This window comes from Sapajus apella, unplaced genomic scaffold, assembly GCF_009761245.1.
Source record: "Sapajus apella isolate SASKATOON/1434 unplaced genomic scaffold, GSC_monkey_1.0 scaffold40, whole genome shotgun sequence".
Lineage (NCBI taxonomy): Eukaryota > Metazoa > Chordata > Mammalia > Primates > Cebidae > Sapajus > Sapajus apella.
Window position 1 is genome coordinate 13,824,376 of NW_022436980.1, and position 72,089 is coordinate 13,896,464.

The 72,089-nt window shown below is 37.2% G+C and overlaps 1 long non-coding RNA gene and 1 pseudogene across 1 annotated transcript; one reads left to right on the plus strand and one right to left on the minus strand.

Annotated features, from left to right (window-relative positions):
• Positions 1-25,440: 25,440 nt before the first annotated feature.
• LOC116565522 lies at positions 25,441-31,166 on the plus strand. Its single transcript, XR_004275481.1, has 3 exons — positions 25,441-25,562; positions 28,840-29,012; positions 31,133-31,166. It is a non-coding gene; the product is annotated as an uncharacterized LOC116565522 (long non-coding RNA).
• Positions 31,167-50,291: 19,125 nt separating this feature from the next.
• On the minus strand, positions 50,292-51,049 carry LOC116565347 (annotated as a pseudogene).
• Positions 51,050-72,089: the final 21,040 nt, after the last annotated feature.

Consider the following 72,089-nt stretch of genomic DNA (forward strand, 5'->3'; position numbering starts at 1 on the left):
ACCTTTTATGTTTCATTTAAATTCTGATTTAAAAAATGAAAGTATTTCCTCTTTATTTCATTTCTCTCTTCTTATATTTTATGGTAGGCAGCTAAAATCAACCAGATGAGGCTTGAAATTCTGCCTTCAAATCTTCCCTAGCCATCCCAATGTTACTGGGTACTCTTTCTATTTTTCTTATTGCCAAAGGTGACAGTGTTGCCAGATTTTCTGCCACTACATAAAAAGTGCCTCTTTTCTCTAGCTTCTGTTATGGACTGAATGTACGTATCCTCCACCAATTCATATAGTAAAGCCTTAATCTCCAATGTGACAATCTTTGGAGGTGGGGCCTTTGAGAAGTAATAATGTTTAGATGAGCTGATGTGGGTGGAGCCATTATGACGAGATTAGTTCCTTTATAAGAAGAGACAGAAAGATGGATTTCTCTCCATGTACATACATTGGGGAAAGGCCATGTGAGTGTTACCAACAGAGTTGGTCCCCCGTGAAATGGGGTCTTTCCCTGTCCAGTGCCACAAAGCCAATATGCAAACCAAAAATGAACATCAAGAAGTGCTGGACTTATTTCATGGCTATGGAATTGAGAAGTAGGCGCTTCGCTCACTAATCAACTTAGCCCTTCTTACCAGAAGAAAGTCACAGGGCATATTTATTGAAAGGGTTGGGCATTAAAAACAAGGAGAGGAATATTCATGTATTTTCTAGGAGTAGGCAGAGAACTTCTTGGAAATGGAGTTGCCACCTTCTTTTTTGTTATTTTATGGTTTATTCTGGTCGTTGTAGTAGTGATTATCAATGGTCAAGATACTTGTGGGAGCATCACTGAGCATGGAAGTTAGATTATAATGAAGTTAGAAGTTCTTCAGTGGTCAAGTGACCTCTGAAGTGATCTGCCATTTTCGAGCCCCCCGGTCTTAGCTGGTTTAGTTACAAGGGGAAACTTCTGACTTCAGTCCTTCTGTTTCCTAAAAATAAGCAGAGTTAAGGTGGGATAGAAATTCACTAGGTCTTAAAGGGATTACACTGGGTAACATGAGGACACAGGGAGAAGACGGTCATTTGTAAGCCAGAAAGAGGGCCCTCATCAGAAATCAAGTCTGCTGGCACCTTGATCTCGGATTTTCAACCTCCAGAACTGAGAAGTGTCTGTGGCTGAGTCACCTAGTCTCTGGCATTTTGCTATAACATCCTGGGCTGAGTAGGACAGCCTCTGATATCATTCTCACTGTCTTCAAGTCCTCCCCAACAGCTTCCTGGAGTTCTTCCACGTTTCACCATCAGTCTCCTGCAAACTCTTCCACCATCTGCCAATTGCTTAAACACAAAGCCGATTGTCATTAGTTTTTAGATTTTTGTTATTTTCTAGGACTAAAATTTACTTTGCTCTTGCTAGGCTGTCATAGCTGTAATTACTCATTCATCATTTTCGCCAGGCATGTGAGTACCGACATTTTAGTTTATGTTTCTCTAAACTAATGCCTGAGAAGAAGGCTTGAGTGAAGTTCATTTGATTGAAATAATATCCTAAGAAACAGGGTAAAAGGAAAGGAGTAGTTAGACAAGGAAGGAGGAAAAGATAATGAGGTCACTGCTGGGGTACACAGGTATTTGAGTCTGCTAGGATTTTGAAGCACATTTAAGGCACCTAGAATTATCCACTGGAAAGGCAGTATGCACGTGAATTGGCATGCTGTATCTGTGAGGTCTCCCTTCACTTGGGATGTGCTTTTCAAATGTTCTAAAATTAGATCTGGGGCAAGGGGCTGTGACACAGCACTGAAAACATCTTCTAGACTAAGACTCATTATTTATAGGATATTTTATGGTTTTTTCTGGAAGCTCTTAAGATTTTATCTTCATCCTAGTTATTTTAGATTTCATAATTACATGCCTAGGTGTAGGTCTTTTTAATTTCATTCTGCTTGGCACTTAGTGATTCTTTAAATATGAAGTCTCGCATCTGTTTTTAACTCTAGGAGTTTAGAATTCCTACATAATTTTTTACATTTTCTTCATTCTTTCATTGGAACCTCCTGTTTATTAGGAATCCAAATCTGCTAAATTCTAATTCTTTGTCTTCTAGCTATGTACTCTAGGAGTTTTCTTTATCAGGAAACCTTTCTGCTGAATTTTCAATTTCAGAAATCCTATTTTTTAATTTCAAAAACTCATTCTTATATATTATTTTTGTTTTTCATGGCATTCTATTATTGTTGCATGGATATATTATAATACCAAATGAAACAGAAGAGAACTAAAGATATACATCATTTATTTCTTTAAAATCTTCACACAAAGAAAAGGTTTAAGGGGAAAAAGCCAAATAATTGATATTGGAGAAAACAAAAAATAGCAAGGAAAGACCTTGTTATTTTTGAGTTTTTCCAGGGTTTCCTCTAGAATCGGTTATTTGTCTTATTCTTCTTGATACTTTTCATTATGCAATGATTTTCTGAAATGTCTCATGGTAATTGGATTTCCATTCATCTTTATACATAAAAAAGTGTTGATACACTTAAGTCACTGGGATAAGTTTCACTGCTGCTCTGCAGATCTGTTTGTATATCCAGCTAACAAGCATTTCTTTTTTATCTAAGAGGAAAGAGAGAGAGAGAGTGTGTGTGTGTGTGTGTGTGTGAGTGCGTGCGTACATGTGTGTGTTGTGTACTGTTTGTGTCTATGTGTGAAGTTATTGGTAATCAGCAGATTTCATTTGAATGTATATAGATGGTACATAGATGAGGAGCAGGCAGATAGTCTGCCCACGGGCTACCCTGGAGAAAATCAAGGGGACTTTAGACAGAAGGTCTCACACTTGGAACATCTGCTATTCCCAAGCAGTTCATTCAGTTTCTTTAGGAAATAGTTCTTTGGTTTATGCTCTGTGAATATGCAAGACCTGTTGTGCATCATTCACATGGCAAAAGGAGTCTATTGGGAGGAGCTAAGACACTATGATGTGGACAATTTTAAAATAATTTCCCTTGATTCCTTCTCTTTAGTTATTTCCTACTCTCTGGGCCTGCCAGTTCTTAGCATCGGCCTCGTCTAGATTCTAGATTCTCTAGATTCTCTAAAACAGCAGTTTCCACCAATGCTGACATCTGTTCTTATTCAGCTTCTGATGTATGTCTTCATCTGCCTGTAGAGTTTATCTGCCTTTATAACGTCTTTTACTCTTAACTGTTAGAGAGCCATCAGAATATTTGGTCCAGGGATGGCCCCTCCACTCCAAAACATACTTTGGTTATAAATTTACCTCATATTATATGTCTTTACCCTAAGTTAAATAAAACTGTGAGACATTGAAGAGGTAACTACATCTTTTCAGTCTGCCATTTTAAACCAGCCGCAATAAATATTTTCTTAATTTATTTAATAAAGTTTTATGTCTTCTAGTAACAATGTAAAAGTTAAGAAGAAAGTATTTTATATATTCTAAAAACAAAAAGATTTTCTTTTATATATAACTTTTAATAGACTTTTAAAAACTTTAATTTAGGCTCAGAGGTATGTGTGAAGGTTTGTTACATAAGCTATGAAAATGACTTAATATCCTGTAAACGTGATAGCTAAGATCCAAACTGGGATTAGATACCCCACTATGCTGAGCTCTAAACCTAAATAGTTAAATTAACAAAGCTATTCGCCAGAGTACTATAGGCAACAGCCTAAAACTCAAAGGACTTGGCGGTGCTTTATATCCCTTGCGGAGCCTGTTCTATAATTGATAAACCCCGATCACCTTGCCGTCTCTCGCCACTCAGCCTATGTACTGCCATCTTCAGCACACCCTAAAAACACCTTAGAGTAAGCACAAGTATGTACATAAAAACATTAGGTCAAGGTGTTGCCTATGAAATGGCAAGAAATGGGCTACATTTTCTATTTCCCAGAAAACTTTATGATAACCTTAATGAAACTTAAAGATTCAAGGAAGATTTAGCGGTAAATGAAGAACATAGTACTTGATTGAATGAGGGTATGAAGCACACACACACCACCCGTCAACCTCTCAAATACTATTCTAGAGACCACTATTACTAATAATTTTTCTACACATGTATAGAAGAGATAAATTGTAACACGGTAAGCGTACTGGAAGGTGCACTTGGACTAACCAAAGTGTAGCTTAACTTAAGGTACCCGGCTTGCCTCCATCTTACACCCAGAAAATTTCATATAACCTCACCATTTTGAGGCAACTCTAGCCCCAAATTTATCACACTGTATTATGAGATCTCTTTAAACCAAATCATTTAACCTGGACAAAAGTATAGGTGATAGAAGTTGCTTGTTCTGGTGCAATAGATAGAGTGCCACAAGGGAAAGATGAAATAATCACACCAAGCATCAAAACGCAAAGACAAACTCTTGTACTTCTGCATAATGAATTAACCAGAATAAATTTCACAGAGAGAACTCTAACCAAGAGCCCCAAAATACAATGAGCTACTCAAGAACCGCTAAAAGAGCACACTCATTTACATAGCAAAATAATGAGAGGACTCATGAGTAGTATTGATAAACCTATCGAGCCTAGTGATAGCTGGTTGTCCAAGACAGAATTTTAGTTCAACTTTCTACTGGGACTCAAAAGTCAAAAGGAGACATTGCTAATTTTATTGTTAAGACCATTATTATTTTCACGGATGATAGTTGATTGAGTTTATAATGGTTCATTGTCCAGAGAATAGTATATTGGAAATGATTCCTATTATGAGAATTATAGATGCAGTTGCTCATGTGAGGAAATATTTGGTCACTGCTTGTGTGGAGCGGGGATTTGCTTCCTTAATTAAAATTGGGATAATGGCTAGTATGTTTATTTCTAGGCCTGTTCAGATGAGAAGTCAGTGTGAGCCTAATACTGTAATGAGAGCTCCTGTAATGACAGTGAAAGAGGTAACAAGTGGGGTTAGAGGGTCAATTGGCACAGGAAGGATGTAAACCAACATTTTCACAGTATGGGCCCAATAGCTTATTTAGCTGACCTTACTATAGGATGTGGTATATTAGGTAGCATAGAGAATTTTGGATTATCAGGGGTAGGTTGAATTCCTATAATTCTACAAATAAGAGGATTAAAACTTATAATTTACTCTATCAAAGTAGCTCTTTTGTCAGACATATTTCTTATGTTTGAGTGGGATGCTAGATATTAGGACAGGCATAGAGATATGTCATGTGTAAATCTCTATGACTATCCTAGTGTGAATGGTAGGAAAATTTTGATAGAAAATGTATAAGTTGATTGTAATGGAATCGAGGATATGATGCTTGAAGTAATAAAAATAAGGTTGTTAAAAGAAGGGTTTCGGCGATGAACATTATGGTATAGAGCTCTGGTGTATGAATGTCATCTAATGCTCCTGGGAAGATAATAGTGGTTAAGGCATTTATTATAATAATAATTACATATTCTGCTCTAAAGAATAGGGCAAGTGGACCTGCAGCATATTCCACATTAAAGCCCAAAGCGAATTCTGATTCCCCTTCTATCAAGTCAAATGGGGCTCTCTGAGTTTCTGTTAGTGTGGAGATAAGCCATATTGCGATCAGTGGTCATGATGGTAGGAGCAGTCAGATAAACTCTTGTGCTGTGATGAGTATAGAAAGATTGAATGAACCCCTTATTAAGAGAACTGACAGGAGGATAATAGCTAGGATAACTTCATATGAAATTGTTCAGGCTGCTGCTCATAGTGCATCTATTGGTGCATGTTTTGAATTGGATGCTTATCTTGGTCATAAGATAGACAGCTAGGCTTGATGTAGCTAGTATAAATAAGAGACCCATGTTAAGATTAATGAGAGGATATGGTATGGGGAGAGGGATTCATATAAGGAGGGCAATAGATAAGGTTAGGGTTGGAAAAATAATGTATAAGGGAATAGCGATGCTAAAGGTTGCAGGGGTTCTTTAATAAAAAGTTTTATTGCAACTGCAAAGGGCTGAAATAGTCCATACAGACCTACCATGTCTTTTGCGTAGTTGTACGTAACCTAACATCTTTCATTCAGTGAGCATAAGGAATGCAATGGCCCTAATCTAATTTGAACGGAACTCGGTCAAACAGGAACTCTACTAGGAGATGATCAGATTTATAATGTTACTGTCACCACTCATGCATTTGTTATAATTTTCTTCATAGTAATACCAATCATATAATTGAAACTACTAGCCTATTCAACCAATAGCACTCGCTATACAATTACTCAGCATTACAGCCACTTACTGATGCATTTAATTGGAGGAGCGACACTAGTATTATCAACTATTAACCCACCCACAGCTTCAATTACATTTATTATTCTAGTTTTACTAACCATCCTCAAATTTGCCGTAACTCTCATTCAGGCCTGTGTCTTTACACTACTAGTAAGCCTCTAGTTACACGACAATACATAATGACCCTCCAAACTCAGGCTTACCACATAGTTAACCCTAACCCTGACCACCAACAGGGACCTTTTCAGCACAACTTATAACTTCCAACCTGGCCGTATGATTTCATTTTAACTCAACTACCTTCCTAACTTTAGGCCTACTAACCAATACATGGACAATATATCAATGACAATGCTGTATTATCCGAGAAAGCACATTCCAAGGCCATCATGCGTCAACTATTCAAAAAAGGCCTTTGTTACGGAAAAATCTTACTCCTTATTTCAGAGGTGTTCTTTCTCGGTGGCTTCTTCTGAGCATTCTACCACTCTAGCCTAGCTCGCATTCCAGAATTAGAAGGATAGCATTCTCCAACAGGCATCTATCCCCTTTGCCCCTTAGAAGACCCTCTCCTTAATACATCTGTTTTACTTGCATCTGGAGTTTCAATTACCCGGACTCACCACAGCTTAATGGAAGGTAACCGAAAATACATACTTCAGGCACTGTCTATCAGAATCGCCCTAGGCATTTGCTTTATACCTCTACAAGCCTCAGAATACGCTGAAGTCCCTTCCACTGTCTCCGATGGGGTTTACCGCTCAACGTTCTTCATAGCCACAGGTTTTCACAGGCTTCACGTTATTATTGGATCAACATTTCTTACTGTCTGCCTACTCTGCCAACTAAAATTTCACTTTCATCTAACTGCCATTTTGAATTTGAAGCCTCTGCCCAATACGGGCACTTTGTAGACATAGTATGACTATTTCTGTATGTTTCTATCTATGATGAGGCTTATGCTCTTCTGGTATAACATAGTACAATTGACTGCCAATCAATTAGCTTCAGCATTACCTGAAAAAGAGTAATTAATCTAACATTAGACTTAGCAACTGACACCTTACTAATGCTCTTACTAGTAACAATCACATTTTGACTCCCACAACTTAACATCAACACAGAAAAATCCTACCCCTATGAATGTGGCTTTGACCTGATAGGCTCTTCCCGCCTCCCCTCTTCTATAACGTTCTTCCTAGTACCCATCACATTTCTCCTCTTTGATTTAGAAATCGCCCTACTACTACCCCTACCATGAGCTTTTCAGACAACTGACCCAAAATTAATAATTAGTACAGCTCTCATATTAATTATCATTTTAATCTTAGGTGTAGCCTACGAATGAACCCGAAAAGGATTAGAATGAATTGAGTTGGTAATTAGTTTAAGTCAAAATAAATGATGTCAATTCTTTAGATTATGATAATCAGAATTACCAAATGCCTTCTATTTATATTAATATTACATTAGCTTTTATTATGTCTTTAATAGGGGTAATAATCTATTGATTCCACCTAATATTGTCCCCACTATGCCTAGAAGGCATAATACTATCTGTCTGTCTATCTATCTATCTATCTATCTATCTATCTATCTATCTATCTATCTTTTTTTGAGATGGAGTCTCGCTGTCACCCAGGCTGAGGAGCAGTGGCCCAGTCTCAGCTCACTGCAACCTCCACCTCCCATGTTCAAGTAGAGATGGGGTTTCACCATGTTGGCCGCAGGCTGGTCTCAAACTTCTGACCTCAGGTGATCCACCCCCCTTGGCCTCCCAAAGTGCTGGGATTACACGCATAAGCCACAGCGCCCTGCCAATACTATCAATATTTATTGTAAATACTCTTATGATTTTAAATATATATTTAATGCTGGTATCCATAATAGCTATTATCTTCTTAGTTTCTGCAGCCTGCAAAGCTGCTGTAGATTTAGCCTTAATAGTCATGGTTTCCAACACCTATGGCCTAGATTATGTACGAAAACTAAATTTACTCCAATGCTAAAATTATTATCCCAACAATTATATTAATCCCAATAATGTGGAGTATTATTATTAATAAACAGAATTCTTAATTCCCAATAAGAACTCTGTAATCTGAATTAATACAGCTTCCACAGTTTACTTATCAGTCTCATCAGCCTGCCATTCTTCAACCAATTTAATGATAGCTCTTCCAACTTCTCATCAACTTATGTTTTTCTGATCCACTGTCATCACCCCTTCTAATCCTAACAGCCAGGCTACTACCCTTTATAATTTTAGCAAGCTAATATCATCTGTCCAAAGAATTGCTCCCATGTAAAAAACTTTATATTTCAATAGTAGTAGGGATACAGATATTTTTAATTATAACATTCACAGCCACAGAACTAATCATATTTTATATTCTCTTTGAAGCCACACTAGTCTCCACCCTAATTATTATTACTGGTTGAGGTAATCAAGCAGAATGCCTGAACACAGGCTTATACTTCTCATTTTACATACTGGTAGGATTCTTACCTTTGCTGTAGCACTTATCTATACTCAGAATGCCTCAGTCTCAATAAATATGTTAATCACAACATACACTACTCAAGAAAGAGCAAATTCTTGATCTAACAACCCTCTATGACTAGCATGCATCATGGGATTTATGGTAAAAATGCCTCTCTACGGGCCCTACCTATGACTTCCTAAAGCCCGCATTGCTAGCTCAGTAATACTTGCAGCAGTACTCCTAAAATTAGGCGGCTACGGGATGACACAGGTAACTCTAATCCTCCCCCGACAGAATAATACATAGCCTACCCTTTCCTTATACTATCCCTATGAGAATACTTATAACAAGCTTCCTTTGTCTGCACCGAACTGATCTAAAGCCATTCAGTGCTTACTCCCCTGTAAGCCACATGGTACTTGTTATCATGGCTATTCTTACTCTAACCCCCTGAAGCTTTATAGGTGCAACCACCCTTATAATTGCCCACGGACTCACTTCACCCCTACTATTCTGCCTAGCAAACTCCAACTATGAATCAGTTCAGAACTGAACTATACTACTTATTCAAGGCCTTCAGACACTACTCCCACCATTGGCCATGTGATGACTTTTAGCTAGCCTCACCTACACACTACCATTAATTTAGTAGGAGAACTCTTCATAACCATAGCCTCATTCACTTGATCCAATCTCAACATCATTCTTATGGGACTTAACATGTTAATTACAGCCCTCTACTCTCTATATATACTAATCATCACACAGTGAGGGGTCTTAACATATCACATCAACAATATAAACTCTCTTTTATGTGAGAAAATACCCTAATATTAGTACACCTAACACTCCTATTATCCTTAAACCCCAATATCATTTTGGTACGTATATACTCTAGTTATAGCTTAATTAAAACATTAGATTGTGGATTTAATAATAGAAGTCTACAATTTCTTACCTACCAAGAAAGTATGCAAGAACTGTTATACTCCCATTTTTAACAATATGCCTTTCTCAACTTTTAAAGGGTAAGAGTTATCCATGATCTTAGGAACCAAAAACATTGGTTCAACTGCAAGTAAAAGTAAAAAAATATATTCTCCTCCCTTACTGTAACCTCCCTAGTACCACTCTTGTCATGGAGGTTTGTTGTACAAATTATTACATCACTCAGGTATTCAGCCCAGTTATCTTTTCTGCTCTTCTCTCTCATCCTACCCTTCTCTCTCAGGTAGACTCTAGTGTCTGTTGTTCATTTCTTTTTCTTCGTGAGTTCTCATCATTTAGCTCTCAGTTATAAGTGAGAACATGCAGTATTTGGTTTTCTGTTTCTGCATTAGTCTGCTAAGGTTAATAGCCTTCAGCTCCATCCATGTTCCTGCAAAAGACATGATCTCATTCTTTTTTATGGCTGCATAGTATTCTGTGGTATATATGTACCACATTTTTAAATCTGTCATTGATGGCCATTTGGGTATTTGGATATTATTGCTATTGTGAATAGTGCTGCAATGAACATTTGCATGCATGTGTCTTTATGGTAGAATGATTTATATTCCTTGTTATATACTTTGTAAAGGTATTGGTGAGCCAAATGGCAATTCTGCTTTTAGCTCTTTAAGTAATTGCCATATTAACTTCCACAATGGTTAAACTAATTTACATTCCCTCCAACAGTCTATTACAGCATCTGTTATTTTTTTTTTGACTTTTTAATAATAACTATCCTGACTAGAATGAGATGGTAGCTCATTGAGGTTTTAATTTGTATTTTTCTAATGATCAGCGATTGATATTAAGCTTTTCTTCATATGCTTTTTGTTTGCATGTATGTATTCTGAAATTTTTCTGTTCATGTCCTTTGCCCACCTTTCAATGGGGTTTTCTGTTTTTTGTTTGTAAACTCAAGTTTCTTATAGATGCCGGATATTAGAGTTTTGTCAGATGTATAGTTGAAAAAATTTTCTCCCATTCTGTAGGTTGTCCGTTTGCCCTGTTGTTAGTTTATTTTGCTGTGCAGAAGCTCTTAGGTTTAATTAGATCCCATTTGTCAATTTTTGCTTTTGTTATGTTTGCTTTTAGTGTCTTTGTTATGAAACCTTTGCTTGTTCATATGTCCAGGATGGGATTCTCTAGGTTGTCTTCCAGGGTTTTAATAGTTTTGGGTTTTACATTTAAGCATTTATTCTATCTGAAGTTGATTTTTGTATATGGTATAAGGAGGGAGTCCAGTTTCAGTCTTCTGCATATGGCTAGCCAGTTATCCAAGCACCATTTATTGAACAGAGAGTCTTTTTTTCCCGTTGCTTGTTTTTGTCAGCATTGTCGAAGATCAGATGGTCAAAGGTGTGTGGCATTATTTCCAGGCTGTCTTCTGTTCCATTGACCTACATACCTGTTTCTGTGCCAATACCATACTGTTTTGGTTATACCCTGTAGGATACTTTGAAGTTGAGCAATGTGGTATCTTCAGCTTTGTTCCATTTGCTTAGGTTTGCCTTGGCCATTTGCCTATGCTCCTTTTTGTTTCCATATAAATTATTTTTTTTTCTAGTTCTGTGAAGAATGTTGTTGGTAGTTTGGTAAAGATAGCATTAAATTTGTAAATTGCTTTGGGAAGTGTGGCTATTTTAACAACCTTGATTGTTCCTATCCATGAGCATGAAATGTTTTTTCTGTTTGTTTGTGTTATCCCTGATTTCTTTAAGCAGTGTTTTGTAATTCTTATTGTGGAGATATTTTACATCCCTTCTTTGCTGTATTCCTAGACATATTAGTCTATTCTCACACTGCTAATAAAGACACACCCAAGACGGGGTAATTTATAAAGAAAAAGAGGAATAATGGACTCACAATTCCATGTGGCTGGGAGGTCTCACAATCATGGTGAAGGCAAGGAGAAGCACGTTACATCTTACTCCTCTTTATAAACCTATCAGATCTTGTCAGACTTACACACTATCATGAGAACAGCATGGGAAAGACCCTCCCCCATGACTCAATAACCTCCCACTGGGCCCCTCCCTTGAAACATGAAAACTGTGGGAGCTACAATTCAAGATGAGATTTGGGTAGGGACACAGCCAAACCATATCACTAGGTATTTTATTCTGTTTGTGACTCTTGTGAATGGGATTACATTCTAAATTTGGCTGTCAGCTTGGACGCTATTGGGGTAGAGAAATGCTACCACTTTTTGCACATTGATTTTGTAACTTGAAACTTTGCTGAAGTTGTTTATCTGATCAAGGAGTCTTTGGAAAGAGACTGTGGGATTTTCTAGGTATAAAATTATTTCATCTGCAAACAAAGATAGTTTGACTTCCTTTCTTCCTATTAGGAGGCCTTTGATTTCCTTCTCTTGCCTGATTGCTCTGGTGAGGTTTTCCAGCACTAGGTTGACTAGGGGAAGTGACAATGGTTATCCTTGTATTGCTCCAGTTCTCAAGAGGAATGGTTTGAGCTTTTCCGATTTAGTATGATTTTGGCAATGGGTTTGTCATAGGTGGCTCTTATTATATTGAGGTGTGTTCCTTTGATGCCTAGTTTGTTGGGGGTTTTTAATACTAAGAAACGTTGAATTTTATCAAATGACTTTTCTGTGTCTATTGAGAGATCATGTGGTTTTTTTGTCCTGTTTATGTGATGAATAACATTATTAATTTGCATATGTTGAACCAATCTTGCATCCCAGAAATAAAACCTACTTGAATGTGGTGGATGAGCTTTTAGATGTGCTGATGAATTCACTTTGGTATTATTTGTTGAGAATTTTTGTATCTATGTTCATTGGGGATATTGGACTTAAGTTTTTGTTTTTGTGTGTGTCTCTGCCAGGGTTTGTATCAGAATGACATTGATCTCACAGAATGAGTTAGGGAAGAGTCCCTCCTTGATGTTTTGGAATAGTTTCAGTAGAATTGATACCAGCTCTATATGTAGGTAGAATTCACCTGTGCATCTGACAGGTCCAGGGCTTTTTCTGGCTAGTAAGTTTTTTTTTTTTTTTTTTTTTTTTTTTTTACTCACACAATCTCAGAACTTATTGGTATGTTCAGGGTTTCAATTTCTTTCTGGTTCAGTTGTGGGAGGTTGTATGTTTCTAGAAATTTACTCATTTCCTCCAGATTTTCTAGTTTGTGTGCATAGAAGTATTTAATGTTCTCTGACAGTTTTTTGTATTTCTGTGGTGTTGGTGGTAATGCCCACTTTGTCATTTCTGATTGTGTTTATTTGGATCTTCTATCTTTTTTGTTTACTAGCCTAGCTAGCAGCTGATCAATTTTATTTATTCTTTCAAGGATCCAAATTTTGGTGCTGTTGATCTTTTGTACGTTTTTTCTCATCTCCATTTTCTTCAGTTCAGCTCTGATTTTGATGACTTCTTTTCCTTGCTACCTTAGAAGTTGCTTCAGTCTTATTTTCTAGTTCTACTAGATGTGATGTTAGTTTGTTACATTTAGATCTTTCTAAGTTTTTGATATGAGTGTTTAGTAAAAATTTTTAGTATCAACTTTCCTCTTACTGCTTTAGTTGTATTTCTGAGATTCTGGCATGTTGTATCTTTGTTCTCATTAGTTTCAAATAATTTCTTGTTTTCTGCTTTAATTTTATTTTTTATCCCAAAGTCATTAAAGAACAGTTTGTTTAATTTCCAAACTGGAGGTCCCACCTGGTTGTTGAGGAATGCTGAGTGTATGATTGCTGAGAAATGCTGAGCGTATGATAAAACATATTGTGTTCTAGGAAGAATGATGGCAAGGAAAACTTAGCCACCCCGCTCCCCCATGCTGCCAGGTAGAAAACTACCTGGGGCATTCTAAAGTGGCAGGACCATATATAAATATCACACAATAGTTAAAACAATTCTTTAAGCCTGAGACTTCTGACCCTGCCCCTGTAGCTCCCTCATGGAGAATACGTTTTAGTTTGTCTGTGATCCATGGTAAGTGGGCACCAGCTGCCTACTTGGTATATTTTCGTTATGAGGAAATACTGAACATCTTTTTGTTAATAATCATCATCTGTTCAGAGAGAATAAGTGTTTGCATCAGAGTCTGCTTGAGGCCCTCAGCCCGGAATGCTGTCAGCTCCTGAAGCTCTCAGCTTGGAAGCCTGTTGGCCCCGCAGATAGAACCACTTTGCAGTTCTACCTGGGTGTCTGCTTCTCAATGCCTTCAGCACCGCCTGGGTTGGGGTTTCTATGGCTGAGCTGGTCTTAGTACTTGGTGAAGAGCAGGGACTCGGGGTCTCACAGGAAAAGAGAGACTGGGCTCTTCACTGTGTTGTGGGTGTGACATGCTGGAGGTGCCAGCAAAACAATCAGGTCCTTTAGATTTTTCCCCAGCCCAAGGGCAGTAAGGGTGGTACCACTGCAGCAGCAATGGCAGAAAGCCTGTGGGACTTCCTCCTGAGAGAAAGGGGGGACTTCCTCCTGAGAGAAAGGCAGAGCTACCACTGGCTGAAGTTATCAGGCTGAGCTGCACCATTTTACATTCCCGTCAGCAATGAATGAGAGTTCCTTTTGCTCTACATCCTTGTCAGCTTTTGGTGGTGTCAGTGTTTGAATTTTGGCCATTCTAATAGATGTGTAGTAGTATCTCACTGTTATTTTAATTTGCATCCCCTGATGACATATGATATAGAGCATATTTTCATTTACTTATTTTCCATCTTCTTTGGTGAGGCAAAATACTAAGTGTTTGGCTCATTTTAAAATTGAGTTATTTTCTTATTGTTGAATTTTAAGTGTTTTCGTATACTTTGAATAGCAGTCCTTTATAAGATACATCATTTGTAATTATTGTGTCCCAATCTGTGGCTTGACTTCTCATTCTTATGATATTATACTTTACACAGCAGAAACTTTTAATTTTAATGATGTCTAGCTTACCAATTATTTCTTTCACGGATTATATCTTTGGTGCTGTATCTAAAAAGCCTTTGCCATAACCAAGGTCATAGAGATTTTCTCCTATATTATCTTTTAGGAGCTTTATAGTTTTGCACTTGACATTTAGGTCTATAGTCCACTGAGTTAAATTTTGTTATGGGTGTAAGGCCTGTGTCTAGGCACTTTTTTTTTTCCAGTGTTTCTAACACCATTTGTTGAAAAGACTATCTTTCCTCCATTGCATTGCCTTGGGTTCTTTCAAAGATCAGTTGGTCATATTTATGTTATTCTATTTCTGGGATCTCTATTTTGTTCCATTAAGATCTTGATTTTTTCCCCTTTATTAATGAGTAGAGGATGGCAGCCAGCACAATAGCTGTGCGCTACACGAGGCGGCATCTTCTTCAACAGTTATCATTCCTTTAAAGGAAATAGTACGGCCTTCCCATTGGTTGCCTTCTCGGTTACACTTTCCTGAGTTCTGCCCTTTCTGCTTAATTAACAGAGGTCTCCTAGGCCACAATGCTTTTATCACATACAGCATTTCTTTGACGGTGGTTATGTGTTCAGAGGCTCTTATCTCTTTGACACAAGCTGGAAGGTGGGAAGCATTAGTGATCTTTCTTTGGGTATTTAGTATTATATCTTTCCTTGGTGGCCATATTTTCCACAGTGTTTACAAAGTAGACAAATCAGGGTGTCTGAGTGGCTAGGAAGATGAGAGTTGATGAACGTGAGAAAGAAATAAAACAAGCTGGCAGAAGGAAGGAAAGGGTAAAGAAATCTTCATTTCAAAGGCCTGTCTGATTCTCTGGCCTTTTATTGCTTGAAACGTCCTTGAATCCTGAGTTTCTTAAGGTAGCAGAGTGGGTTGCAGTAACTTGAGGTTTAAAAAAGTCCAGATTAATATATTATCCCTCCAGTGAGCTGCAAATATTATTTATATGCAATATAAATAAACTGGGTAATCAGTAGGTTTTAATTAATGATATTCCAAGTTTGTTCCAATGAGATTGGCATATCTAGTCATGAAGCCAAATCTTAAAAGGGTTCCACAATCTGTTAAAAATGATGGCTCTAAGATAAACATCATCTATGCTTTTCATCCCTTTAAAATTGGCATTCCACTAATGGAGAAACACCTGATGCCTGAGGCCTTGAGGCAGACACAGTAGAAAGGCTTTGGGGAACTAAACTTGGAGCACGGCTTGACAAAGTCTTATAGTTTTCACTGGGAAAGACAGAAAGTAGTGGAGTCAAAAGAAATCAGACAAGAGTTCCAGGAGCTGAAGGGGAACTGAAGACAGATCTAACTCTGACAATGAATGAAATTTTAGAAGGAAGCAAAAGTAGGAGAATCTACAGAGATGGAGTCCATAGTTTGTGTTTCATCTTATTCATTTATGATCAAACTGTACCCCCTCGTCCCTGAAATGGTGAAATGTGCTAAAAGTGTCATTTTCTGAATGCTGAGCAAGATTTATGGGCTTGTTATGAATTAAGTAACGACATTAACTCATAGTCTGAACATCACAAAAGCAACGTGATACAAGTTAGACTAAAGGTTTTGAAGACTGTAAAATATTACAAAAGAGATCACATTACGTTACTGAAAATATAGATTTGCTAAATCTCAATTCCTGAGGGAATTACCACATTTGAATTCTCAGAAAAGCATAGTCCTTTGAGAACTGTTATAAACAAACATGTAAATATTAGACGCCACACTAAATGGCTCTTGTTCTTGTCTGAGCACTTTCAGACTGTACTTAAAGAAAAACAAGGAGGCTCACGGTGCCATCTAAGCTTTCTTTTCTATAATCCCTAACTCCTCCATTTTCTATGCCATATTTTAGGCCAGTTTCATTTTAATTTTAGATTATTTACAGTAAAAATGACAGAAGACACCTACTGGGTGCCAGTAGTTCTTGCAACAACACGATCAGGTAGATGACTATCAGTATCCTCATTGTACAGTTGAGGAAACAAGCCAGAGAAGTCTTGGGCAAGGTCACACAGCCAGGTGGCAGAAATCTTTGGCCATGGTGTCTGTCCTCATAAGCCCTCCATATTGGTACCCCTCCAAGTGGTATTTCAGGCAACCTTTGTCCTTGGTGCCTGGAAAAAGGTTGGTTGGAAACTCTCCCAACCTACAAGGCAGTTTGAAGGAGGAGGTGGTGAGATTTGTATCAGATAATCCTCCTCTGCACACAAGGAGCTTGACCGAAAGGTCTACCTCTCAAACAACACTGATCAATTCATATGCAGAAAATGTGCGATTAGAACAGTAGGCCACTTAGCCAGAAGGAACCATCATAAACGATCCTAGGGAACTGGGGTAGGTTTGCAGCACTGCTGTGCCAAAGCCATGTGCAAAATGCAGCTAGGAAGGGGCAGAAACAAGGCAAAGAACTCTCTGAACCAAACTCTCTCTTGGCATCAAAATTTTTGCTTGACTTTCTGAAGAAGTTAGCAATTTACATATTCTGCAATTGTTTGAGAGTGCCTCCTTCCCCTGCCTTCATAAATGCTAGATTGCCCACTTTTGCTGTTTTGTGTATGTCAATTGTTTGGACAAAAATGGTATTTTGTAAATGTCCACATTGGAGATTAATGGTGGGTTGAGTATCTTTTCATATATCGTTGTATCTTCTTGACTCCTTATATCTCTTGTTTTGTTAAATATCTGTTTATATATTGTGTCCATGTTTCTATCGGTTTTCTCTGTCAGATCCCCTCCATTATATACAATAATTCCTGCTTTATTAACATTGCAACTCTTTTGTTTATACTGGATCCATAATTGATTTACTTGGCTCTTGTTTTGTGTCTTCTTATATCACTACCTGGATGCTCTTTCCAAAATTCAAATATAATCACGAGTCTCCTCTATTTTATAAATGTTCAATGACTCTATTACATCTACAGATTAAGTTGGAAATGCCATAGATTGGCATACCAACTTCTTTATTGCTTGATTGCCACCTCTCTTGACCACTTCATTTTTTGTGTAACTCTCTTAATAGGTATTTTAAATATGAAAATATTATTGACACATAAAAACCAGTACATATTTTATGTAGGAAACTTGGAGCTTAGAGATAAGTATATACCTGCAAAACCACCACCACAATCAATGCCACAAACCTGTCCATCACCTCCTAAAGTTTTCTCCTGCTCTCACTATTTATTACTATGATTAATTTTTTTGACAAGAAAATTTAACATAAGATCTATCCTTTTATCAAATTGGCAAGTACGTAATGCAGCATTGTCAATTATACGTACAATACTGTAATCTCTAGGACTTACAAATCTTGTATAACCAAAACTTTGTACACTTAATTAATACATTCCCATTCCTTTTTCCTCAGCCTCTAGTAGCCACCATTTCACTCTCTGCTTCTATGAATTTGACTATTTTAGATTTATTATGTAAGGGAGATACTGTAGTATTTGTCCTTGTGTCTAGCTTATTTCATCTAGCGTAATGTCCCTCAGGTTCATTCATGTTGTCGCAAATTGTCGGGTTCCCTTTATTTTTTTAGGCTGAATAATATTCCATTGCATGCATTTATCATGTTTTCTTTATTCAGCTGTCCATCAATATACATTTAGGTTGCTCCCATGTTTTGGGTATTTTGAATAATGCTGAATATGTAGACATCACTTTGAGATCCTCATTCCAATTCCTTTGGGTATATACTCAACAGTAGAATGACTGAATCATATGGTAGTTCTACTTTTCATTTTTTTAGGAATTGCCATACTATTTTTCATAGTAGCTACACCAATTTACATTCCCACCAACAGTGTACAAGGAATCCTTTTTCTCTTCATCCTCACCAATATGTATCTTTGTGTGTGTGCCTGTGTGACAATTTTTCTAACAGATGTGAGGTGATATCTTATGGTAGTTTTTATTTGCATTTCCCTTATGATTAGCGATGTTGAGCAACTTCTCATATACCACCTGTTGGCTATTTGTATGTCTTTGGAAAAATGCCTAGGCAGTGCTTTCACTAATTTTTTAATCAGGCCTTTTTTTTTTTTTTTTTTTTTGCTTCTAAGTTGCTTGGATATTAACTGGTCATTGGGTATACGGTTTGTAAATATTTTTCTTTCATTTTATAGCTTAACTTTCATTTAGTTTATTTTTTATTTTTGGCTGTCTAGAAGACTTCTAGTTCGGAGTAATTCTACTTGCATATCTTGTATTTATTGGTTGTGTTTTGTTGTCATATCCAAAAGTTCATTGCCAAGGTCAATACTGAAAAGTTTCCCTCTGTATTTTCTTTTACTAATTTCACAGTTTCAGGTCTTACATTTAAGTCTTTAATTCATTTTGAGTTAATTTTTGTATATAGGTTGAAGTAAGTGTCCAATTTTATTATTTTGGATGTGTATATCTAGTTTTTCCAACATCACTTACTGAAGAAAATGTTCTTTCCCCATTGTGTGTTCTTGGCATTTTGTTGAATATCAGTTAACTATAATTATATGGATTTATTTCTGAGCTCTCTCTATATTTTTTCCATTGGTCTATATATCTGTTTTCGTGCCAGTGCCATGCTGTTTTAATTAGTATTCCTTTGTAGTAGCTTTAAGGTTGCTTTGGCGTATATCGTGACTCATGCCTGTAATCTCAGCACTTTGGGAGGCTGAAGCAGTTAGATCATGAGGTCAGGAGTTCAAGACCAGCCTGGCCAATATGGTGAAACCCTGTCTCTATTAAAAATACAAAAATTAGCTGGGCATGGTGGCACGCACCTGTAGGCCCAGCTACTGGTTGCCTGAGGCCAAAGAATTGCTTTTACCCAGAGACAGAGGTTGCAGTGAGCCAAGATTGCACCACTGCATTCAGCCTGGGCAACAGAGCAAGACTCCATCTCAAAAAAAAAAAAAGAAAGAAAAAGAAATTGCTTTGGCTATTTGAGGTCTTTTGTGGTTCCACATGAATTTAGCGTTGCTATTCTCAATGCTGTAAAACATTTCATTGCAATTTAATAGGGATTTCATTGAATATGTAAATATCTTTGGATAGTATGGACATTTTAACAATATTCATTTTTTCAACTCATGAACATGACGTGTTTATTTTGCATCTTCGATTTCTTTCATCAACCTTTTATAGTTTTTTGTATGCAGATTTTTATCTCTTTGGTTAAAATGCTTATTATTTTATTTTTATGCCATTTTTAATAAGATTGTTTTCTTGATTTTCTTTTAGATTCATTTTTGTAACTGTATAGAAACACTACTGATTTTTATATGGTGATTTTGTATCCTACAATTTTGCTGAATTCATTATTTAGTTCTAGAAGCTTTTCTTGTGAGTCTCGAGGATTTTTTATATAAAAACATGTTATCTGTAGATAGAGATTGTTTTATTTTTTTCATTTTGATATGGATGCCTTTTATTTCTTCTTCTTGTCTAACTGTTCTGCTTTGGACTTCCAGTACTATTTTGAGTAGAATTGCCAACAGTGATCATCCTTGCTTTTTTCTAGATCTTAGAAGAAAAGCTTTCAGTTTTCTACCACTGAGTATGATGTTATCTATGGGCTTTTCATATATGGCCTTAATTGTGGAAATTTGAGGAAATTTTGGAAATTTGGAAATTTAGGAAATTTGAGGAAATATTGAGGAAAATTCCTTTTATACCTAATTTCTTTGAGTTTTTTTTTTTTTTTATCCTGAAAGGATGTTAAATTTTGTCAAATGCTTTTTCTGCGTGTGTTCCTGTGATTTTTGTCTTGCATTCTGTTAATGTGTTTTATCACATTGATTGATTTATATCTGTTGAATCATTCTTGCATCTGAGTGAAAAATCCCATTTGGTAAAGGTGTATAATCCTAAATTTGGTTTGCTAATAATTTGCAAATTTACTTTGTTCCCATGTTCATCAGAGATATTGGCCTGTAGTTTTCTTGTGATGCCTTTGCCTGGCTTTGGTATCAGGGTGAACCTGGCTTCATAAAAGCCATTTAGAAGTGCTCTCTCTTATTTTTTGAGAGTTTACGAAGGATTGATTTTGATTCTTCATGAATCTTCTGGTGGAATTCACCTTTGAAGCCATCTGGCTATAGGTTTTCTTTGTTAGCAGGGTTTTGGTTACTGGTTTAATCCTGTTTGTTATTGGTCTGCTTAAGCTTTCTATGTGACCCAGTCATGAAAGATTATGTTTCTGGAAAGAGATCTGTTTATTCTAGTTGTTAAATTTGTTGGTGTATCATTGTTCATAGTAGTCCCTTACTATATTTTTTATTTATTTTATTTATTTGTTTGTTTGTTTTTGAGACGGAGTCTTGCTCTCTTGCCCAGGCTGGAGTGCAGTGGGTCTATCTCAGCTCACTACAATCTCTGCCTCCTGGGTTCAAGCAATTTTCCTGCCTCAGCTTCCCAAGTAGCTGGGACTACAGGCACATGCCACCGCGCCCGGTTAATTTTTTGTATTTTTAGGAGAGATAGGTTTCACTGTGTTAGCCAGGTTGGACTTGATCTCCTGACCTCATGATCCACCTGCCTCGGCCTCCCAAAGTACTGGGACTACAGGCGTGAGCCACCACACCACAGCCAATCTTTTTTATATTTATGGCAATGGTTGTAGTATCTCCTCTTCTAGTTCTAATTTTTACTTAATTTACTCTCTTTTTTTTTAATTGGTCTAACTAAGGGTTTATCAATTTGGTTTGTGTTTTCAAAAAGCAGCTTTTAATTTTATTGACCTTTTCTACTGTTTTTCTATCCTTGATTTCATTTTACTCTTATATTTTCTTCCATTTGCTAACTTTGAGCTTAGCTTGGTCTTCTTTTACTAGGTCCTCTAGTTATACTGTTAGGTTGTTCATTTGAGATCTTTTTTTTTTTTTATTGTAGATGTTTATAAACTTCCTTTTTAGAATTGCTCTCTTGCTTTCTATGTTTTAGCACATTGTTTTTGTTTTTATTGAGATGTTTTCTAACTTCCCTTTGGATCTCTTCCTTGACTCAATGACCATTCAAGAGTTTATTGTTAAATTTCCATGTATTTGTGAATTTTTCCATTTTGCCTTTGTTATTGACTTTTAGTTTTCTAACATTGTGGTTTGGGAAAGATCCTTGAAATGATTTCTGTCTTCTCACATTTTTTTTTGTGACCTAGCAAGTGACTTGTCTTCAAGAAGAGAAACCAGCGCTAGGGCAACGCTTACCACATACATGTACCTGGTTTCCTGGGTGGGGCGCGCAGTGCCTGTTGGTGGGGACGTTGATGCAAAAGGGAAATGTAAAGTTTTAAAATCTGTAATAAACAGGAGTTTCCCAGGAAATGGTACAAAGTGGCTAAACCTTGATATATTTTAATTCTGCTATCCGATTGGATTGATAAATGCCTGGTTATGGAATCCTATGTTAGACATCATTTCCCCTCAAATTGTTTTCTGGATTTCTGACACATTTTAAAATTTGGATATCATTTTTTTATTGTATTTCTTTGTATGGGGCTTCTTTCCTTCCCTCTGGGTATATCACCTTTATTGCCAGCTTTCTGAGAAAGAAAGTATGATGGTATGTCTTGATGTGAGCTCTTATCTGTCATGTGGGAGTTATCAGTGGGTTTTTTCAAACCTGGACTCTCATGCTTCTTTAATTCTGGAGAACTGATTGGAAGCATGAATAGAAGTTGTCTTGTAACTGCTTTCTCTACCTAGAAAATTCCTATTCACATTTTAAATTGAGTTTAAAGATTACATTCATCAAAAATATTTCTGACTACCTTTCTCATCTTCAAAAGAAAACTTAGTAAAACACCATCAACAACCACCACCCAGGGCTATTGTTCTACCATGTGTACATATCTATTGATTCTTTTTACAGCAATGATTTTTACTGTTTATTTTTCTGCCTAGGCAGTGAGGAATTTGGTCAGGACTATATTTCAAAGAGAAATGTCTCCAAAAAAGTTATTTCTGATACATGTATATTTACCTTACTGAAATGAATTCATTGTTTTTGAGAAGAATGAAATGACTGCTGTAAGATAGTAAGTACTACAAAAAAACAAAACACAACAAAAAAAACCCGCAGAGTACTCTATTTCTTAGCAAAGTGGATCAGCAATACTAGTGCTGTGGGCAGCTGAGCTGGGTTGTTTGTAGAACCCCCGCTGGGCTCCTGCAGCTGGATTTTAAAGGGAAGAGGTTTACTGGATTCTATTTGTATTACTATAAGTGTACTAGAGACAGAAATCTGATTTCCTGAGGAGAAAGTCTCTCTGGTGACCCTAGCAGGAAGCCAGGCTTTTCCATCAAAATGAGTAGGAACCTAAAGGATAAAAATAGTTCTTTCCACTCTGAGTGAAGGCAAAGCAAAGTGAAATTTAAAGAGACTACAGACAGGTCACCTGGGGAGATGAGCAGGAAGATGAGCAAGCATGCCAATTCCTTGTGTCAGGAGGAATTCGTTCTTGAAATAAAGTATACATGTCAATAGCCCATTAATTGTGTTGGAACTCTATTTTGTGTAACGTGCTTAATATGTAGCTGTTATTCTCTTAAGCAACACATGTAATATTAATTCTAAATCAATCTTCCTGTTTAGATTCATACTGTTTATTTACCAAACATAGAAAGGCATCGTGCCTAATTCTAGATGATGTCTGTCTACAAACTAATCACTAAACTAGTGTCCAGACTGGGACTGACAAAACGTGAGTCAGCATATTTGTTCTCTTTTGCTCTCCTGACCCCCAGCTTTATTGAGGTATAATTGACAAATATGTTAAAGATATTTAGCATGTTGTTTTCATATGCCTATATAAAATAATTATCATTATCAGGTTAATTAACATCACCTCACATAGCATTTATTTCTTTTGGAGAGAACATTTATGCTCTACTCTCTTAGCTAATTTTGAGTGTACACTATTAACTGCAGTCACCATGCTGGACATTAGATATCCAGAACTTATTCAACCAGCATAACTGAAACTTCATTCCCTTTGACCAACATCTTCCTATCTCCCCCACCTCCCAGTTCCTGGAAACTACCATCCTACTCTCTGCTTCCATGAGTTCCACTTTTTAAATCACGCATATAAGTGAGATCATGCATTATTGTCTTTCTGTGCTTGGCTTATTTCACGTGGCATAATGTCCTCCAGGTTCATCTATGTTGTCATGAAAAAAAGGATTTCTTTCTTTTTTAGGACTGAATAATGTTCCATTAGGTTGAATGCATTAAGAATATGCTACCCAAAAATATGCTTTTCTGGGTTATTGATTATTTTGAATTAAAGGAATTTAAAAAACAGCAGTTGCAAAAATATTACTCTGATCTTCATTGTTTTTTAAAAGTAGGAGATACAATTTTCATATGAAGGATGTCTTCCTCTAACTAAAGGAATAACATTCTAATCATTAAGAAAGGGAAGTTGAAGCTATTTGTGTGAAAAATGCCTTTGGAAATTTTTGGGTTTTTTTTGTTTTTTCAAAAAAATTTTATTGATTATTTATTTTTCCTTCCAACTTTTTATTTTAGGTTCAGGGGTACATGTGCAGATTTGTTACATGGGTAAATTGTATGTCTCAGTGATTTGGTGTACATATTATTTCATCATTCAGGTAATGAGCAGCATAGTACCCTACAGGTAGTTTATAGATCCCCTCCCTTCTCCCACTCTCTACCCTCAATAGACCCCGGTGTTTGTTGTTCCCTTTTTAGTGTCCATGTCTACTCAGTGTTTACCTCCTACTTGTGAGAACATGTGGTATTTGGTTTTCTGTTCCTACATTAATTTTCTTTGGATAATGGCCTCCAGCTCTATCCATGTGGCTGCAAAGGACAAGATTTCATTCTGTTTTTATGGTTGCATAGTATTCCATAGTTTATATGTGGTACATTTTCTTTATCCAGTCTCCTGTGTTGGGCATCTAGGTGGAGTCTGTCTTTGCTAGTGCTGTGATGAACATACATGTGCATGTGTCTTTATGGTAGAATGATTTATATTCCTTTGGGTATATACCCAGTAATGGGATTACTGGGTCAACAAAGTCAATAGTAACAAGCAATGGGGAAAGAACTCCCTATTCAATACCACACTTAAGCTCTAAAATGTTATAATGCCACAGGGAGAGGAAAAAGAAGAGGAAGGAAGGAGAGAAAAAAGAAAGAAGGAAGAAAGGAAAAAAGAATGGGAGAGAGAGAACAAAAACATCACCAATAAGTGAAGCTAGGATGACAGGCTAGCCCTAGGCAGAAGAATGAAACTGGACCCTTTTCTTTTGCTGTATACAAAAACTCACTCAAGAGGGATTAAAGACGTAAATGTAAAACCGAAAACTGTAGATTTCTAGAAGAAAACCTAGAAAGTGTCATTCTGGATATAGGCCCTGGTAAAGATTTCATGATGATAACTCCAAAAGCAATTGAAACAAAAACAAAAATTGGCAAGTAGAACATAACTAAACCAAAGAGCTTCTGCACAGCAAGGCAATCAACAGAGTAAACAGACAACCTACAGAATGGGAGAATATATTTGCAAGTTATGTATCTGATAAAGGTTTAATATTCAGCATTTATAAGGAACTTAAACAACTCTCCAAGCAGAAAACAAAAGGCCCCATCAAAAAAATAGACAAAGGACATGAACAGCCACTTCTCAAAAGACATACATGCAGCCAACAGGCATATGAAAAAATATTCAACATCACTTTAAGTTCTCATCTGAGAACTGCAAACCAAAGCCACAATGAGATACCATCTCAATGGCAGTCAGAATGGCTATAATAAAAAGTCAAAAAGTAACAGATACTGGTGAGATTGTGAAGAAAAGGGAATGCTTATACACTGCCGTTGGGAATGTAAATTAGTTCAGCCACCATGGAAAGCAATTTGGAGATTTCTCAAAAAACTTATAACTTCCACTGGAATTTTAATCCGGATTGCATTGAATTTGGTTTCTTTTAGGTAGGATGAACACTTTAACAGTAGTAATCCATGAACACACGATATTTTTCCATATATTTGCATCCATTCAAATTTTTGAACACTTTGAAGTTTACATAAATCTGTTTCTTTTCATCCCTCTTTTTTTCTTTTTGTCTGTTTCTTTCATTGTTCTTCCTTCCTTCCTTCTTTCCTTCCTCTTCTTCCTTTTCTTAGTGGCCATAAGAACACATTCTAGCTTTATTCTGGTGATTTATCTTTAGCAAATTAAAAAAAAAAATGAGAACAATGATTGAACTTTCATTGGAAATAGGATTAAAGCAGAGAAAAACCGTTCCTCTTTGATTTCTTTCTTTTTTTTTCCTGTTCTCCACTGCTTCTTAATTAATTGGTTTGCCTTTCTAGTCATAAGGGAGTTGTTTATTATAAAATTAAATTGATATTGTCATTTCTAGAGGTGGTTACAAGCGGCCAGATGTTTTTAAAATTGAAAGCTAACTTCCAATTGAATTTTTAGAAAAACCATAAAAAAAAAAAACCAGAATCTGCCTTCCAAGGTTGTCTTGGGAGAGGATGCATAGGGAGTTGTGTGGGGGCCATGAAGTTCTACTGTGAAAATGGTAATCATTTAAAGGCACCACAGTGTGTCTGTGTGTTTCCTTGTGTTCCCAGAGCCTGCCTAATTCCTTCTTTTCTTTTCTTTTCTTTTTTTTCCTTTTTTGAGGCAGAGTCTCACTCTGGCTCCCAGGGCTAGAGTGCAGTGGCGCGATCTTGTCTCACTGCAAATTCTGACTCCCGGGTTCAAGCAATTCTTCTGCTTCAGCCTCCCAAGTAGCTGGGACTACAGGCACCCCCCACCATGCCTGGCTAATTTTTGTATTTTTAGTAGAGATACAGTGTTACCATGTCGGCCAGGCTGATCTCGAACTCCTGACCTTGTGATCCGCCCTGCCTCGGCCTCCCAAAGTGCTAGGATTACAGGCATGAGCCAACGCACCTGGCCTTTATTTTCTTATACACACTGTAGTTGGTTTGTTGTTCTTCTTCCCTGCAGGGAATAGAGTGAGAATTACAGAAAAGGTGTTAAACAGCTGTTTGAGTAAAACTGCCTTAGCCTAATTGGCTGAATATTAATTGGCTGAATCTGACTAGTCTCACAACATGCAGAAGACAAGGTGTTAGTAGGCAAGGAAAAGTCTGGAGGAATGTGGGAATGTTTTGCATCTCTAGTTGATAAACTTAATGAATCACAAACTGTTAATGGTCACTGCTGTGTTCTGTACACGGCAGCTCCAGGGGTGACTACGGAAGGTTTTCTTATGAGAGGCCAAGTGCAGCAGAAAAATTTTAAGTCCTCTTGCTATTGTTCCCAGGTTTCTGGGTTGAGGTATTGATAAATTAGTTGACAAACCTAATATTCTTAGAGACAAAACCCACAAAATAGTCATAGATTTTAATAATACTGTAGCGACTGTATCGTTTCCCTAGCTTTGCCTCTGTTTTCATATCTGAGAAGACAAAGACTCTAAAATACAGAAAACTCACCTCAGGTCCAAGTTGAACCCACATCTTATAACACCAAGCATTAAATTTTCTCATTGAACCCTAGAAATCGTAACTGTTAAAAACGCAAGACCGTGTTTGTTCTCTTACAGAAGGGTGAAGCTTCTATTACGATATTTCAGCACTCATCCTCAGAGTGGGGAAAAAAGTTAACCTGATGTCTGATGTGCAATTTCCTAAAAATTCTAGTTTCCAAGGGCTCCTGAAATAATTCAGGATCTATAATTTCTGAAATATTTCAGGGAGGATGTGGAGTAGTATCCAGGACACAGATTCTAAAGCCAGACTGGTTGAGTTTATGGCCTAAAAGTAGCAGCTGGATTTCTCTCTCTCTCAATGCTCTTATTTGTAAAATGGGGAAAATGGTATGACTGCTACTTGATGGACATTATTGGGTACACACTTTATAGCTGAAAGGTAGTATTAGCAGTACTTAGAAGTATGAGCTTTAGAACGTTACTACTAGGATGAAATCTAGGCTTCTCTACTTGTTAGCTGTCTAGCCTTGGGAAAGTCACTCAGCCTCTCAGTGCCTCAGTTCTCTGATATGTAATGTGACAATCTTAGTATCTACATGAGCCGTTGGATGGAAAGAGGGAGAACTTAATACATAGAAAACTCTTCCTGTACATAGATACTCAATGAATATTAGCTGTTACTGTTAGCATTTATACTTAAAATTCCCAGATAATTTATCATCCACATTGAAACACTTTTGGGATTTGAAAGAGAGCACTATTAAGAATTATGCAGGAACATGCTATTTAAGAAATAACTTACATAACGCTTAGGAACTCTTATTTCAGGCTTTAAAAGCCAAGGAGCAAATAGCTTTAGGAAACTGATAACAATGTCACTTAAATTTGAAATACTAAAAAGAGATTCGTGTTCTCAACTATGTGAAATCGATTTCTTCTACTTTCTCCAATATAATCCTAGGAATCTTGCTTATAAACAAAGCACTTCTGAGCCAAGAATACTTCCTCTAATGTAGTAGAGCTTCACATCATATTGTGCTGCAGGTTCCATCGTTTTAAAGGACAGAGACATAATTGATAAATAATGGTATAAAAGTATTATGATCTACCACCTTAGAAAAGAAAATGTTGTTTATGGAGTTCAGAGCTTGGAGATTCAAGTATTGATTGCAGTTTTATTTTGAAAAGAATGCTACAATTTATGTGGTTTTTTTCATGTTTATATTTTAAAAAGCTAATTAATAAAAAAAAAAGAATTATGCAGTAACAATAGAAAGTACAATAACATTCCTGTTGCAAACAGAAATGCAAGGTCACTCATTTAACACTGAGCCTATTTCTCAGTAGGTTGGTAGATCTTGCTTGCCTTTCTTTAGGTCTTTGAGCCTAAGAATGAGCTACTTTGTGAGGTGGATTCTGAGAATTTTCAAGGTTTCTCACCTTCTAGCACCTTAATACTTCCTGCCTTATGATCTTCTCTTCCAAGTGGCTTCAAAACTTGGCCATGTGCTCCCAGGCACAGTCAGGAAGGTCAGGCCCTCCACTCTGTTTCACATTCCCTTTACGTGAAGCAAAACCAATGAAGTTAGAACAAAAACTCAGTGCCAAATTCTAAATCAGCTTAGTTTTGCACACTTTTTTTCTCCTTCAAAAACAACTTGCAAGAAAAAGGGAGTAAAGCTCCATCATACAGCATGCATTCGTGGTGCCTTTTTCTATGTGCAAGGCCCAAGACAGACTGCTCCTGGCTTCCTCAGGTGGGTCCCCGGAGGAGGAGTGGGAGAATGCAAAGAGAAGACAGCATGTGGGCACAGGCTCCAGGAGAAGCTTTCTTTGAGCTTCACCAGACTCTGTGATCACTTTAAAGATAAAGAGGCCAGGCAGGGCCTGGCGGCTCACGCCTGTCATCCCAGCACTTTGGGAGGCTGAGGTGGGCGGATGAGGAGGTCGGGAGATTAAGACCATCCTGGCCAACATGGTGAAACCCCGTCTCTACTAAAATATGAAAAATTAGCCAAGCGTGGTGGTGCACTCCTGTAGTCCCAGCTCCTTGGGAAGCTGAGGCAGGGCAGTCGATTGACCCCAGGAGGCAGAGGTTGCAGTGAGCCGAGATCACACCATTACACTTCAGCCTGGGTCACAGCAAGACTCTGTCTCAAAACAAAACAAAAAACAAAACACAAAGAGGTCAATGGGAGATGTAGGTCTTCTATGGCAGGAAAAAACTGGCAGAATTAATTTGATAGTGGATGTGGAGGTTCACTTTACCCTCTTCTGTATTTTGGCAGTATCAAAAATTATATCAAATTAACCTTGTGGTAATAAGGGAAGACTATTCCCCAAACCGTTAAAAAAAATACATACAAGCGCAGTAAAGTGGGGGAAAACAGGTTAGCACATGTAACAGATAACACCTTTGTGAGATGATAATGAAAATGATGGAAACGAATTTTGATTTTAGTTATTACATATTCTTGAACAAACTGGAAAGTTATACCCAATTCTGCTAAGTGCTAGCGGAGCAGTACCTCTCCAGAGGTGTGCCCAAATCTTTCCATAGCAGGGTGTGATCTTAGCAGCCTAAGTTAAGCACTGAGTTTTCTAACTGGGCCCAGAATCCACAAGGTTCTCACTTGTGGGTCTTTGCTGTACTCAGGTCTTCCCACTGGGTGTCCTGTAGCCCACCTGCCCTTAATTTCACTTTTCTTTTGCTTCTAGCTTAGAAGATGAAAGTTGGGCCGGGCGCAGTGGCTCAAGCCTGTAATCCCAGCACTTTGGGAGGCGGGTGGATCACGAGGTCAGGAGATCGAGACCATCCTGGTCAACATGGTGAAACCCCGTCTCTACTAAAAATACAAAACATTAGCTGGGCATGGTGGCGCGTGCCTGTAATCCCAGCTACTCAGGAGGCTGAGGCAGGAGAATTGCCTGAACCCAGGAGGCGGAGGTTGCAGTGAGCCGAGATCGCGCCATTGCCCTCCAGCCTGGGTAACAAGAACGAAACTCCGTCCCAAAAAAAAAAAAAAAAAAAAAAAAGAAAGAAGAAGATGAAAGTTCCCATTTACTTATGAGCCTTGTTCAAGGTTTGCCTTCCCTGTGAAATCTTATTTATCAAAAGATGAAATTAGACATGTCCCAATTAACCTTTGACTTCACTGCTGTGGTAACATTTTTCATGATTGATTTGAATGCTGGCTTACACGTTTATCTTCTGTATTAGGATTTGAAATTCTTTGGAAAAGGGGCTGAGTCATCAGTGTTGAATGAATCAGAGTCCTAGTATGGATCCCTCAGAACTTGCCCCCAAGGGAAAAGAGCCTCTTTGTGAGCCTCAGGTCATAAAGTTATGGGTAGGAGTTGCCTACAACTTGGCTTGCATGCCTTAGATTAGTACTTATATGCAGTTACATACAATTTCTTGGTTTATTGGTTGGCATATACTTTGGTCCTCTTAAATAATATTTGTAATAGTATCGACTGAAGACCATTTGCATTAGAATTGTTTGGGTAGGTTTTTACAATTGTAAATTTCTCTACCTAATCCCAGAACAGAGGAATCAGAATAGCCAGTGATGAGTCCTGGGATTCTGCATTTTAACACGACCCTTGTGCAATTCTTAAGCTAAATAATATTTGAGAACCAATGCTCTAGTGAATTGTAGCGTGGTAACGTCCTTATATTTAAATACATTGAATGACATGAATATAGTAATACTGGCTAAGTTTTATTAATTATATTTTAGGTACTTCGTAATAGTGGTAAGATATATTACTACACTGTAATTTCACGGGTATATTATGAGAATTATGAGTTAATGTTCATGACTGAAATACACTACACAGCTGTAAAGTATACTTATCCCTTTATTTCCATGTGCTCACAAAATGATTTGACAGAATTGGAAACTGAATCCAGGAAACTCATTTTTCTTCCACCAGTGCTTATTAGAGTGACCTGCAGGAGTAAAGAGGAAATTTGTTATTTAATACCCAGCCCTCAGCCAGGCGTGGTGGCTCACGCCTGTAATCCCAGCACTTTGGAAAGCCAAGGCAGGCAGATCATCTGAGGTCAGGAGTTCGAGACCACCTTGACCAACATGGTGAAACCCCATCTCTACTAAAAATACAAAAAATTAGTCCGGCATGGTGGGGCATGCTTGTAATCTTAGTTACTCGGGAAGCTGAGGCAGGAGAATCGCTTGAACCCGGGAGGCAGAGGTTGCAGTGAACCAAGATCGCATCACTGCACTCCAGCCTGGGTGACAGAGAAAGACTCCATCTCAAAATGACAATAATAATAATATATAAATAATAATACCCAGCTCCAGTATTATTCCATTTTTGACTTGGATTCCGTTTATGGGTCTTCCCCACACAAATCGCATCTAATCTTGGCTTATCATCCTTCTGCATTTCCCAGGGAGAAAAAAATGTAGTTTCATGGCTTTGATGAGATGCAGGACACACTACGCCAAAATAGTTTAAACTGAAGGAATTTGAGAAAACTCTAGAAGCAGAAAGGTCTCTCTGACCTTCCCCTACCCTACTGCCCTGAAGCAAATTATGGTACGTTGGAAGGATTTTCTGACATTCCACGGAAGCAGGCCATGAGACCCTGAGGTGAGAGGGCGTAAAGATGCTCCTGGAGAAAGGGAGCATCCTTATGTCAGAAGACAAAGCATCACAGAGAAGAATTTGAACAAACAGACCTTGCTAAGTTTCTCACTATTTAATGCCATTAACCCATATCCTTTTTGATGTATCCTATTTTTCCATGACGAGTTAAACCTACTATACAAAACACCTAGGTTCAATGGTTTCTTCAGGTCTTCATTTCCTTACAAAGGCTCCCAGACTATGTAAAACTTATACTGAATAAATTTGTATGTTCTTCCCTTGTTAGTCTGTCTTGTTATAGGAGTTCCTGCTAGGAACACAGGATGGTTGAGAAAAATATATTTTTCCTTCCTACAATTTCAGGAAGTCATGGTTTGTGATTAGTGACACACACAGTTATCATTTGCACTTGCAGAGTACAGTTGATATGTTCCTTAATGCAGATGAACCCACCAGACAACTGAGGACATAAGAAACTGACAGCTTTCATCTATTTATGTGCTCCTTTTTAAAATTATATTTTCTTAATTTTGTCTTTCTTTTGATTTTCTTCAGTGGTGTTTCCCTGAATCTATTTGCCTAAATAAGAAATTATTTCATTTTAATTGTTTAAAAATTCAACAAAATGATATCAGTTTCATAAAACTTCTTATTTACTTAATGCTGATGAACTGCATTTTATCTAGATCATTATGGGTAGCTATAGTTTATTTATTTTCACTGCTGTATAATATTGTATTATTTGGATATACCAAAACTTTGACTCTATTCTCCTTTGAGCAGACGTTTTTAATTTTTACAGTTTTACTCTATTATCTACCTTATTTCCAAGAATATATATCTCCTGGTTCACATTGGCAGGGGTTTCTCATGCATACCTAGGGCAGAAGTGTTGGGTCATAGGGTATGCATATTTTCAAATTTTCTCAACAATTCCACACCACTTTCTGTCAGCAACATGGAAGAGATCTTGTTTGTTTTGCCTATTTATCTTAGTAAATCTCAAGTTTAATCAGGATCTCTAATCTCTCCTAAAGCGATACAGGAGGATAAAAAATTTTAACTCTAGTAGCATTTCTTGATATTGCGTGTCATTATTGACTACATTTTCGAGGTAATGTTCTTAGATATTTCTTCTACATCACTGACTCATAGTAGCAGGACAGGGTACTATGCAGGAGTATAGGTTCAAACCCTGGGTCTACTATTTACCAGCTGTAACTTCTTAAACAAGTTATTTAGTCAATTTTAGCCTGGCTTCCCCATCTATAAGTGAGGATATTAGTAGTAACTATATATATTCTATGTATATAAACTCTCTCTATATTATATACATATGCTAGTTTAATACCAATAAATGTATGCAAGACTATATGTATAAAATATATTATGTGTAAACTATATAAAGTTTATATATATTAGGCTTTATATACAGTTGTGTGTGCGTGTATGTAATGCAAAGCCTAATTGTTCAGATTCCTCTGTGTAATGCTTTGCCCTCAGCAATAAGAATGTCCCTTTCCTTTAGGTATAGAGAGGGCCCCTCTCACTTGAGGCTCTTATAACTTGCTTCAATGGAGGGTCAGAAAATTCTTCCTAGATTTCATGACTTGCTTCAGAGACGAAGGGTAGAGGAAGGTCAAAGAGGACATTATGCTTCTGCAGTTTTCTCAAATTAAAATATTTTGGGGTAGCGTGTCCTGCATCTCATCAAAACCATCAAACTACATTTTTCTCTCTCTCTCTTTCTATCTCCAAAGCACCAGAAAGAATTTCTAGCACATAGCATTATGTCAATTGTCACTTTTTAATATTTCGTTTGTCCCTGCTCTTTATCCTTAGATTAGTGTTTATCATCACTGCTTTAGACAATACTTGATGAGATTTACTTGTGCGTGCTGATTTCTCTGCTTACCATTGCTTCTTGCATCCTCCTCCTTCATTAGCGTAAATTTCTCACCTTCTCTCTGAATGATCTTCTAATCATTTCTTTAATAAGCATTTGCAGTGGTAATTTTTAAAAACTAAAAATATGTTTCTTTTGCTTTACTTCTGAATGGTGATTTAGCTAAGCATCGAATTTTAGGTTGAATGTTTTAATTCAGCACTTGAGATTCCTTGTTTCCTCTACCACTGTTAATGAGCAGCATTCTAACAGTCTGTTTTTGTTTGCTTGAAGATGCCCTGTCTTTATTCCTTGGGTGCCTTTAGGATGTTTTCTTAGTTTTAATGTTATCTCAAAATCTTATGCCTTATATATGTTCTTTAATAATGACTTAGTCTTTTTATTAATTGTGGATAATTTTCAATCATTTGATTTTTTTCAGGAACTAGTTTGTCACCTATTTCCTGTAATGTAACATATAATTCCACAGTTTTTGTAACTGCAGAAACTGGAATCGAGAAGTTGAATGCTTTTTCTAACACTGACATTAAAAAAATAAGTATCTACAATGAATCAATGGATGAATATCTTAGTAACAATGATAATAATAATTATTATTATATTATCACTGCTAAAATGGACTTCTTTTTCTGAGTACAGAAGCCCAAGATTGATCTTTATTTAATTAAATGCCACGCCAGACAGAAAAGGTATTTGTCAAATGAGGTTGTCTTGGAAAAACATATCTATCAAATGTTATAAGATATTGCACTACGTCTGGGACCAGCTTGCTGGAGTTATAATTAATTCCAGAATGGGGAGAGCATTTTGGGAGGCTCCAGGAGGGAGATCCAGTAGCTTTTTCTAAGTTTGTATGTGTCCGAAAGCTCTGGCTAGAGTCTTATGGATGCTCATAAATGACAGGGTGAAGTTAAGAATCTGAAGAGGAAAATCTTATCCGGGAGATCGTGGTGGGCTCTAAGTGCAGTCATATGTATTCTTATCACTGAGAGGCATAGGGAGTTCTGTGAGAGAAGAAGAGGAGACAATATAACCAAGGAGTGATGTGCACAAGTGAAGGGATGCCTGGATCCACCAGAAGCTACGAGAAGCAAGAAACACACCCTTCCTTGGAGTCTTTAAAGGGAGCAGGACTCTGGAGACCTTTTGATTTAGTGCTTCTGGCTTTCAGAACTGTGATAGAACAAATTCCTGTTATTTTAGATCACCAGGTTTCAGGTGATTTGTTATAGTAGCTTATAGAAAACTAATATATACCCATCAGAGACACTCTATGTTAAATACTTGGAAGTCAAGATTTATTTCTTCTGGAATTTTCTGGTGTTTCACCATTGCTCTTGATGTTACTGCTGCAACCTGGCACTGCTGAGCCTAGCAAATGAGATGGAAAATGGAATGGGGAGAAATGACACCAGGAGGCTAGATGGTAGGCCTGTGGGATTGGTCATGAGACAGAAGAGGAGGCTGGGCTGGCATGAGCAAAGGCACCTGTAACCCACATTGGCACAAGGGCAAAGAGGGCTATTCCATTGAGTAGCCAGAAGCTTGGTATTTAAAAGATAAACTGAGTTGGGAACCAGGGCAGGCAGGTGGGTGTCATAGATAAGAGGAATGGGGTCAGACATGGTGGCTCACACCTGTAATCCAAGCATTTTGGGAGGCCGAGGTCTGTGGATCACTTGAGGTCAGGAATTTGAGACCAACCCAGTCAGCATGATGAAACCCCATCTCTACTAAAATACAAAAAATTTAGCTGAGCATGGTGGCACATGCCTGTAGTCCCAGCAACTCGGGGAGACTGAGGTACGAGAATTGCTTGAACCTGGGCGGCAGAAGTTGCAGTGAGCAGAAATTATGCCACTGCATTCCAGCCTGGGAGACAGAGTAAGACTCCATCTCAATAAAAAATAAAATAAATCAATCAATAATAAAAATTAAAAAGAGGAATGGGGCCCAAGTCAGTGCAGACACATTTTGTTCTGTAGTTTACACAGGTGTTGTCCATTTTAATTGACACAGATTTGGATTTGGAAGCTCTTGTAACCTTCCTTGAAGGCACTTTCCAGGCTCTCACAGTTAGATATAACAGAGGAGAAAAAAAATGTTCGTTTCTTCATTAGCTGAGGAGGTAACTACATGGGTAATTGATATTGTGTGATTATGTCTTATATGATTTTATAAATAATATATATCTTATGATTATACAGTGTATTTTTAAAACATCTTCTGCTAGTCAAGGAATTACAATTGAAATGGACGATAATGGTTCTTTCTTTTAGAAAAATAGCCTACGCTCTTAACTAGATTGGTATGTATGTAGCATCTGTTCGTGGGGCGTTTGCCAGCAAATCTAAATGAGTAATATTGAATAATAATATCCTACACCCTCTGCTACTGAAGATCCCAGATGTGGATTGACACTTCTCCAATTTCTGATATTGGAAGATCTCCCTGGCCCACTTCTATAGTTATTAGGACAGGATCCCAGATTGGCTTCAAGTGAGAATCCCACGGAGCCAATTTACAAACCATGCGCATAATTTAGCTACCTAGTCAAGCTGATTTTCATGGGTAAGCTGCATGGTTTTTCTAGAAACATATTATGGTATCTTGATCATGATACATGCAGCACATCCTGGGGTGAATGCCCATGAATAACTATGGCTTTAGTCATCATACTTTCAATGTGAAAGAAAACTATCATGTAACATATCTTCTAGCAGATGTTCAATACATAATCATTCATTTTGATAGACATTGACAAGTCTGTCAGAGGGGGTAGAATATTTTCAGGGTGGAACGGATATAAACAACTAAGCATATTTCAGGATTTTTGGCATAACCTGTTGAACACTGGCATTTTTCTCCAAGGTGTGACCGAGAAGGCTTAGTCTGAACCTATGTGAGTTCTGCCTGCCTTGCACGGCAAACCTTTCAAACAGATGCGTAGACTTTGGTGAGACACATCAAGGTGTTCCTAGAGGCATGTTCTTCTCCTATTCATCACAGGGGAAGCTTAAATTCCCTCCAGCATCTCCACTCACGGTCATTCATCTGTGCTTGGAAATCTCCAGAGGTATCGCACCACTCTTATTTCCACTGCTGAAAAGTTTGCTCTCCCTTTCATGGATATAAGTCCTTTGATTTAGTATCTCATACTTCCCATGGGTCAGGGTTCAGACACATACTAACTGGGCCTTCAGCTCAGGGTCTCACAAGGCTACCCATGTGTTGGCCAGGCTATACTCCTTCCGGAGCTTGGGATTCTCTTCCACACTCACACGGTTGCCAGCTTCTAGATCCCTGCAGTTGCTGGCCTTGAGGACCCTGCTTCCTTGCTGACTGCCCATGGGAACCACTCTCAGCCCTTGGAGGTATCCCATTTCTCTTTGCCACATGCCGTCTCACACATGGCAGCTCACTTCTTCCAGACATTACTTTTCAGGTGTTTACGTCTCCATATTTTCATTTGTATTTTGTAATTCTGTCTAGATAGATATTGAATTGTCGTATTTTGTTCTCCCTGTCTCCTAGCTCTTGTTATTCTTTTCCTATCTCTTTACATCTCTAGGCTGCATATTAGGCATTTTTTTCATACCTGTCTTGCAGGTAACTATGTCTTCAGCTGGGTTTAATGCTTAATTTTTGACCTATTGATTGAGTTTTTATCGTAAACAACTCTATTTTCTATCTCTAAATACTTTATTTTATTTTTTTTCTGTTCCCAACCTTTCCTGGCTCCCTGTTTGTTAAATGATAAAGGACAAACCCTTAAGCATAGCAGGAAAGCCCAGTCAGCCCCCTGACAAAGACTCTAGTTAGGCTCCTCTGAGCCCTCTTTCTGAGTAGACTTCACTCTGGGTATCTGTCCTAGGGTCACTTAGTTCAGTTTTCTTTTTCTTTTTCTTTTTTTTTTTTTTTTTGAGATAGAGTCTCGCAGTGTCACCCAGGTTGGTGTGCAGTGGTGTGATCTCGGCTCACTGCAACCTCTGCTTCCCAGTTTCAAGAGATTCTCCTGCCTCGGCCTCCCAAGTAGCTGGGACTACAGGCGCCCGCCACCAAGACCAGCTAATTTTTGTATTTTTAGTAGGGATGGGATATCACCATATTGGCCAGGCTGATCTCGAACTCCTGACATTGTGATCCGCCCACCTTGGCCCCTCAAAGTGCTGGGATTACAGGTGTTAGCCACCCTTCCTGCCCTTAGTTCAGTTTTAGTAAGGTTCCTTCTTGGTCAGTTTATCAAGACTCTCCCACCCTTGATATCTGATCGAATTCCTAATTTCTTACCCTCAATATCTGATCACCTTGTCTTATCTTCTGCAAGAATCCCCATGAGCTAGTTTAGCCAGAATCCCCTTTACCCTTGGTGTTTTCCCTTTGTAACTTTTTCATCCACATACCTGCATGAGGATCTTTGGCTGTAAATCTCCATTTGTTCTTGTTGTATTCGGGATGCAGCTCAGTTCTATTACTTTTCCCCTATTGCAATAATTCCTGAATAAAATCTATCGTTGCTGCTTTAACTTCTGTTCAGCTCTGGTTTCCTTTGCTATCCATTCCCAGTTTGTTTCCTTTGCACTTCTAGATTGTTTAGGACATCATATCTTAACTCCTCATTATTCTTTACTTGTGTCATTCTTTTGAATGTCACATGCCTTTATACTTGCTATTCTCTTTGATGGAGATACTTTCCTCATCTACTTATTGAATTTCTGTTCTTCCTTTAAGACCTAGCTAAAAACCCTTTCTTTGTCAACTTTTCTCTGACTCCTCTTCCATTCTGTATTTCCATAACACCATATAAAACACTTTTTACATTGTATTTATTAGTCATTTTTTCTATTTCTTCCACTAAATTGTGAATACCACAACAATACCATCCATGTCTTATTCATCTTTGTATTTCTACCTTTTCCATTTAGTATCTAGCTCACAGTAGGTATCCCAGAGATTTTTTTTTTGTTAGATGAAAAAATAAGTCCATTTAAATTTTTCTACACCACTAAGCACAGAGCATAATCGAGTAGTTAATTATATTCTGTATTCTGTGTATCCTGACATATTATACAGAGTTAAATCTCTGGGAGAAAAGTATTTATAAATGAAATTGAAAATTGAACCGTAACTTCTTATTTTCCAAGTTGCTAGATCTTACTTTTGATAAATTGTCAATCATTCTTATCAACTTTTTATCTGATCCATAACAAAATAGGAAATAATCTTTGAGTCAATATTTAATGCATTGTAAGGTTTACCATATTTAAAATCACCCTGGTATAAATCCTTTTATAAATTTGAGAGGGTTATAATATAAATAATTACTCCAAATTACAGCTTCAGAATTTCTTAGACTGTGGATATGTTAATAGCAAAATGAACATATTCACTCATTTCTTGTCAAAACTAACTGGAAACACTTTCTTGCAATGATTGATACATGAAGACATTGAAACCCTAGTCAGTAGTTGAGACATTTCTAATTTTATATCACAGATTTTTCACTTATTGAAAATAGTTTTTTGTTGTTCACTGCTTTTCTTCTTGGGGGCAACTTATATCAAATTACATGACTTGGAGTTCATTCCGGTTGAGAAATTATGCACTTATGGTCAGAATATCTTCTCTTGTCTTTCCAGCCTTTGTTTTCTTTTTCTTTCTCTTTTATTTTACATTCTCTTTCAGGTTCAATGCTAAATATGATGTCATTAAAGGGAAATTTTCTAAACAAATTTTAGAGAACTGAAACAATTTTGTTGAAAGATTAGCTGCTGCTGGCACTTACAATGTGAGGCGTCCCTGCATCTTATATAGTCATTTGAATACATTACATTTTTTAATATCTAACAAGAAATGATTTAGAAAATTTTACATTATTAAAATCAAGATTAATTAACAGACAATACTTAAAATGACTTCAAAATATGCATGCAATTGTCAGCTCTTGGAAACAACAGCAAAAGTTGAATCATTACAATGAATTCTCAGGGTAGCTCTTTTATGTAAACTGCCCTCCCAAAGGCATGAAAAATGAGAAGCATTGCTTCTTAGCTAAAATTTAGTAAAATGGTCACAGAAATGTCTTTCTGTGAAAACGAAGTTCTTAGGCATTTGGGCAAAGAGAATTCAAGGAAATGAATTCATCACTACTGCCGCTTCTTGTCAAACTTTCATTGAAATGAATATGTCTCTTATCAAAATAAACATGACATGAATTCCAGAGCTCACTGTTCCTATCTTTGCTGTTGGAGGTGCTGTTGGTTTTTCTTGCAGCTATAAATGCTGCTGAAAGAATGCAGGCTAGAATCTCATGATTTTTATGCCCAGCAATCACAGAACCAGCATACGTTTCGCTATCATCCTGTTTATGCAGGGATTTTTATTTTACAAAGCTATTAATACAGAAAAGTCTATAGAATTTATGATGTTTGATTAAGTCGGGCAGGAAAAGTCTATCTTTTGGAGCACTGCACTCTCCAGTTTCCATATCTTTGTTTCTTTAGAGAATGTGAGAAATTATATAGAAGGGGTGCTTTTTTAGGGAAGCTGATGGTAGTACTAGATTATATTTAGAGGTATTTACATAAGCACGAAGCTACTGTTGAAAGCCCAGGTGACTTATCACTCAGTAAAAAGATGAAGTAACAGCTTTTAACTCTGAAGACACTGCTGCAAGATATGAAACAAAACAACTTATCCTTTTGAGGGAGAGTGTTCATATTTACCAGAAAGATCAACACCCACAATACTAAGCTATTTGACTCAAGTAGGATTCAAAGTTCCAAGTCTTTGTTGAAGGTGCTTGTTCAGTGTAAAACCATGCCCATAGCTGTTTTTTTTTTTAATTTTTTATTTTATTTAAATAGGTTTTTGTGGAACAGGTGGTGTTTGGTTAGATGAGTAAGTCATTTAGTGGTGATTTCTGAGATTCTGGTGCACCTATCTCTTGAGCAGTGTACACTGTACCCAAAGTGTAGTTTTCATCCCTGCCACCCCCACCCTTTCCTGTGTGTCCCCCAATTCCAATGCATTATTCTTACTTGTAAGAGGCCAATAACCTGAATGATTTGATAAAAATCTTTTTGTGCACTCAGAAACAGAGACTAAAACTTGTTTCCAATGTATTACGTTGCGATGTTTTAAATAATGCCTCAGAAATATTTTATTTGGTGGCCATATGGAACCTGACAGTGATTTGCTTTTAAGGAGACTTCCTTAAAAACTGTTTGTTTGGGCCAGGAGTGGTGGCTCCTGCCTGTAATCTCAGCACTTTGGGACGCCAAGGTAGGCGGATCACCTGAGGTCAGGAGTTCAAGACCAGCCTGGCCAACATGGCAAAAGCCGGTCTCTAATAAAATACAAAAAATAGCTGGGCATGATGGCAGGTGCCTGTAATCCCAGCTACTCGAGAGGCTGAGATGGGAGAATTGCTTGAACCCGAGAGACAGTGGTTGCAGTGAGCTGAGATCCCGCCACTGCACTCCGGCCTGGGCGGCTGAGTGAGAGTGCGTCTCAAAACAGACAAACAACTATTTGCATGCAGAGTAATTTAAGGGGGTCAGATTAAAGATAGTTCCACAATTATGTTAATTCCATCCATTGTTTCATGCCACAATTCAACCCTAATTTCTGTTTTAGTTTTCTTTTTTTTTCAGTTAGAGCCAATTAGGCATGAGACACTATTACGGAAGCAAAATGGAAAGAAAATGATTCCACCTTTGAGGAGGTGCAATCTAACTGGGAAGAGAAGTCACAAATAATTGGCTTTCCTGCTTGGTGTATAAAATATGATAAAGGTGGCACATGGTTTGTAGGAGTGCTGATGGGTGTTATAATGACCATTAATTCACTAAACCCATTTGGTTTTCAATATTTGCAAAATCATTAGGCAAACTGCAGATAGGTGAATAATACTGATATGACTACAGTATTTTGAACTATATGTTGTGTGGTTCTTAATTTACTCTTTGCTCCTTTTAAAATATTTATCAACACTGCTAGGCCAAACATCCATGCTGTGTCTCTGTTTTTGTTTTTTTTTTTTTAAGATTGATTTTGGTGTAAGTAATGAGATGGCAAAATTTCTAAGAAGCATATATGGGATATTTTACCAGAGTACATTAGAGTTGAGAATAATGTTGGTAGAAACCATCTGTGAATTAAGTACATTCATTGGTAAGTGTTCTTTTTCTTTTTTTTAATTAATAGATTTAAAACTAGCATTCATAAAGTTAGTTATTTGAGCATTTTTGTGACTATTTGCTACTTTAGGGAGGCCCTGTAAAAAGGATAAAAAATAAGATAGAACAAAAGTACATATGTATACATTCTACAAATGACTTTGCTTACAAAACTTATTGATAACTAATGCCAATGACTCATAGGTTTGAAATGGGATAATTACTCTATTTTCAACACATTCCTTCTAATTACATGGTAAGGCATAGTCAGTGTAACCCTGAGGACAACAGCACCATGCTGTTTTGGTTACCGTAGCCTTGTAGTATAGTTTGAAGTAAGGTAGTGTGATGCTTCCAGCTTTTTTTTTTTTGGCTCAGGATTGTCTTGACTATATGGGTTGTTTTCTGGTTCCATATGAAATTTAAGAAAGTATTTTCCAATTCTGTAAAGGAAGTCCATGGTAGCTTGATGGGAATAGCATTGAATCTATAAATTAGTTTGGGTATTACAGCTGCTTTCATGATATTGATTCTTCCTATCCATGACCACAGAATTTTTTTCCACTTGTTTGTGTCCTCCAATTTCCTTGAGCAGTAGTTTGTAGTTCTCCTTGAAGAGGTCCTTCACATCCCTTGTAAGCTGTATTCCTAGGTGTTTTACTCTCTTTGTAGCAATTGTGAATGGGAGTTCACTCATGATTTGGCTACTTGTCTATTGTTAGTGTATAAAAACGCTTGCGATTTTTGCACATTGATTTTGTATCCTGAGACTTTGCTGAAGCTGCTTATTAGCTTAAGGGGTTTTTGTGCTGAGAAGTTGGGGTTTTCTAAATACACAATCATGTGATCTGCAAACAGAGACAATTTGACTTCCTTTCTTCCTATTTCAATATTCTTTATTTCTTTCTCTTGCCTGATTGCCCTGGCCAGAACTTCCAATACTATGGTGAATAGGAGTAGTGAGAGAGGGCATCCATGTCTTATGCTGGTTTTTAAAGGGAATGCTTCCAACTTTTGCCCATTCAGTATGATATTGGCTATGGGTCTGTCATAAATAACTCTTATTATTTTGAGAAATGTTTCTAGCATAAAGCGATGTTGAATTTTGTGAAAGGTCTCTTCTGCGTCTGTTGATATAATCATGTGGTTTTTGTCATTAGTTCTGTTTATGTGATGTTTATTGATTTGCATATGTTGAATCAGCCTTGCATCCCAGGGATGAAGCTGACTTGATTGTGGTAGATAAGTTTTTTGATGTGCTGCTGGATTCGGTTTGCCAGTATTTGATTGAGGATTTTTGCATTGATGTTCATCAGGGATATTGGCCTGAAATTTTCTTTTTTTGTTGTGTCTCTGCCAGGTTTTGTCATCAAGATGATGCTGGCCTCATAAAATGAGTTAGGGAGGACTCCCTCTTTTTGTATTGTTTAGAATAGTTTCAGAAGGATTGGTAACAGGTCCTCCTTGTACCTCTGGTAGAATTTGGCTGTGAATCTGTCTGGTCCTGAGTGTTTTTTGTTTGGTAGGCTATTAATTACTGCATCAATTTCAGAACTTGTTATTGATCTATTCAGGGATTCGACTTCTTCCTGTTTTAGTCTTAAGAGGGTGTCTGTGTCCGGGAATTTATCCATTTCTTCTAGATTCTTTAGTTTATTTTCATAGTGGTGTTCATAGTATTCTCTGATGAGTTTGTATTTCTGTGGGATCAGTGGCGATATCTCTTTTATCATTTTTTACTGTGTCTATTTGATTCTTCTCTCTTTTCTGCTTTGTTATTCTAGCTAGCAGTCTATCTATCTAGTTAATCTTTTCAAAAAACCAGGTCCTAGATTCATTGATTTTTTGAAGGATTTTTTGTGTCTCTATCTCCTTCAGTTCTGTTCTGATCTTAGTTATTTCTGGTCTTCCGCTAGATTTTGAATTTGTTTGCTCTTGATTTTGTAGCTCTTTTAATTGTGATGTTAAGGTGTCAATTTGATATCTTTCTGGCTTTCTGATGTGGGCATTTAGTGCTATAAATTTCCTTCTTAACAGCGCCTTAGCTGTGTCCCAGAGATTTTGGCACGTTTTCTCTTTGTTCTCATTGGTTTCAAAGCACTTCTTCATTTCTGCCTTAATTTCATTTAAGGCAGTATTCATTCAAGAGCAGGTTGTTCAGTTTCCATGTGGTTGTCTTGTTTTGAGTGAGTTTCTTAGTCCTGAGTTTTAATTTGATTGCACTGTGGTCCAAATGACTGTTATGATTTCCATTCTTTTGCATTTGCTGAGGAGTGTTTATCCTTAGTAATTTTCTGTCTTGTTGATCTAATATTGACAGTGGGGTATTAAAATTTCCCACTATTATTGTGTGGGAGCCTAAGTCTCTTTGTAGGTTTCTAAGAACTTGTGCTCCTGTATTGGGTGCATATATATTTAGGATAGTTAGCTCTTCTTGTTGTACTGATCCCTTTACTATTACATAATGCCCCTCTTTGTCTTTTTGATCTTTGTTAGTTCAAAATCTGTTTTATCAGAGACTAGAATTGCAACCCCTGCTTTTTTTGTTTCCTATTTGCTTGGTAAATCTCCCTCCATCCGTTTATTTTGAGCCTATGTGTGTCTTTGCACATGAGATGGGTCTCCTGAATATAACATACCCATGGGTCATTATCCAATTTGCCAGTCTATGTCTTTTAATTGGGGCATTTAGCTGATTTACATTTCAGATTAATATTGTTATGTGTGAATTCAATCCTGTTATGATGCTAGCTGGTTATTTTGCACATTAGTTGATGCCATTTTTTCGTAGTGTCATTGGTCTTTACATTTTAGTTTGTTTTTGCAGTGGCTGGTACCGGTTTATTCTTTCCATATTTAGTGCTTCCTTCAGGAACTCCTGTAAGGCAGGCCTGGTAGTGACAAAATTCCCCACCATTTGCTCATCTGTAAAGGATTTCTCTTTCACTTATGAAGTTTAGTTTGGCTAGATATGAAATTCTTTGTTGAAAATTATTTTCTTTAAGAATATCGAGGCCAGGTGCAGTGGCTCATGCTTGTAATCCCTGCACTTTGGGAGGCCAAGGCAGGCAGATCATTTGAAGTCAGGAGTTCAAGACGAGCCTGGTCAACATGGCGAAAACCCATCTCTATTAAAAATACAAAAATTAGCCAGGCTGGTGGTGGGCGCCTGTAATCCTAGCTACTCTGGAGGCTGAGGCAGGGAAAATCGCTTGAACCCAGGAGACAGAGCTTGCAGTGAGCCGAGATTGCAGCATTGAACTCCAACCTGAGCAACAGAGTGAGACTCCCTCTCAAATATACATATATATATACACACACACACACACACATATACACACACACACACACACACACACACACACACACACACACACACACACACACACACACATATGGGCTTTCCCTTGCAGGTAACCTGAACTTTCTCTCTGGCTGCCCTTAACATTTTTTCCTCTGTTTCAACCTTGCAGAATCTGATGATTATGTTTCTTGCGGTTGCTCTTCTTTGGAGTATCTTAGTGGTGTTCCTGGTATTTCCTGAATTTGAATATTGGCCTATCTTGCTAGGTTGGGGAAGTTCTCCTGGATAATATCCTAAAGAGTGTTTTCTAACTTGGTTCCATTCTCCCCATCACATTCAGGGACACCAATCAATCGTAGGTTTGATTTTTTCACATAGTCCCATATTTCTTGGAGGCTTTGTTCATTTTTTTTCATTCTTTTTTCTATAATCTTGTCTTTACACCTCATTTCAGCAAGTTGATCTTTAATCGCTGATATCCTTTATTCTGCTTGATTGATTTGACTATTGATACTTGTATATGCTTCACGAAGTTCTCGTGCTGTGCTTTTCAGCGCCATCAGATCATTATGTTCCCCTCTAAACTGGTTGTTCTGGTTAGCAGTTCCTGTAAACTTTCATCAAGTTTCTTAGCTTCATTGCATTAGGTGAGAACATACTCCTTTAGCTCAGAGGAGTTTGTTATTACCCACCTTTTGAACCCTCATTCTGCCATTTCATCAATCTCATTCTCTGTTCAGTTTTGAACCCTTGCTGGAGAGGAGTTGCAATCATTTGGAGAACAGGCATTTGGAATGTTCAGCATTTTTGTGCTGTATTTTCCTCATCTTCATGGATTTATCTATCCACCTTTGATCTTTGAGGCTGATAACCTTTGGATGGGGTTTTTGCCTAGGGGTCGTTTTTGTTGATTTGTTGTTGCTTTCTGTTTGTTAGTTTTTCTTCAAACAGTCAGGGTCCTCTTCTGCAGGTCTGCTGCAGTTTGCTGGAGGTCCACTGTAGACCCTGTTTACCTGGGTATCACCAGTGCAGGCTGAGGAACAGCAAAGGTTGCTGCCTGCACCTTTCTTGAGAAGCTTCGTACCAGAGAGGCGCCAGCCTAATTCCAGCTGGAGCTTGCCTGTATGAGGTGTCTGTTGATCCCTATTGGGAGATCTCTCCCAGTCAAGAGGCATGGGGGCCAGGGACCCTCTTGAGGAAGCAATCTGTCCCTTAGCAGAGCTGGCGTGCTGTGCTGGGATAATCCCTCTTGTCAGGATTAGCTGCTATTTCAGAAGATACTTTTGCAATGTGGAGCCAGGTACCTGCTGAAGGTAGCCTTCTATTCTCTTACAGAAACTGTGGGATAGGGTGTCTATTGTTGCTATTTACATTTTAAAGCAATAGTATCCAGTTCCATTTCTTAGCTTCAAGGGCGTCCTGGAGTCTTAGCTCTGAATCTTCCAATACTAGCAAGTCACAGAGCGACGGAGGCAGAGGCTATGGCAGGATCATCTAGACCTCCTGGAATGGAGCTCACAGAGGAGTGAAACTCTAACCCTGAGTTCCTTTTTCTTTTTTCTTTCTTTCTTGAGACTGTGTTTCGCTCTTGTTGCCCAGGCTGGAGTGTGATGGCACGATCTTGGCTCACTGCAAACTCTGCCTCCTGGGTCCAAGCAATTCTTCTGCCTCAGCCTCCCAAGGAGCTGGGATTACAGGCGCCTGCCACCACACCTGGCTAATTTTTGAATTTTCAGTAGAGATAAGGTTCCACCGTGTTGGCCAGGCTGATCTCAAACTCCTGGCCTCAGGTGATCCACCCACCTCGGCCTCTCAAAGTGCTGGGATTATAGACAGGAAACACCATGCCCGGCCGCTTCTTTTTCTTTATGAGTGTCTTGGATATACTTGACTCTGTTCTTCTGTAAACATTTTAGAATCAGCTTATCAAATTTTACAGCAAATCCTATGATGATTTTGATTGGGATTGCATTGACTCTTCACATCAATCAAAAAAGAGCTCACATTAATAATATCTCTTTATTCACAAATATGTAATATTTTCAGTTGTTTATCATTTGGAATATTTTTAATGCTTGCATAATTTTCTCCATAGAAGTTTTGAAATGTGTTTTAGGTATATTCCGAGCACGCTTACAATATTTGTTGCTGTCGCAAATGTCACTTATACAAGAATTTTTTCCTAATTGTTGTTTGATGAGATATAAATACACAAATAATTTTTGTATATTAATCTTACAACCAACCGCCTGGCTTTATATTAATCAATTTCTACAAATTTTAGATAGATTATTTTGTGTTTTCTCCATTATATCATCTGTGAATAATGTGTTTTGTCTCTTTCCCTCACATTGTTAATTTCCCATTATTTTTGTTGTCTGGTGCTGCTAGTTAGACATTCCAACTGAATGTTAATTTGAAACTATTGATTCTTTGCTAAGTTTCTGTCTTTGAAAGAGATGCTTCTCATATTTCACCATTAACAATAACATTTGCTCTAGGTTTTTGGCAGATATCTTTTATCAGGTTAAGTAAGTTCATTTACCTTTTTATTTTGCTAAGAATTTTTCTCCTGAATCAGTGTCTGTTTTTTATTAAATTATTTTGAGAGTTTTTAAGATTTGAAGAGATTTTATTCTGAAGCAATGTCTATTTTTCTCAAATAAAATTTTTCTCTTGAGATGATCGTATGCTTTTCCTTCCATTTTCTATAATTTTAATTGGAATAAATTATGAATTTCTGGGATAATGATAAATTGCTCTAGTAGATGATATAGTTTATCAAATTTTAAATTTACATTGGCAATATTTTCTTTAAAACTTTCGTTTGTATATTTACGAATGAGACTGGCCTACCATTTTTCCCCTGCCTTTTTTTTTTTGAACTCTGCTTTTCATATCTATGTATCAAGATTCTACTGGTCTCATTGAATGACTTGGGCAATATCCTCCCCCTCTAGTTTTCCATTATCTGGAAGACTTCATATTAAAGAGATAATATCATCAAAAGTATATTAGAACTTGCATGTTAAATCACTTGGGCCTAGAATTTTTCTTTTTTTAGGCATTAATCAATTTTTATAATAATTTTAGGGCTATTCAGACTTTCTAAGTCTTAAGAGTTTGTAGTTCTATCTTTAATACATTTATCAATTTTTCCTAAGTTCATACATTTATTGGCAAGCCTCTCTTCTGCTCTCTCTTTTCTCTTTTTCTAGGACTCTACTCAGAGTGGTGGTTTGGATTGAACATTTTTATTCAATCCCTCGTGTATATATCTCCATTTTTCATATTTCTATTCCCCTGGCTCTCTGCTCTTGTTTTGTGGGTAATTTTTCAGATATACCATTACTATTATCTCTTTGACTATGTTTTTTCTGCTATTTAACCTGTTTAATTAGTTCTTACTTCATTTTAGCAATTCCATTTTCAATATCTAGAAATTCCATTTGGCTGCTTTTCTAGAATTTCCTACTCATTTATGAAAGTCTCTTGTGGCTTGGTCCATCAGTGAATTCAGCTTTTTTTTTTTTTTTCTTTAAATACATTGGCTATTCTACATTTTGCATCTGACAATTTTATTATCTCAAGATTTTTATGGGCTAAATCTCTTTTTCTCTTTTTTCCGCTGCCTCATTCATGATACTTTGTCTCCTTATTTGCTTAATAGTATTTAGAAACTTAAATTTCATTGGCTTTAGTCTGGGAATAGTGTAGCCTTACATTGGGAATGCTTTTCTTCAGCTTTTGTTTCTGTTAAGGGTCTCTGGAGTATCTAACTGGACCTTCAGAGTATCCTAGCTTAAGACAGGCATTCCAGCTTTAGCTTCCTTATTTTGTCGTCAGCCCAAAGTTAATGTGTAATTGAATAGCATTAAGGACACCTGCTCGTATTAAAGGCACCTGCTTGAGGAGCCATCACATTTCTCTCACCTGCTTACCTCTCACAGCACGCACTTTCAACTACTGCTTAAGTCCTTTTGAGGGTGGGATCACGGATTTCCCCTGCTTCCTGGAGCTGAGCATGCATTGAGAGATATGTTTTCCATCATTGAGTTGTGTTTTTGTAAGAGAACCTCTCAGAATTCAGTCTCCAGCATTGCCAGATGTAGTTACTCCTGGATGATGGCTGCACTAGTGTGGAATTACTTCAGCTATTTGAAGATGTTATTCCAGGATTTCCTAGCGTTTATTTATTTTCGCTAAAATGTTTACTGCCAGTGCGATTACTATTCTTTGGTAAGTAACTATTTTTACTTAATGATAACTTTTCAAATTTGTCATTTCTAAGGTGAACTTTAAAAATTCCAGCTTTTGAATTGGATATCGTTTTGATTTTACATCTCCTCTCTTCATTTTGGAAAAAAAAAAAAATCAGCCATCTCTCTTCCGTTGTTCTCTTCCCTTTTTGGCAGAGAAAAGAAGTGATGGCAAAACTCCAATTCAATATGTCTTGTAAATTTTCAACTATTTCCCATGTCTGTAAACTTTTTTCTTTCTTCCTTCATCCCTCTCATCTCTCTTTTTCCCTTCTTTTTTCCTTCCTTCCTTTTCTTTTTTCTTAAGATTTGTAACCCTCTGACTCCTCTTTGTAGTGAATACACTAGCATTCTTTTCTTCCAAAAATATGCCACTTTTTTTACACAATTTATAATTGTGTAAATTTACAAGTTACCAAGTTACATCATAATCTGGATACAATGTGGAATAATTACTTAAATCAAGTTAGTTAACATATCCATCACTTTAAATACTTAACATTTGTGTGTTGAGAACATTTGGAATTACTCTTGTGGCGATTTTGAAATGCGTGATACTTTATTAACCTTATTCACCACACTGTGCAATAGAACTCAGAAAAAAGTATAAGACATCTTCTTCCTGGCATTTTGTACACTTTAATCATTATTTAAAATTTTTTATGATTGTTATTATTTTTTTGAGACAGAGTTTTGCTCTTGTTGCCCAGGCTGGAGTGCAGTGGCACGATCTCGGCTCACTGCAACCTCCACCTCCTGGGTTCAAGTGATTGTCCTGCCTCAGCCTCCCGAGTAGCTGGATCTACAGGTGCATGCCAGATGGGGTTTCATCATATTGGTCAGGGTAGTCTCAAACTCCTGACTTCAGGTGTTTCACCTGCCTCGGCCTCCCAAAATGCTGGGATTACAGCCCTGAGCCACTGTGCCCTGCCTAAAATGTTTAAATGAGACAAAATATCAATTTCAAAACAGCATCAAAAAATGAGTATATTTTTAAGGATACTCAGCTCAAAATAGAGCAAATGGGTTTATGGAAGAATAAATCATGCTACTGAATGTTTAATGAACTGGAAACAAAAGAGAGTTGGTCAAAGACAGACAGAGGACTTTTGTCATAAGAGTTAGAACCTAGGGGCTTGATAGTCACCTGACATCTGTTCAGTGTTCTATCTATGGTTAGAAATGTGCAAGTTAGGAACTCCAGGATTCTTTCAGATTCTTTTTATAAGGTCCTGGTCAAGCAGGGACACAATGTAACACTTGTAAGTTCCTCTCTGTACTAAGTACTCATCTGCATAGATTCCTCTGTGTCCCCGGCAATCATTCCAATATTGGATCCTTAATAATCCTTAGAGCTGCTAGATACTTTTGCCCTCATTTCCCAGTTTCAGCCATTACACAGTCAGTTATGCGAAGGATACGCTTGGCATGCAGACCGTCCATCATTGCACTAAATCTAGTTTGGTATTAATGGAAAATTTGATAAAGTTGGTATCAACTAGGATGTGGTAAGGTGCGCCCAGCTGTGTATTATATTGGAAAAATAATCAGGAAGGGTGTTGAGCTTTTCTTTCCTTTAGTGTGCTGGGATGCTATTTTTCTTTCTTTTTAGGTTTTAATCTGTTCTTTAAGCCTCTGATCTCTGAGACTAGGCATTCACCTCATGGTCACGTACTTCCTTGTTTTCTTCTGCTTCCCCATGTTCATGCCACGCTCTTGTTTCTTCTATTATTATCTTTAAAATGAATAATTCCTTTATTCAACAATATTATATATGGGTTATGAAATTTTAATTTCAGTGACCATGTTCTTAATTTCCAAAAGGATTGCTTGGCTTATTTTTATATCTACCTGTTGGCGTTTTGTAATACCTGTATCTATTTTTTGGTTTGGTTTGGTTCGGTTGGCTGGTTTGCCTATGTGTAACATTCGTTATGTTCATGGATTTTGAAGTGTAATTTTACATCCTTTTTAATGACACATTGTGGTTTTTCCCTCTCTCTGTTGTTATTTTTATTGGCTAATAGTTTTGTGTTATCTACTGTATCCCCTTCCATAAAGAGATCAGTTCTTCTTTGACATAATTACCCCTGGAAATACCCCATTACACATCAGTTAACTTCCTTTCATAGGTTAGCTAAGTGTTTCAATAGGATGTAGACATAATGACAATATGATTGTCAGAAATTGTTTTCCATTACAGCTTTAAAAGCAGAGGGACTGAAAAGGCTTCCAGATTTTATTTTCTCTCTAAAAACAAAATATCACTATTACTACTAAAAACAAAATATTCTACTACTGTTGCAAATTACCACAAAATGTGTGGCCTAAAACAACGCAAATATATCTTAAGTCCTGGTGGTCAGACATCTGAAATGAATTGGCAAGGCCGAATTTCTTCTCTCTAGGGGAGAATCCACTTCCTGGTCTTTTCCAGCTTCTACAAGTCATCTGAGGTTTTGGGCTCATCTCTTTTTCTCTCCCTGTCTCCTTCATACACCACCCCTCTGTTTTTATTACCATATCCCTTTCTCTGACTCTAACCCTCCTGCTTCTCTTTTACAAAGACACTTGTGATGACACGGGGATTGCCCAGGTAATAATCTAGTTAAATCTCCCATTTTAGGATCCTTCACTTAATCATCTCTGCAAAGTCCCTTTTGTCATATAATGTATCATAGTCACAGTTTCTAGGGTTTAGTATGTGAATTTCATTTGAGCATCGTTACTTTACCTATCAAATATGGCATCTGCTTTCTTTGGATTCTGTAATACCATATTGTTACATTTTATATTTCTTAAATGTCTGGTTATTTCTTCTCAAATTCTCTTTCAGGATTTACTCTCTGCTCTTTCCTTAATTATTGGGGCTTCTTGGGTTTAAGTCCCAAGTAAATGCTAGAAATTTCCATTGTATTTCTTATCTTGTGCAATCAAGATAATTCCCTAAGTGGATTATAAAAATCTCTATTATATTTCTGACTCTGTTACTGAAAATGTACACAGATAGACATCTCACATATAACATGTTCTGAACTGAAATCATGCTTACACCTTCAAAGGCGCACCATTTTGCCCATTTAATGCCATTTCCATGAACCCTTTACCTAAGTCAAAGTCACCTTTACTTCCTCCATCTCCCTCCCTTCCCCAAATCATTATGAATCTGAAAATCACATTAAATTTAAATATTTCGGAAGTCTTTCTCCGTATGCACCAACACTCCTTAATCTAGGCCAGTTTTGTCTTTTGTCTATATTTTGGCAACAGACTTCTAAATGGTCTTATATCCAGGATGACTCCCTTCAAATTCATTCTCTGCATTGCAGCTTGACTCCCACTGAAACAAGGAGCTATAGCCCTCTTTGTAAACTACAAATCTAATCATGCCACATCCCTTCTAAAATCATCCCATGACCCTTCATTGATGTTAGGGTAAAAACAAAACAGTTTTTACAACATGGTATCAAAGCTCCATGTCTTAGCCAGTTTTCTGCTGTTCTAACAGAATTAACACAGACTGGACAATTTATATAAAAAAGATTGCTTTAGCTCATAGTTCTAGAAGTTGGGAAATTGCAGATTGAGGGGCTGTATCTGGTGAAGGTCTTCTGCTATGTCATAACATGGTAGAAGGTATCACTTGGGAAGAAAACATGCATGGGAGACAGAAAATGGGTTTCAAACGTACCCTTTTATTGGGAGGCTACTCTCCAGATAATGGCATTCATTCCACTCGTTCGTGAAGGCAGAGTCCTTATGCCTTAATCACTTCTTTAAAATTCCTACTTTTTAATACTGTCACAACGGCAATTCAATTTCTACGTGAGTTTTGGAGGGGCATTCAAACCACAGCACTCTTGTGTATGGAGGCCAGTGGTTTCCCCCTAGCTTCATTTCTCATTGTGTTCTTTCACTTCCTTAGATGCTCTAATCGCTCTCTCATTCTCTCTCACCCTCTCTTCTATCCTCCTGACCCTCCTATATACTGTTTATGCTACTCTTTTTGTCTAGAAGCTATTTTTCTCACCTCCTCATCTGGCTAACTGCTATTCTCTTTTCAGATTTCCAACCCCTCCAGGAAGCCTTTTCTGTCTGAGTTCAGGTCAAATGTACCTTCTTAAGGGTTCCTTTAACACTCCACTTTGTCTCAAATTACCTTATGCCCTTTTATTTTTATTTTTTTATTTTTTTTGTGTGCCTCAATTTCTTTCTTTTTTTTTTCATTTATTTTATTACATTGTAGGTTTTGGGGTACATGTGAATTGTTGCATAGGGACACACGTGGCAGTGTGATTTGCTGCCTTCCTCCCCATCACCTACATCTGGCATCTCTCCCCTTGCTATCTCTCCCCAACTCCCCACTGCCCACCATCCCTCCCCTACTGCCTCCCAACTGACCCCAGTGTGTAGTGCTCCCCTCCCTGTGTCCATGTGTTCTCATTGTTCAACACCCGCCTATGAGTGAGAACGTGCGGTGTTTGATCTTCTGCTCTTCTGTCAGTTTGCTGAGAATGATGGTTTCCAGGTTCATCCATGTCCCTACAAAGGACACAAACTCATCGTTTTTGATGGCTGCATAATATTCCATGGTGTATATGTGCCACATTTTCCCTGTCCAGTCTATCTTCGATGCCTTATGCCCTTTTTTATGCCTGTAGTTAGCATTAGACTGTAAATACTATGAGAACAGTCATAGCATTTATGTAATAGGTATTCATTAATTGTTTGACGAAAGAAGAAAGAAGAAATTATTTTATGAAATACAAATTGGAGGACTGTAAATTTTATTTTCTTTGCAAAATAGAAATATCTTTCAGGTGAAGTAGCTCATGTTTTCTTAACAAGAGAGGAAGAGAGAAAGAGAACCATGATAGATTTTAATATCAATAATATGCTCAAATTAATACTTTATCTCTTAAGAGAAGATAAACTATAGTTTTAATTCAAACATATTATAGGTGAGTTAATGTTTAGATATTTTAACACTCATATTTTTTAAGTGTTTCACGTCTTTATCGTGAACCTTTACTATAATAAAAATAAACAAAATCTCACACTGTTTTTAGAGTTGACAGACCTCATTTTGAATTGCTGACTGTTATTGTAACTACATGTAAACTAGAGATGAAACACTTGCTGAACTTAATATTGATCAAGTTCCATAAAATTAGGGCCATTAAAACAAAGTCCCTGATGTTTTAATGACAGTAATTAGAAAAAGTTTAGGCTTAGATTTTGCATTTAATTTCAGTGGCGTCCTTTTGTAAGTCTTAAACACCTTTTAAATTGGGACTTTAAGAATTATAAGCTAAATACAACAGTTCTAATTGTCTGAAAGTAGTCTGTATGTTAAAACTGCTAACCTCGGGCCGGGCGCGGTGGCTCAAGCCTGTAATCCCAGCACTTTGGGAGGCCGAGGCGGGTGGATCACGAGGTCAAGAGATCGAGACCATCCTGGTCAACATGGTGAAACCCCGTCTCTACTAAAACTACAAAAAAGTAGCTGGGCATGGTGGCGAGTGTCTGTAATCCCAGCTACTCAGGAGGCTGAGGCAGGAGAATTGCCTGAACCCAGGAGGCGGAGGTTGCGGTGAGCCGAGATCGCGCCATTACACTCCAGCCTGGGTAACAAGAGCGAAACTCCGTCTCAAAAAAAAAAAAAAAAAAAAAAAAAACTGCTAACCTCTAAACATCTGTGAGCTTTGGTGCTCCCATTTTCTTTGATTTGAAGTTTAAGATGAGAGATGTTAAGCTCCAAACTCGGCACGAGAAAGTATAAGAAATATGCTTCAATGCAAATGCTGTTCAGAAATGGTAATTATTCCTGAAACTCTGTAACAAAAAAAAAAAAAAATGTTTCACTGATTATTTATTCAATTGCTTTCTCTAATCAGAAAGTCCTCTACCCCTCACAACTGTTATAGAGTAAGATTATTTCTTTGAGACAAGAAAGAAATGCCGAGGTCTTAACAAACAAAAGAAGAGGTTGCCTTAGGGAAAGGAACTACAGTGAACAAGGAGAACTTCTCCTGCTAAGACAGTCTTTACAAGTAAACACAAGAAGGCAAAAGATGGTGTGAATCACTGGCTTTTTACTACATAGTTGAACATTAGATCTTGAATTATTTGGTCTTTTGAAAAATGCTTATATATGCTGAGTGAGTAATTTTAATACTACCCTGCTGTTGCTAAAGATTATCCATCCTTAAAATTTTTTAATAAACTCACAAGCCAGGGTTGTTCAAGTTTAGGAAAGTGAAGGATAGCACACAGGAATTATAAGTAAAGGAAGAAAGAGCTGTAGAGAGAAATCCAGAATACCAAGGGATCCTTAAAAATGAAAGGAATAATAAAGCCCAGCTTAGTAGTATAGGAAAGGCATTCATTTTTAATCAAAATCTGTATTACCAATTTGGGAAAGTAACTTTTCTTTCTAAATAATCAGTTTATTCTTCTGTAAAAGAAGTTTCTGTCTGGGGAGTAAGTGATTATGACAATTTCCTATTTTAGTGAGTATTGTATTTTTTGACATGTTCTGAGTAAAAATATCAAGGGGAGAAGAAATGAGGCATGGGGTTTCTCTGTAAACATTTGCTATATTCCAGTGGTGATAATCAAAGATATAACTTCTCACATATTTGTTTCTAATAGTTGTGAGAAAAAAATCAAAATAGTGGTAACTCATATTAGCAAATGTGTACAATCCTAACTCTTATGGACAACCCAACTTCAAAATCTGAAATACCCAGGTCTGTGATTATTTTCCATGTAAACAGGTGTTAGAATGAAAAAAAAAAAAAGAAAAGGAACTGATCTACAGGGATAGGCAGTAGAAAATAAATGTTTAGAGATGTCTAGATGTTAAGTAATTAATGCTAAAAACATTTAATTAGGTCCCATTTGATGATATTTTAGTTAAATATCAAAGTTTGTTCATAGCTTGAAATGCTCAGGACAAATGTCTTTAAAATGTCATGGATGACAGTTTTTTTAAAAGACTGTGTGAACCCATCATCCTCACAAAATGTTAAACATTGACGGTTCTAAAGAAAGTAAATGCAGATCTCTTGAATTTAATGGGAAAATTTTGCAGGTTTTTAAAAGCTGAATATATCATCATATTGAGACCAAATATTCTTAAAGTGAAAGGAAATAGCTATGTCAGTTTGTCTGTGAAAAGAAAATTATTTGGTAAATTAAGATAGATGTAAAAAAGGGACGAATAAAGAGTTAGATACCTAATTGTGATAAAAAAAATGTTGGGAAGAAGAATTGAGGATTCAAAGGAGAGTGGATAGCTATGGATATTAGGAGCTTCTCAAATTGTGTAGTGTTTACAAACATGAGTAAACATGTGACCACATGTTTGGTGGCCATGAAACCAATACATTTTTTAAAACCAAGAATATAAAAAACGCTTTCATATTTTTATCATTCTAATTAAGCCACTCTAGCTTGATAAATTTCTGTGATTATTCCAATTTTCCTCTTTTTGTAATTGTGTGGAATGTCTTTGATTTTGAACTATGAAATCCACTTGAAGATTTTAAGATGCTTTTTCTCTTCTCCTCTCCAAGAATAGTTTGAGATGTTTTCAAAACACGTAAATCAAAGACCTTGAATAAAATCTATCTCACACCTTCTCTTTGATCCTATTTTCTGTGTCCTTGAATGCTTTTGCTCCTTTCATAAAGTTAACAGAATTTCAATTTTGAATTGCTGCTTTTCCAGTCTGACTATCAAAGATAGAAAACTAAATCTTTCCATTTCACGGAAAGTGATATTGCCCTGTTCTTTCCCTTTCTCATTATCAAACAAACATCCCTGAATCATTAAGTTTTGTTGCATGTTAATATTAATTTGGGACACAGCCTTACTTGTGAAAATGGTGAAAATTCTAAACTATTTAAGATGAAATAATAAAGATGCCACCCTGAAGGGCATTGAAGTTTTCAGCATCATAACAATTTCAAACTTTTTAATATGTTGTAGTTAATTAAGTCATCAACTAGACATATCAGGTTTATTGCTCTTTTGGATTAAAATAAATTAAAGCAGAACAGAAACACAACATCATTGGCCTTAGATAAGTTGTTATATTGTTACTACAATAGTTCTCTTGGAATTTAGTAATCATAATTATGCAAATCTTAATTAGGTAATTATTGTGGTGCGGTTTTTCTTGACTTAAGGAGGAAAATCCATTGGCACAATCAACCGTATCATGCTGTGTCAGAAACTTTAAATCAGAACATTTTTTAGAATAAGTTGTGGAGTGCTTTATTTACTAGAGTATAATTCCCTAAGCAACTAAGAGATAAAAAGTTTGAAAATGCTCTCTGATTCAATATATATTCTCTTTTGTAGCTGCCAATATGCTGCTCTGATTTGTCAGAATAAGACTGATGGAGGGTACAAGCCATCCTGAATGGGTGATTTTCCATCAAAGTAGACACTATGTAAAAGAGGCTCATGGATTCTTGGTTCCACCGATAATAAATTTTAAGCACACTTTGAATACTTTTTTCTTATCCCATAAGAGGTTGAGTTCAGTCATTTAATTTCTACTTTTGATTTACAACAATCATGAAAAGAGGATAAGCTGTTTCTAATGTAACACATTATATACATTTGAAGAAGTTGATATGCATTGCATTCTACAAAATGAAAGAATGTTCATTTTGAGAAAAATAAATAGAGTTAAATAAAATAAAAAGTTTTAACCAAAGTACTAACAAAAACAATAAGAGGAATTTCAGGAGATTACTTGAATAATCCAGAAAGGCAGCTGAGCATGAATAAAGATAGAATAGAATGGCTCATAGTATCTGACCAGTACAGATGAAGGTAGATCTCTGAGCCGGTACAGCTTTTATTAAGAAGGAATCAGAGGAACAACAGCTTGCTCTGAGGTTGAACTTTGCAAAGTTGGGAATGTTCCTTTCTGTGGACGAGATCTAGTTTAGGCATTCATTTTTATTTTATTTTTTATAGGGTTAATGAATCAGTCTCATAGTCCTCCTTTAACCAATGAGTTAAAAAAATCTTTTCATATGTTCATTCGCACTAGAGTTTCCACCAAGATATGCACGTAAATGCGCCTTCCAGAGCCAATTAAACTGTGTAGGCATAGAAGCAAATAACCTCTCTTGGCTTCTGCAGCAAATTCCAAGTGGCAATGGAACTTTACCTTCAAGGACTCTGTTTTATTTTTCACCCTGATTCTGTGCTTTTGATTTTGTTTTTGGTTTTGGTTTTTATATAACTCAGAAGTTATTTCCTAATGTACCAGAAATGTTTGTGAATTTGGTTTAATAGCCTATTTGATCTTTTTTAGGTGGAGACCTATTCTGTTGGGTTAGAGATGACAGAAAATATTATTTGTTGGTTGATTGATTTGTTCAAGAATAAACTGACCTTCTGCTAGAAAGGAGAGCTCTTTGACCTCTGGAAATGATTTTTTTGTTTTCTGTTTCTTTTAATCCATGACTAAGGGTATAGAACTAAAGCTGCCAGCTACATGTCTCTGTGGCCGTAATTATCGTATAAGTCTAAGATCTTAATATCTCCTAAGACATTAAAATTAATGTCTTATAAAATTAGTATCTTATAATTAAGTATAATTTAGTTAATTTTAATATCTTAGACATATTAACTCTTGTTACTAATGAATGAAATGAATGAAAGGTAATCTTTCAATACTTGTATAGTATCTAAGCAATATAGAATAGTGAAACATTGCTCACCATGCACGGTTTTAATAAAAATATGCATACATATTTGAATACATCTATACACGCATATGTATATCTTACATATATATATATACATATGTACACATCCTTGTGTTTCATAAGCTTACAGAAGCTTGAGACAGCTCTGAATGGCAACACAGTCCTGAGACATGTGATTACCTGGGACTTTCGCTGGACCTGCACTTCAGCTCTCCTCTCCCCACTGTCCTATTCTACTTTGACCATAAAAGTAAAGCCAGCTCAGTTGTCTCATAGGACTGATATTTATACTGTTTTTAAATAAATGGAAATTGACCCTCCCAGTCTTGAGAAACTTTTGTCTTATCTGAGTTCCTTTCTCAGGAAACCAAATCATCAGGCCTCCCAGATAGTATCTATGAACTGAAATGTACCAGATCACCACATCTGGACAATGAGATGCTGGACCCCTCATCCATCCTGATTACCTAACTCACCACCTGCTTCCTGTTGGCCAACTACAGCTAGTGCTCGACTTATGACCACGATCGGGACCGCGAACTGGTTGTAACACGATTTGGTCGTAAGTTGAGTAGGCTATATGTACACTTGAAATGGTGCACGCGGAGATGGTAGTGCTGCCGGAAGCTGGTCCGCACTGTCGTACGCCCAGCTGGGCAACATTTGCGCTGCCAGACGTGGAGCAGTCATGGCTAACGATTGTGGTCGTAAAGTCGAATGGTCGTAAGTTGCATAGGTGGTCAGTCAATCAATACCTGTACTCTCTTTTATCCCTCCCTAATTTCTGTTTTCCCACACATGGTTACATTGCTGTCCTGCTAGAGAAGCTCTTAATTGTAATTGGTTGAGGAGATGGATTTGAGACTGATTTTTTGTTCTCCTTGGCTGTTGCTTCCGATAGCCTTTTTCCCTGGCAATACTTGTCTCAGTGATTGGCCTTCTGTGCAGTGAGCAATGGGACCAAACTCCTGGTGTTTTGGTAACAAATTTTGGTTCCATAACCATGAATGCATTGCTTGTGTCTCAGTTGCCATGGGCTGGGAGAGTTTCAAAACACCCCTAAGCAGCTACCTGCCTATTTTGGCCAGAGGTGGATTTTAATCTCTCCCCATTTGGGCCCACTGCTGCCAGCCTCAGTCATGTTCCTGATTGCCTAGGAAGAACAGCCTTTGAATTTTGACTTTTATGTCCAGAAAGGTGTTTTTTATTGGTACTAGACTGTGGGAAGGGCTCTTCTGGATTTGGGAAATTACAAAGGCAAATCAGTTTGCAGGTTAAACAAGCCAAGCTGATGGAGAAAGGATAATTCCTCCACTGATTCAATTTGAACACTCTTGGGGCTTGTTCATTGCTACAGAAGCTGGATTGTGTTTTGGTGTTTGTTTGTTTGTGTATGTCTATGTAGTCATGGGAGGTCAGGGTTTGATTCCAGAGTGCAGCCCCCTTGGTGCAGTTTGGGTTAGTCTGTATGTGGTTGTGGGCTGATGGAGCAGGGTAAGGTCTGCAGCCATTCCACTCAGAGTGCACCTGATCTTGTCTGATCTCAGATGTCTTTGTACTGTAGTGCTGTCTTAGAATTGAATTCATTTTGCTGTTGAATGGGAGAGAAGGATGGAGGTCCATGTATATGTGCTTTTATGCTGCTATTCTAAACAGGGTTGGGTCTGGTTAGTACTGCTATGCTCTTCTGTGGTGCTGTTTGGCCCCAGTGTTCTTTGGAATTGGGGAAGTTTGGCCTTTAAAGTCGAACTGCCATGGGAACTGATTTATCCAAAGTTTTGGTTCATAGCCTTCATTGTATTATTTATCAGGGCAAAAGGTTAGTCACGTGAACAGATTTGTAAACCAGCAAGTTTGTATTGCTATCTCACACCTAGGATTCTGCAGCAAAAACTATTGGATCTTTGTTTGTATATGTGTCTAGATGTTGTGTGTTGTTTTTACAGGGTAACAAATTGACTCATAAATATAAGAGCACTCATGAATTAAGTGAATATGTCCAAGTATTTTTCAAAGTCCTGTGACTTGAGTAAATCTTCAATAAAAAAGATGGTTTTAAAATTATTGATAAAATAAAAGTAGAAATGTCTTCAGAATTGTCAGCATACATTTTTGTTTGCGTTTTATATTTGTCTTTGTTAGATATTTTGAGGTATCAAGGTTTGGTACAGAAGCTTATAAAACTATAAACTCAGTCAAAACAAAATAATCTGTGTGTGTGATTCATTTGACAAATAAGGCTAATTTAATGTTGTTTTAATGAAAAGAGCTGAATCTTCTGAGTTATTAGGGAAAATGCCCATATGTTTAATTTTAGTTTTTACTTAGGTGAGCACTGGATATATTCACAGGGTATAAAAAGTGGTTAACAAGGAAATGATTAAAATGATTATTGACTTTGTTTAATATCTTAGTTTTCAGAAATAATCTAAATAAACTTAAAAAATGACAGAATTGAGAACATGTAAATGGAATAAATGCTTCTAGGTGAATGTTTTGTGTCATTTAAAATCTTAAAATTATTTTCAATGCTCGTTAGATGTTTGGGTCATTTCCAATTAAAAAATGGTTATGATACGGAGAAACAGCTTTTTAAAAATTGTGAACTGTTCTCATCTATAAAATACTAGCTGATATCTGATAAATAGTTCAGAATTTCTTGCCTCCTAGGTTTTCACTAAAATTTAAGATTGCTAAGAATAAGAATTCTAAGGCCAGGCGCGGTGGCTCAAGCCTGTAATCCCAGCACTTTGGGAGGCCGAGGCGGGTGGATCACGAGGTCAAGAGATCGAGACCATCCTGGTCAACATGGTGAAACCCCGTCTCTACTAAAAATACAAAAACATTAGCTGGGCATGGTGGCGCGTGCCTGTAATCCCAGCTACTCAGGAGGCTGAGGCAGGAGAATTGCCTGAACCCAGGAGACGAAGGTTGCGGTGAGCCGAGATCGCGCCATTCCCCCCCACCGGGGTAACAAGAGCAAACCCCCTTCTAAAAAAAAAAAAAAAAAAAGAATTCTAGTTAATATAAATTCTGTATATAAAATGTGCCAAAGAATATATGTTTATATTGAGAAAAAGAGTAATTTTTGTCAAATTCAGAAGTTATTTAAAGGTTAATTCAAATTATGGACTTGGAAAGCCTATTTATCAAATAAGGAAGAAAGAAGCCAGCAAGTAGGCGAGAGAGATAGGAAAAACTTAGGGATGTGAAGATGTATTTTTGGTAAGAAAGGCTAAAGAAAAGAATGTGGTGTGAGAAAGAATCTTGTATGATAAATTTTTGTACCAAAGTAAAATGACTTGCTATTTAAAAAGGAAATTTATGACAAAATAGAAAGTCTAAGCATGTCATATGAAGATTTTTTTTTCTGTTTCTCTATCACCTTCATGTATATACAGAGAAAATAGAAAGTTAAAAAGATTAGAGAGTAAACTATTCTTTAAAGTCTGACAGAAAATTAGAGAAATTTGGCTAATTAACTTTGCTCATAGATAAAGCTCTCAGTCTTGGTGAAGGTGAAATAAATATTGTAAAGAAATAAATTAACAGATTGACAATTCTTTTTTAATATAGTTAAACATGAAGCCAGATTTAGCACACTTTCAGATTGCTTTATCTACAAATAAGCAAATGTCACACAAATGCTTTTCTTGCTTTGTAGATAGTACTAGCACCAAGGTATTTACTAGTCATGTGCCTGAATTACCCTTTTTTTTTTTTTTTTTTTTTTGAGACAGAGTCTTGCTCTGTCACCCAGGCTGGAGTGCAGTACTATGCTCTCGGCTCACCGCAGCCTCTGCCTCACAGGTTCAAGTGATTCTTGTCACTCAGCCCCCTGAGTAGCTGAGATCACAGGCACATGCCACCATGCTCGGCTAATTTTTGTATTTTTAGTAAAGACAGGGTTTCATTATGTTGGCCAGGCTCGTCTCAAACTCACGTCCTCAAGTGATCCTCCTGCCTTGGCTTCCTAAAATGCTGGGATTATAGGCATGAGCCTGAAGTGAATTTCTTAATTGCATGGAATGTATAGTGGTATTGGTGGACATAAAGACATTAATTTGTGTATCAGGAACAAAATATTCTCTCTCACTCTTTCTCTCTCTCTCTCTCTCCCCCCCCCACCATGTGTGTGTGTGCATGTGCGTGTGTGTGTGTATTTAGGCTCTGGGTAACACCATAACTTCTAAGTTTAAACTGAATAGAAGAAAAATTTAGAGTTGTTTTTCTGTTTATTTGTTTCTCCTTTTAATTTTCATTTATTTGCTGTTTGTTCTCCTTAGGGTTTCACCTGCATACACAAATGTATAAAACCTCTGATGATTTTAGTTTCTAATGGAAGGTTTTTTATTTGTTTCTATAGTAGCTATTTTGTTTTGTATGAATTTCCAACAATTCATCATTTGCTCTATTTATCTAAAATTTCTAAACTACCTTCATCATTGCCTCCAGAAAATGATAGAGCACACCAGCCGTTTAAAGTTGGATTGGTTTTGCTTACCTCTAATAATATGGAGAGAGATAGAACTTCAAAATAAAGACTTATTTTTATAAGTTTTAAACAGCAATAGTACATTATTTATTTTGTCGTTTGGAAAAGTAGGTCAGAAGAGAAATTTTTAAGTAGTGTTTGTTTCCAAAGTAATTCAATTTAATCAATAATTTGAGTGGGTTTCAGATCTTTTGCTTTAGGTAATGAAGACAAACTGTGATATGGGTACAAAGTTTTAATGATGAGGAAACATTGGCCTTGTCCTTAAGGAAATTATATTAAATAGAATTTCCCTCAAACTATTTTAGTTATATTTACCATTATTAAAATTTAGTGACATTCTCTTAGATGAAGTAGCAATAAAAACTTGTGAAACTTTCTAGTGATTTTTTTTTATCCTAAGCCTTTTATCCCTGATGGGCCTTCATGTGTGTACTTGAAAATAAAACACGTACAAGTGTTGCTCTGGTTTGAAGATTCTATTGGTGAAAGTTATCTAATCGGCTCTCAATACTGTATCTAGAAGCAATCTTGGAAATATATAGCATCGCCTTTTAATATGGCTGAAAATAAATTATTGTTTGCTTTTCTTACTTTGTCCTTGTTTTATTGTATAGTATTTAAAAGAAAGGAGATTATTTATCCTCATCCTGAATTTCAAAAACTCATATTTGCATATATTATATTTTTTTAATGAAAAAGAAAAATGTTAATTGTTTTCAATTGATAAATCTGGCCTAGGACCTATCACATTTTTAATGCTTTGGTCACAGTTCTGTCAGTAAAATGCTACTGATTAGGTATATGCAAGGAGTAACCCAACTACTTTAATACAACGGTTTGAAGTGCAGTAGGTGATAGCTACTAGACGCCAAATCACAGTGTTTTAATTTGTGGTATGTTAGTGAGAATGTCAGGACTTCGTGTAGAATTAGTAAACTGAAACACTAATTTCTAAATGTTCTTTTTTTATGTCTCTAAACGTTTAATTAAATGTTGTCTTCTATTCTTAGCATAAATGCATATACTATACTTGATCATTTATATTATAGATAGAAACTTATTTTATAGCAAAGTAGTCTATCTGCAAATTATGGGTAGAATGTTCCTGTATTAGAATTTTACTTCTGTATTGCTTTTAAAGTCTTTTGATTAGCACTTAGGTTCAATGAATAACTATTGCTTTTCAATGACTTGTGATTCTGTTTTGCCCAAATGTATTGATGCTTTTAACATTTTTTGACAGGCGTCCTGTTAACTAATCCTTGCGCTAAATTACAGGGCTTTGGCTCCTGAGTAAATCTAAAACATTGACACCAGTGTAGGCCTCATCTTCAGACCTAGGAGAAGGTGAAAATCAAAATGAATTGCTTTCACAAAACACAGGGCCAGAAATTAAACTATTTAATGCCTCTAGAATCAGGGAATATTACAGAAGAGACAGTGGGTGTTGAGATTGTAAGGGCCAATTTTGAAGAACAAAATTAGTTCACAGCCTCCAAGGATGGGCATATAGATGCTTAAACAGCTGAGAAATTGAGGAGCTTTGACTCTTGAACTTCTTTAACTCAATAGGTTTAATAAAATGCTTAAATGTGGGTTATCTACGTTTTTAAACATCCCTTAACACTTCTCAGCATGAAGCAGCCAGAAAGATCTATGTCCTGATTCCCCATGATTGAAGAATTGATAAATAGAAAAGAGGAACTGATGCTGGCCCAATTGTCCCACAGAATTAATGTTTATGGTTTTTTGAACGAACATAGAAATCAACCCTCCCAGCCTTCAAACTTGAGAAACTTACATTTGTCTTATCTGAGATCCTTTCTCAGAAAACTAAACATCAGGTCTTCCAGAGAGTATCAGTGAACTGAAACTTACCAGATCACCACATCTGGACAATGAGACACCAGCCTTCTCATCTGTCATGATTGCTTAACTGACCCCTGGCTTCCTGTTGGACTAACACCTCTCCCTTACCCCCATTCTCCAACTAATTCCTGTTTTCCCACACATGGTTACATTTCTGTCCTGCTATAGAAAACCTTAATTTTAGTTGGCTGGGGAGATGGATTTGAAACTGATATCCTGTTCTCCTTGGCTGCAGAACCTGAATAACCTTCCCTGGCAATACTTGTTGTTTCAGTAATTGGCTTTCTGCGGAGGGAGGAATGGGACCTAGACTGAGCCGCCGGTGTTTTAGGAACAAAAGTAGTCCTTGATAATCTTCCCTCATGTTCATCTCCATATCAGTATCTCCTCACTGGGAAATCTAGCTTGGGGCACTTGTGGTCATCTATCTAACCACTTTCAGAAAGTGTAAAAAGAATGTGTGCATTGTATGCATTTATGAAATTTCTGGTATGCTTATGGCTGGGCATGGTGGCTCACACCTGTAATCTCAGCACTTTGGGAAACCGAGGCAGGCAGATCATGAGGCCAGGAGTTTGAGACCAGCCTGGCCAATATGGTGAAACTCTATCTTTACTAACAATACAAAAATTAGCTGGGTGTGGTGGTGTTCACCTGTAGTCCCAGCTACTCAGGAGGCTCAGGCAGAAGAATTGCTTGAAATCCAGGAGGCGGAGGTTGCAGTGAGCCAAGATTGTGCCACTGCACCCCAGCCTGGGAAACAGAGTGAGACTCTATCTCAAAACAAAAACAAAAAGAAATTTCTGACATGGTTAAAGTTTGCATATGACAGATAGCTCTCAATTACCTATGCTCTAGTAATCTGAAATAAAAATTAGTTGTTTTGTTAAAAGTTACATAGTACATGGGTAATTACAACATACTAGGAGCAATAGTGGCAAAGACATTTGCCCGTGTACACAGATTTTGAAATGTATTTTATAATCAAGAGAAAACTGGTCTTATAAAAACATGTGTTGATTCAGAACATTCTATACCTTGATAGATTTTTGAGAATGTCACAGACAATTTTACTGAGGAAACTTCAATCAGTAATATGTGGTTGATCCTTGGCAGAAAATTCTCAGAGCTAGATGTAGATAGAAATCTTTGGCATCTAAGCACCAATCCAGGAGAAGTGACCAATGCTAATTACAAGTAAACAAATTTTATTTCCCAGACTCTGTTAATGGAGAGCTGCTTGAACAGTATTTATTTTTCAAGACTGGAAATAGATGAAGATGGCTGAGGCTCCATCTCTGATTTGTCAATTACCTTTTGCATGTTTTGTGTAAATCCAGAGCCTTATGTTTATCACTATTATTACTGGAATTATTAGCAAATGGTTTTATAATTTCTACTATCCAAATATCTGATAATAGAATTCATCACCTGATTCTTGCCTACACTTCTGTTTCACCCATTGTCCTTCTTTTTTGCCCATACCCTGCCCATCCTGCAAACCACATATGTAGCTTCTGATACTGGGATATTCCGTACTTTTTTGCTCCAAAAGACATCAAAAGGTTAAAAGGGTGAACCTTGCAGCGAGTCGAGTCCCTGCATTTTCTCTGCCATTTCCAAATTGTGTGACTTACAGCAAGTTACCTTCTGGTGACTCAGTTTAGTCATCTCTTAATAGAGATTAATATTGTTGTACTGGCCCAAGCATAGAAAGTCAACACCAAGACAAAAGTATGCCAAATTGCAGGATCTTTATTGCCAGCGGCCACGGAGGACTCGCATCTCTCCAACCTGTGGCCCCGAAAGGAGGGTGTCAAGACCTTTTATACCCGTAAAACCACCTCGGGAGTGAGGATGAGGGGCAGGGGTGGGGGTGAGGGGCTTCAGATGTTCTGAGGGCTAGTGGATTCTGTAAATCACCTCCTGGGCGGAGATGAGGGTGAGGGGCTCTGGACATTCCAGTGGATTCCTGGGCGAAGATGAGGGTGAGGGGCTCTGGACACTCTGAGGGCCAGGGGACTTTGGACATTCTGATTGTTACTTAAGTGGTTCACAAAAGTAAAGATTAGCATTTGTTTACACATTGTCTGGGTAGGGTGGAAATTACAGTCCTTAATTACTTATTACAAGCTGCAGGGGCCAAGATGGTGTGGGTTTGGACTGCTTGCCTGTCACATTTGGGTTACAGAGAGCAGTTTCAATAGAAAGCCTAGGTATGGTTGAGGTATGCAGTTTTATGGGGCTTTTACCATGTCACAGTATTAGTACCTACCTTATTTGGTTGTGACAAGGATTAAGTGAAGAGTGCTTGGTTCGTGGTAGCTCAAGTATTCTTTGGTGTTTTTTTATGTTAGCAATGACACATTCTTGTTTAGGAATTCTGCTCCTCCATTTTGCACTCTGAATCTATTACTGTGTGAGCATTTCAAGTTCTATTCTATGAATATGATGAAAGGTATTTGTTTGATAGAATACTTGCACATGTAAATATTGCATAACTATTGAGAAATTAATGAAAGTTTTATTAAAAATATTTCTGTTGCCTAGAAACAGCATAGATGCCTAAAAGTACCTCTTCCAAGTTTGCATTGAACAACTGAGGGTTGTATGTGAATTCGTTTCTTTCCATAAAAAGAATTAACTGTGTAGAAGACCTAAAGAAAGAAAGTCTCTTTTGTTTTTGTTGTGAGTGGCCTAGTACAGAGGGGATATTCATATTCTGGAATTTTCTGGTAATTGGCCCCAGGTGGTACTCCAGAGGGGGTGCTGACATGCTCAAGGAAATGGAAATACTCTCACATTAAGTTAATCACTGTGGCTGTTATTAGCACTAAAGGGATCACCCCATGCTCAGTACTGCTGCTGGGTCCCTGTCTCTCATGAATTGCAGAAAGGCCGAAGGAAGGCTTTAAAATACAGATGTTTTTTAGGGATTAATGGCACCCTCATTTCTCTAAGTAATGAGCTTTGCATGGTATATTTTAAACTTATTGAGCATTAGTTAATTGCTATAATACATGTCAACAATGTGACTAATTAGATCAATTGTCTGATTAATTGGTTGCCATTTAGCCTCCCCAGGTAGTTTTTCTCCTCTAAACCCTAAAAATAACATCTTTACAGAGTTTCCCAAAATGCATACTGTAAGCCAGTTGCCACAGCCAAAATGGAATGATTTATTCAAGCATTTTATTTGCATCTGAACGTTTGGCAGTTGTGGAGAATAGCAACAAAACAAAACAAATGGGGGAAAATATTTAAATATAATGTTTCCCCTTTTGACACTTAATTTGTGATCACACATTGAGTGTAAAATCCTCAGTGTGATAGACAGGATTTCAGAACATTCCCTTTGTGTTTTCTTGACTCGTTATTAGCTTTCCCTGACTTCCCACAGACCCTGCATTCTGTACACTTTTCTTCACATCTAAATTTTTATTATCATAATCCCTGTGAGATAAAAACTAATAAACCAACAAATAATGCATGACTTAACTAAAGGACCACCCAAATTTTATAAATTTGTAAACCCCAAGAATATCACTTGGTTCTTTCTTGCTCGGTCAACAAGTCAGTCAGCGTATGTTGCAAATTCATCACTTTGTTGTTACTCTTTTCTACTACTATTGTCTGACCTTCATCATTCTCTGCCCACATTACTGCAGTAGCTTCTTAACAGATCTCCCTGTGTCTAGCCCACACCTTCACTATGTTCTTCTACTCAGCATGGCCAATGTAATTCCCCACTTTCGTCTTGGTCGTTTCTTGGCTTAAAAATCAACAGTGCCTGTTGTTTATCAAAATGAACCTCTTCAGCCTTTGTGACTTAAAGTCAAAACTGAGTTCCAGCCAGTGGAAGGTGGGCAGAAGGAATGTACCCATTTCTCTGCCTGAACCACAAAACATCCCATACTATTTGCCCTGTCTCTGTTTTCTGTTGGCTAAATGGAGGGCATCCAGTGGAGAACTCTGAGGTGATGGGGAATGGAAGAACCTGCAGATGAAACTATGAAGGTCCCTGACTAATTTCATGGTGCAGAGCATCTTGCATCCACATCCCAGTCCTGTCTCAGACATAAACAGGAATGAAAAGTTCATTGTGTGAAAACAGTGAGGCTTCTAAGATGTTTGCTGAAGCAGATAGCCCATTAGCCTAAGATGTATTGGTTTTGCAATAACAGTGTTGTCACTGCAAATTGAGATTAACAAATTTATTGGGAGGCTAATATGTGGGTTTTGAACTTTTCATATGCAGTTTTTATTAGTTCCATGGTTATGGTTTTTGAATCTAAAAGACTTTATAATTCTTTAAGCTAATTATTTGAAACCTTGTTTTGGAGCACTTGAAAATAATGTTTATTCATTTATGCAATAAACATTTATTTAGCATCTGTTATGTCCCAGGTACTCTGTTTATACAAAGAAAAAGGAAAAGAAGGTTATTATTTCCGTAAAAAGAAATAAATTACAATCCTATATAGCGACCTTTTGCTACCTAATTTTTATGCTCAGCATAAACTCTCAACAACAGTATCACTCCTCTCAGGATCCCAAGTGACTAGATTCTGATTTTCAGGCCTTATCTGAGACATTCAGAATGGTTTTGCTGCCTGATTTTTCTTTGGGTTTGATGCTAATGAAATAGGGTTTTTTTTCCTATTATTAATTCTGAAGGAGGAATTCTTTTTCACTGAATTTCCACCCTTGTAGAGACAGCATAGATCTTCTTTTGCAAGCATTCGTTACTTTAGATATTCTTTTCTAAAGCTTGAACACTCTGACGGCAATGCCATGATAGAGAAGGCATCTTCTCTGTCGTTCGGCAATTGACTTTTTGAAGTTAGATGATTTGGTCCAGAGACAGGGAAAGGAAATGGTATCTTTGTAGATGGCTCTACTACTGAGTTAGTGTGTAATTCATGATCATTTCCCTTTCTAACCATCCTTCTCACTGCCATTTGATAAATTGTATCTCTTACACAAGGGTGTAAAACTGGCAATGACTAGTTCATCACTTTTGACTACACATTTTGGACAAAATACAGGAATTTCAAGAGAGTCTTGACACTTTTTTTTAAAAAAATGTTGGTCCTATCAGGAAGCAAAACAAATGTTCATTGTTCATATTCCCTGTAATTTGAAAAAAAAAAAAAAGTGTGTGTGTTTGTGTGTGTGTGGGAGAGAGAGACAGAGGAGGGGACTTTACATTTGACTCCTAGCTTACTTAAAATGCTGACTCATGAATTAACAGGTGAACTCAGTCAATGTCATCCTCGGGTGAGGGCAAGACTGTTGAGCATAATATTCCTTTCAGAGCCTTTCTAGGTGTATGGAGCAACAGGGTGAGGATGGGGATTGAGGCATATCAAAAAAGGTTTTGGAGAAACCTGGTGACTGGTTTCTGAGCCTGACTCCAGAATCTGACTCTAGGGATCAGCCACCATAGGCACCGCACACTTAGTGTGTTTTCTCTGTACTTTAATGGGCTCAGTAAGAAGATGACAGTTAGCACGCTCTATTGTCATTAGTTGTTGGTTTGTCTTGCATGCTTGAAGGAAAAGGTGTGCTGTTCACTTTCGAATCCTGAAACACACATTCAATAGATTTTTGGCGACTAAGGGAGTAAATAAAGTGAAGGCTACATTTGCCCGTTACTGCAGAAAAATCGGATGATGTAATTGAACTGAAGTCTCTATTGCTGTATAAATCCTAATTTCCTAGCTAGGCTCTGTAAAATAAAGGTAGGAAAGGAAAAACCATAGTACTGAGAAAGATAAATGAAGGATGAGACTATGTAAATGGGGAGGGATGGATGAAAGTTAACCAGTAAAGAGAACAGAAGAGATAGAAAAGTAGGAAGAAATAGGATTTATAAGTTGGGATACAGAAAGAGCCATGAAAGACATTAAAGTGTTGGTGGAATCAGCCAGTAAGCATCCAAGATTACAGTCAGGTAGTTGCTTGACCCACGTAACAGGATGTTGTAAAGATGCAGTACAGTAAACCACTGACTTTCTCAGAGGGAAGCTGCTCTGTAGATAAGAAAGCCCCATTATTTTGCATTATTATTCTCCTTTCATGTTGAGCGGATGTGCCAGTGACAGTTGGAGTCTCCTTTCTGCCAAATAACTCCCACATGCTACATAATGCTGCTGCTGATTAAAATCCTATGGAAGGAAGATTCGGGCTGTATCTGGAACAATAGCAGTCTGAATTCGATTTATCAGTCTTCTGGGGAAGCAAAGATAATCAAATTTCCCCCTTCAGCAACTTTGGGACCAAGCCATTTGCTGAGATGACAATGGATGTGAGTCTCACACTTTCAGTTTATACAGAGGCTGCCTGTTAATTGCACGTTTATGAAATTTTTGAGTTTCTTCCCTTCTTGTTCACATCTTACGGGCTTTGTCATTTAAAGGCAAGGGTACTTCTATGAAAACGAGTTACAGAAACATGCATGAAAAATTAGGGAGATCTGTAGGGAGACAAAGTTATGTATGACACGAGGAAAAACACAATTTTGTCAGAAATCTGGATTCCAGTATGCCTCTTAATTTTTTTGGTATGTGACCTGGACAATTAGTTTAAGACCTCTGAGCTTTAGTTCCCTCATCTGTAAAGTGGATAAGGATAT